At 44.8% G+C, this 71,806-nt stretch overlaps 1 protein-coding gene across 3 annotated transcripts; it reads left to right on the top strand.

The window, feature by feature from the left end:
• The first annotated feature begins 34,203 nt into the window (after positions 1 to 34,203).
• Positions 34,204 to 69,766, top strand: BCL9 (BCL9 transcription coactivator). 3 transcript variants are annotated; one of them, XM_039508157.1, is made up of 10 exons: positions 34,204 to 34,347; positions 54,857 to 54,939; positions 57,734 to 58,034; positions 58,686 to 58,766; positions 59,305 to 59,621; positions 60,795 to 60,984; positions 61,470 to 61,569; positions 62,035 to 64,276; positions 66,340 to 66,600; positions 67,575 to 69,766. In XM_039508157.1, the coding sequence occupies exons 3-10, from the start codon at positions 57,982 to 57,984 to the stop codon at positions 68,687 to 68,689; spliced, it is 4,359 nt and encodes a 1,452-aa protein (XP_039364091.1). In that variant the 5' UTR covers positions 34,204 to 34,347; positions 54,857 to 54,939; positions 57,734 to 57,981; the 3' UTR covers positions 68,690 to 69,766. The 3 variants fall into 3 exon arrangements, with proteins under 3 accessions (XP_039364091.1, XP_039364104.1, XP_039364102.1); XM_039508170.1 differs by lacking the exon at positions 58,686 to 58,766 and having other exon boundaries at positions 59,308 to 59,621; XM_039508168.1 differs by lacking the exon at positions 58,686 to 58,766.
• Positions 69,767 to 71,806: the final 2,040 nt, after the last annotated feature.

Below are 71,806 nucleotides of genomic sequence, written 5' to 3'. Positions count from 1 at the left end.
TAACTATGCATGCACTCAGTGTTATCTTGAGTACTCCAGGATGTTCTATTCTTTCAGCAAGAACAAAACAACTTTTCAGTGATATGCATTATATATATACCCAAGCGAGAATATTATAAACCTATTGTACACTTGATATAACAACTACTGTCCACATTCCCAGGCACAGCAAGACATTGATTAACAAAGTACGAGTGCCTGAAGCAATATCACCGCAGACTGTGATCTCCCAAATTAACCAAGGTCTGGTCAATATCTGGGTTATAAACTTGGAATGATGGGGTGTGGGGAGAGTGGTGTGTGTTTGTGATTCAGTATGCTTCCCTCTGAGGCAGTACCGAACCAATTTCTCAGTATGTTGTGAGGGGACACAGTGCTTCAGGACGTGAGGGACCAATTTCATCCTTGGAATAAGCAGCCACAACTCCCACAGAAGTCAGTGGATCTCATGTCTGCTTATTCCCAGGATGATTTTGTCTCAGTCTCTTTCAGATGAGATGTAAAATCTAAATCCTGACCACTTACGACCATTAAAGATTCCATGGCAATTTTTTAAAAGCGGGGGGGGGGTCTTAGCCCTGGGCTCTTGGCCAGATTCAAACTCAGGAAATTGCATTCCATCTAGATAAATTTCCCCTATAGTTTATTGAATACAGTATTCATCGCTCACTGTGCTAAACTGTCATATAGTGTTTCTCTGCAGCCCTAAACAGTTGCTGTATTCCACCCTAGAGGTGGCCACAATTCCTTGCAGGGAGAAGCATTTTCTTTGTGTATAATTTGTAAAGCATTTTTGGGATACTTCTGGCTGCAATGTACTATATACATTTAAGATCACTGTATGGTTCAACTGATTGAAAATCAATTTGCAAGCATACATGCAAGAAGATATGATGCAGTTCCATTTGCACTGTGGGCAGGTAGTTAATGAATACACATCTTTCTGCAACAGAGGAATATGGGCCAGATTTTTAGTATTCTGCATATGCAGTTTTGTGCCTAATTTATATGATTAGTTGTATATTGTATTTGCAAATGGTCATTAGGCATGTCATTGCCTATTTGCCTGTGCAGTTGCCATAACTGAATGTGTAAATGTTGTAACTGCACGCACAGGCATACAACTGTCCATGTAAAATATTGATGATCTGGCTTTCCATGTGCAAAAATGAACTAAAAATGTGAGCGCATCTCAGTTTAATTGGACTCACCTGCATTTTTGAGTGGAATGCTTATTTGGACATTTTGCAGTGTTGTCATTCATATTTTCACTCCAGGAAGAAAGGGTTAACTAAGTAATTAGTGATGATTAGGCCTTTGTTTCTCATGGCAAATGTAGAGAAAAATTACAGGGGAGTTATGGTGAGAATTTTACAAGTCATGGAGAAACTATGAAAACATGCGGAGGCAATTCCCACTGAAGTCAGCAGGACTTTCTTTAGCCATTGAGTTCAATGGCTGGAGGAGCCGGGCCCTGACTTCTAGAACCAACGGCACCTTTTGGAGATGCCTAATTATAAAATATATGTTTGTGTATGGACACAGTGCTGATCACTGATGATAGACTGACAACTCTGAGGCCTGAAGTAATTTATTTATCTCCAAACAATATAAAGCATAGACTGCCACAGAGCAAGTTTCCTTCACACTGCCCTGCCAATGGGTTTCAGCCTTGCCTGGTGGGACTACCTCTGGGGGTGAGAGGGTAGTTCAGTTTTCCTGAGTATTCATTCTTTGACTTCTATGGTGACATTGCTAGCAAAGGGCCAGTCAGTACTAGGTGATCAGAATCTCTCTCAGCTGATTATAGACCACTAAACTCGTTTCACATATGCCTCTCAACAGCCATGAGAGAGGAGCAGTTTTTGTCTTTGCCTGGGCTGGCTTTGAACCAACAACCTAGAAGTAAAAAGCTGTATATGCCATGCCAGGCCTCTCATCTATTCAGTTCTTCTTACATTGAATTTTAAAAATGTTTTTGGATACCTCTTGACTTCTTGGGTATCTGGCTGCTACCATTTCCACCTTACATGCCTTTCCTTGTAATCTAATCTATCAATGTATATTTAATGCACCCAGCACCCGAGTATCTAGGCAGCAGGTCTCAGGCTTCTGTCACTTGTTTCCACAAATGTTGTCTTTAAGTTATAGTAGATGCTTTAATTTCACCATTTTCCCTTTTTGCTCTGTACTGTTCTCGCAGTCTCATGCTTGAAAGTCAACACCACAAGTTCCTTCTGCTCTGATTCTTTGACTTGGATTTCAGTCTAGTGGCTAGAGCAGGATACTGGAAGCTAAGACTGGGGTTTCTTCTCATCCATGCCACTGATTTACTATATAATTATGGGCAAGCCCTGTTAACCTTTCTGTGCCTCTGTTTACCTAGCTACCTCATAGGGGCAAAACTTAATTTACTGCAAACTCTTTTGAGGGCCACAGGGTGCTATAGAAGTGCAAAGTGTGTGTTAGAGGTGTTGTCTCTGACCCTGACCTCTTCTAGCCTCAACAGTCCTGTGGAATATTCTCTTTAGTCTCTTACTAAAGTTTCTTTCATTTTTCACCTGCACATTTACGCACTCTGTCAGCTGCATGTAAAAATACCAAGCTATCTGAAGTCATAGAAATATTTGTATAATCCTGACAGCTGTGACAAACATTCCTCCTCAGCAATAAACAAACAACATACGTAACCTGCCATTAACATAGGTTTATAGCAGCTAGACCTCACTCACTGATCTGGGAGGGGGTGCTAGGCAGTTCCTGTGCAAGCGAGTCTTAATGTAGTGTTGGCTGAGGTTAGGAGTACACAGGATTTGGTATAATTCCTGTGGGCGAGTAATTGGGGAGCCTCGTGTCGGTGTTTGTGCAAACAGGCAATAGGTGGTTGGTTTATTTGTGGCCTTACAGTGGATATGTGGCTCAAGTGTGTATGTCGTAGGGGTTTGATATTTATTTATAGGCACCAAAAAACATGTTTTCAATAGTGCAAGCTGAAATGTACACAGTACAAATTAAACTGTAAATATATAATGTTTTGTTTCCAACCAAGTCTTACTAGATAGATTTACTTAAAGATTCTCATAGCACAAGTTTCTGTAGACACCAAGTCTTTCCCTGTTTTCCCTGCAACCAGCCTTCAAGCAGCTGGAGTGGGCCAGTAGCGGTACCAGCATTGTCAACACTCCCCCTGCCTCTGCAGAGAATTCTCTCAGCAAGCATCCCTAGCAGCCAGATGTTGTTTATTTTGCTGTTTTTTAGATTAATTTAATATGAATATCCATAATTCAGTGTCTAAAATTGGGTTTAGTTATATATCAGAAAGTGTAGGTCCCTATCCAAACCTATGGAGGCCCCTAAGAGGACCTATGATTCTCCATCCCCACAATCTCTTTTCCATCCTACCAGGCTTTTTTCCCTTCCAGTATTGTGGGGGAGTGGCCCTCTCAGATGTGTTCGGAGGGAGAATGTCAGGTCTGTTCCTTCCCCAGCACCTTAAGGAGAGGGCACCAGACTAGGGGTTGGAAGAGCAGGGTTCTCTTTCCAGCTTTGTCACTGACTCACTGTGCCACTCAAGTCTATGTCTCAGTTCCCCCACCTTAAAACGGGGATAGTGCTTTACCCACCTTTTGTGAAGCATTTTGAGATCCATGGATGTAAAGTGCTAAGTGTTAATTGTGGTAATTATTATTACCTCCCCCTTCTCTTTTTTCCATGAGGGGGTGAAGTGCTTCTCTTTCTGGGTCCTTACCTTACTCTCTGCCCCTTCAGGTCTCCTCAGTTTCTACTGTGATTCTTTTATCTCTATCCTTTCTTTGTAGCCTTTTATTTGTACTTCCCCTTCTTCTATGTCACTTTCTCTCTCTCTCTCTCTCTGCGTGCCCCCTTTATTCTGTAACACTCTCTTCTCCTGTCTCCTCTCTTTTGTTTCTCCCCATCCCCTCCAAAATGCCTCCAACTGTGTTTCTCCACTTTGGCCCCCTTTTGTTTTCCCTCTCTCTGTATGTCTCCTCCTCCCCGCAGCCTGGGAGATGACAGCTGCTTCTGCAGGACTGGCTGGTGGCTGTTTGAGGAAAGGACAATGCTCCCACGACTGTACAAGGCAGGTAGGAAGCTTATCCTTTCCCTAGCTCAGCCTGTTCCACCACCAGTGTTCTGCTATAGACAGAACAACTGCGTTGGGGCAGTTTGGGGCAGATGCTCTGTACGGAAGCACCCTCCGGTTTCAGGAGTCCACCTATATAGTTTTTGCATTTTTTATTACACTTGGTTATCTTCTCAGGACGGAGAATACCCACGACTGAATTTAAAAGTCCAGGATGGTTAGCAAGCAGCCTGTGGCCCAAAACCCAAACAAATCATAGTTCTGTCCCATGCTTTACTCTTGAGCCTTAGCATGCGTGGGTATTAGTGAAGAAACAAAGACTTTATCCGTATACATAGAATCGGATGGACAAACCCCAGTTGAGGCTACAGTGCAGGCCCCTAGCACCTGAGGGTGAAGCTTTCCCTCTGACAAAACAGGGTGACCCCTCTACATGTGAGGTGGCTGTTTTTGATTGTGCTTCCTGTGATCCCTTTCTGTTCTGTTCTATATAGGTTCTTTTACTGCACACCCTACCAGAGTATCTGAGCACCTACTTTCCTTTAGAGTGCCTGATTCAGTCCCGAGTCTTGCCTCCTGAGCTCACCCTGCCTGCTTCTCCTGGAACATAGCCTCAGAGCTTTCCCTCTTTTAATATCACGAAATCACCACCCTTTCCTATTCCCACAGCTTCCGGTCCCTGTCTCAGTTTATCTGCACTCCATGCTAAAAACACAGATCATTAGCCTAGCTGGATGCAGTATGATAAACTCCTGTGGTATCTAGTTAACCATTTAGAGAGAGATGCCCCAGCATCACAAAGAAAATTATAGTAAAAGAGAAGCAGTTTGAAAGAAAGCCAGTGGGGACATGAAGCAGCGCGCTCTCTCCCAGGGAGACCCACAGTCAGTTGGTCAGGAAGCGTCTCTCTTTCCTAGGGAAATACACACCCAGAAGGCAGAGAAACAGCACCAATGGATTATGGAAGTGTCCTCTCCTCCATGGCCATTGGAGAGTTACATTCTGCCAGCAAGAACCACATGCAGCAGGGCAAGAGAGTGCCTAAGAGATCCACCACCAACGGGGGAAGAGACCTGCCCTCTCAGTCTAGACAACCACAGCAGCAGAGATACTTTAGACATAATTGTTCTTGCACTTGCTTTAGAAAGCTCCTTGATACAATTTAAGGAACGTCCTGTATCTCCATTTTCCTCCAAGAAAGCTGGAGTGGATAAAACCTGCTCCTTCACTTCCTTGGAGTGACAGGGATTTTGTTGAAGGAAGATTGGCCAGAAACAGCTGGTGAGGGATTGTATTTCTTACATAGCCTAGTCCCCTCTCCCTCCCCTTTAACTGTTCCGCCTTCCTCAGAGTGCTTAAGTATTGAGGCGCTCTTCTCCGGCAAGGCAGACTAGATGCGGCTCCCTCCACAGTTCACCCACACTGCTCCATCAGTCAGCCAAAAGGGGATCAGTCAAGTGGGCGGGACACCAGAGTGTGCTGGCGGGGGTTAAAACTCAACAGCCATTTTGAAGGAAGGGCTGGTGTGATTTCTCTGCCTCTCTTGGGATCTCATCCCATCTCTGGATATCTCCACATCATCCCTGCCAGAGAGTATTTATTCATAGGGGGCTCTTTTAGCTTCTCAACCTTCATTCTCTCATCCAAACTGCTCCTGATCCCTCCTCCTCTGGCCCTGCAACAAACCTCTCAGCCTACTCCCCTCATCCCCAATGGAGTGCCCCAGCACGTTCCATATCTCTCACAGCCATTTCTCTCCCTCTTCATACATGTTTCCCCTGCTTATTCAGTCCCACTGTCACTCTATGCTGGGTCACTGCCACACCCTTGCCATCATGTTCGTTTGCCTGGCCTGCTATCCTGTCTTGCTTCCCAGCTGGATGGTTGGGCTGAGAACCACCAGCCAGAAGGTGGGTGGCACTGAGAGCACAGGCCAGAGATCAGTGAGGGCCCCTGAAAGCAGAGAGGTAGGGGAGATTGGGACTTACTCCAGGCAAGTGACTCAATTCACCATACTTCCCTGACCTCCTACATGGGCATCCTTAGCAGCATGTGGCTAAATAACCCTTTTGTTTTCCAGGTGTCCTTCACCTCAGTACTAACCTGTTTCTAAAAGGCTAATTAAACCACTTATTGCTTTCGGGGTATTCTGTATAAATTAGTCTTGGGGATTGTGTAACAGCCCCACAGTACCTGCAATAGCGTCCTTGGCTGCTGTCACCCAGAATTCAGTTCCTAGTATCATTACTCATCCCCAGGATCAACTTGTGAAAATAATGGCAATCATTCCTCCATCATTCATGTCTCTCAGCGTCATGGGAGTGAAAGCTGGAGATGGCTAACCTCTTATCATTTCTAACCCTTCTCATCCACACACCCCTACATTTCAGTGGGTCCTAATTTTCTCAAAGCTTATCTTTAGGGGCTGAAATGTTTTATGTCTGGTCTCAGCCCAATAGGTGAGCTTTTTTTTGGAAAGCTTGCATAAAATCCATTCAGCTGTTTGAGTCACATGAGCATAAGTAGAAACCAAACCCAGAAACTAATTGTTCTGACCTTTACTGCACTCAAAATACTCAAAAAAAGACCTTGTTTTAAACCACAAACTTAGGACTCTGTTCTAGCTTTGTACAACAAGAGTCTGGGTTGGGCTGGGGAGGTGGGGGAAAGGATGCAAAGTCAACAGCGTCAGGCCTTGGAGGCAGCATGCAACCCATAGCAGCTCCTACCCTTTATTTTTGGAGGTGCAGTCTGTGCCAGCCCATGTCCGCAGGCCATTATGGAAGGGGAACAAGGCCAATGGCCTTACCTCAGACCACATCAGTTTGGGGTGTTTAGTGCAGCTGGCAGCACTAGTACTCTCCTGGTACTTGTACTCAGGGAGAGCAAGCATCGGGATTGTTTCGGTCCCCTGCCCATTCATTGGGTTCCATGCACCAGGGATTCTCAGCCTTGTTATTTCTGAGGCGCCCTTCCCTTCCAACATGCTGTAACAACTCCATGGCCCACCTGTGCCTTTTCTGCATATCCAATTAAAAGCTAGGGCCAGCTTTAGGGGATAGCAAGCAGGGCAATTGTCCAAGGCCCCATGCCACAGGGGGCTTCGCAAAGCTAAGTTGGCTTCATCCCCATGCAACAGGGTTCAGGCTTCAGCTTTGGCCCTTGGCAGTGGGGTTCAGGTGTAGGCTTTCTTCCCTGGGCTCCAGTGACTCTAACACCAGCTTTACTTTCTAGTTTATTTTGGCGGACCCCCTGAAACGTGCTCATGGACCCCTGGTTGAGAACCACTGCCATACACCATCTCCCTTTCATTTTCACATCCTCAGCATATCGGTTGTCCTGGGTGAGGAGTATGGGCATTGCTAAGTTTGAAAAACAGTCTGTTCAAAGGACAAAGTCTTGGAACATTTGAAAATGACACACTGTGAACCGCAACTCTTATAAAGCTCCCTAGGACACACAATTGTATCCCAGCAGGGTCAGCCCAATCTTGATCTGAGGGAGACAGCTGAATTCTGTGCACTTTACTGTGAGTTGGTCTTTTGGAGAAGAACACAAGAACAAGGCTCTGTTTGTCATGCATGCACAGTAGTAATGGTAGTAAATATGTATACCATGATGAATTGGGAGTGGGATCCCATTGTTCTGGTCAGGGTAAAAAAGCAGAAAAGAGACAATCCCTGCCCTGAGTGCTTACAATCTAAAACGAAAGAGCCCATGATGCTGTCTGTAAGATTAAGGGTTTTGCCTTGGTGTGCTTCACCAACATTTTCCCTTTCTTCCCTCTTTGACCTGTGGCTTGTTTGCCTGGTTTTTGTCCTCCAGTTCCCATAGTGACTCCTGTCGGTAGAGGTTGTGCAGTACTTTAGGACATAAGTGCTGCATAAATGTTATTTATTACTGACTTTTCCTTATCAGTTTCAGTGTACCCGTGGATTTCAGCCTAAGGACCCTCCCCTTATCAAGCTGATATTTGCACCCAATCTAAAACTCCTGAATTCCTCCCCTTAAAATTTAAAGATGACATTAAAAGAGACCCAGCAGATCTGGTGTCATGATCTGTTGGACGCCACCCAATCACACCTCTACCACCATCTAACTCAGATTTTGTATCCTCTGGTTACGGTCCCATGTATAGAAATCCTTCCCCCGCCCCCCCCATCCTCTTGGTGTCCTAATGTAAGCAAATGCATATATTTCAGTGTTTGATTGGATAGTTCCTCCAATGTAGGAAAGCATGTGCATTCTGAAGATGCAATCCAATATACCGTATATACTCGTTCATTAGCCCGTTCGTTTATAAGCCGACCCCCTAAGATGGTTAGGTAAAAATAGCAAAAACTGTATGATCCTTTCATAAGCCAACCCTATATTTCAGGGGTTAGCAAACTTTGGCTTCCGGCCCGTTAGGGTAAGCCTCTATTGGGCCTGGACATCTTGTTGCATGGAGCCCCTCAGTTCCCGGTGGTCATGGTTTGCTGTTCACAGCCAATGGGAGCGGCGAACCGCAGCCACAGGGAGCCGAGGGGCTGCAGGCCTGCAGACTCTCCAGGTAAACAAAATGACAATGTATTAGATATTCAATTCAATGATTCCATAGAGTTTAAAATCATCAAATTTTGGTGTAGACCCGTTTATAAGCCAACCCCCGCTCTTTGATGCGTCACATTTTTGCCAAAAATATTCGGCTTATGAATGAGTATATATGGTATCTATATGGATGCATTTTTGTCTGTGATGGCACTTGGCCTCTGGGAGGGGCTGCCTGGATGGAAGGGTTTAGTAACTGGAAAGGAGTGACAGGCTTGCCAGGGAGTGGAAGAAAGTTTGGTAGATTGAGATGAGGTTGAGAGATCATCATGGATGGGAGGAGATTGGGTGTGTTTAGCAACTGGAATGGGATATCAGATTTGGGACTGCCTTGTACATTAATTACATTATTATTGTGGTTAATCACACATTGACAATGCTGTCCAGACAAAAACGAAAAATAAATCAGGCACTTCAAGTTGGTGTTGGAATTTTGCAGGGTTCACATTTAAAAGGCATTGTAGAAGAGCAGAATGTTGAGACATTTGAAGAAGAGGCAGGATATGTGATTCATGAAAACATGGTGACCTTTCCAAGGATAGGGGACAATGTGGAAGAAGGCATGAAGATCATGGGTAAAATCTTGGCTCCAAGCTTTCACCCTGAAGTGGGAGAAAGCCCCCCCCCCCCCCAAAAAAAAAAGTGAGCAGTTGAGGGAGCCTAGGGAGTTAGAGGGTGAGTAAGAAGAAAAGCGAGAACAGATTTTACTGTGTGCAGAGTTGTGCAGGAGTTTGAAGTTAAGGCTGAGGAGCCTACATTTGGTGCAGATAGTGGGGGAAGCCAGAGAAGGGGTCTGAAGAAGGGAGTGACATGTTAACCTTGCCTAAATTCCTTTATCCTAGCAGAGGAGATTCATACAGGGAATTCTCAAAGATGAATCAGTAAATCCAAAAGTTAAGATTCTCTTAGGAATGTATACTTGTCTACACTGCAGCCATGAGCCATCAGGCTATGATCTTATCTGGTATGACATGCTAAGCAGAAGACTTTGAATTTCTCAGATACTCAGATACTGCAGGGTTGAGGGCCATATAGGTATCTGTGATAGATAGATGGACCCAGATCAGACTCAGATGTGAGTCCTTCCCTCTCTTCCCCCCTCCCCCCCTCAAAAAAAAGCCAGTTGCTGCAGAAAGTGATATTGGTGTTTCATAGGTTGGGTTCTCCTCTCAGTCAATACTGAACCACTGCCAAAGAATACTAGAAGGGGGGAAATATGCTGCAAGAGATATCATCTTTCAGATGAGAAGTTAAAATTGTAAAATCCTAACCACTTGTAGTTCTTAAAATATCCAGGCTAAAATATGTTTCTCTAAGGCCTTGTTTATAGGATTTTGTCTCCCCACCAGTTTAGTTGTGCTGGTGTAGGCAAAGCGATGGTGGTTTATCCAGCCCTTCTCAGAGCAGAGCTGAATGACACAGTAATTAAGGCAACTGCTACCACTGAATACCTTATCTATACTAGTGTTCTCAGCATTGAAGTGGTTCAATACCTAAGGGGGGAAATATTATATACACAGCCTAATAGGGTTATACATTTATTTTTTTTCTATTCACAGAGGCAACGAAAACTGTGTGCTAATGCGGTTAGATCATAAACATGGTTTTGTAGCACAGGGAGCACTTTGCAAATGACGGTGTTAGCCAAAACCACCCTCTTTTCCCACCCATCGCACGGAGCAAGGTTCAGATACAGTTACTAAATATAGTTAGGATGTAATTTCTAATTATATTCAGCATTGATGCAAACCATATTACAGCCACACATTGTCATAACTGTATTTGAAAACTGTTTAAGACCTTGCCCGTTTTTAGGGTTTGTAATAATTTTTAAAGGGAACCCCTTTTACAGCTGTGTTCTGTATGACAATGCTTATTGCCCCATGTTACAATAGAAGTAGTAGTAAGAATCCCCAGATATTGGTAAGCTCACTGAGGAGGTAAAAATGAACCTGAGTGAGAAATTCCTCTGTTTGTGTGAGTTTGACTCTGGTTGGATGCCACATTGGTAGGCCAGTGTGACTGCTAGGGTTTGGCTACACTAGCAGGTGTGCAGCGCTGGGAGTTAAAGCTGTCTTCGTACAGCTGTGTAGGGAAAGTGCTGCAGTGTGGCCACACTGACAGCTACCAGCGCTGCAGTGTGGCCACATTTGCAGCATTTGCAGCGGTGTTGGGAGTGGTGCATTGTGGGCAGCTATCCCACAGAGCACCTGGGAAGCATGGGAGGGTCTTCTACTGCAATGCGGATTCCGCCCTGGCCCCTATGCAGCTTGCCTGTGTCTTGCAATGGTTCCCCCCCTCCCACCCCTCGTGGCACAGTGGCGTGGCTGCATTGGCCTGACTGGGACAAGGACCACAGTGGCTCTCCCAATAAACTTGCACAAGCGCATTGCCCACGCTCGGGCTGAAACTTTTGAAGAGATTACCGAGACCGATTACCGCGACGTGATAGACCACATCAATGTGCTGTTCTGCATCTAGGCAGGCATGCATGCAGCCCTAACCCTCCCTCCTCTCCCAAAACATTTCCATCCTGAAAATAAAAGCCGCTTACTGGGAATTCGCTCCTCTGTTTGTCCTCCACCAAGTACCGGCTGCTCCGACTGGCTACCTTCCTCTTGGCTTGAGAAAAGCTCCTGGCTGCATGCCTCCTGGGACTCTGGGGTGTCTCCCCCCACCCCAGTACCCTCACTCTCGCTTTCCTCCTCCTCCTACCCCACCCACCCCACTCTGAAGTGTCCATGGTGGTCCTCGGAGTGGAGGTGGGGTCACCCCCAAGTATCGCGTCCAGCTCTTTGTAAAAACGGCAGGTCGTGGGGGCAGTGCCGGAGTGGCGGTTTCCCTCGTGGGCTTTGCAGTAGGCACTCCGCAGCTCCTTCACTTTAACCCTGCACTGCAGCGTGTCCCAGTCATGGCCCCTTTCCAGCATAGCCCTTGATACCTGCCCAAAGGTATTGTAATTCCTACGGCTGGAGCGCAGCTGGGACTGCACAGCTTCCTCCCCCTAAACACTGATGAGGTCCAGCAACTCGCCATTGCTCCATGCTGGGGCTCGTTTGGCGCGTGGAGGCATGGTCACCTGGAAAGATTCACTGATTGCACTCCACACCTGGCTGAGCAAACAGGAAGGGGATTTTTTAAATTCCTGGGGCATTTAAAGGGCAGGTCTGACGGTTGGTCACCTGAGATAGGGTAATAGAGTTCGAACTGATGAGCAGAGTGGCTGAACAGGCATTCTGGGATACCTCCGAATACCTCTGGAGGCCAATAACAGAGCTTTTGGTGGCCACACTGGCGGAGCAGCGTTGCATCAGCAGTGCTATAGTCGTTATTCCTCAGGTCGAGGTGGAGTACAACCAGCGCTGTAGCTAGGGAGATGCAAGGCACATACAGCGCTGTAAGTGTGGATGGTGAGTGAGTTGCAGCGCTGTAAAGTCACCACCAGCGCTGCAACTCTCCAGTGTAGCCAAGCCCCTAGACTGATGGGGCAGAATTCCTTAGGAATGAGTTTCCCTTCAGCCAAAGAATGTGGGGGTTATTAGAGAAATGGGAGTTGACTTTTAGAAGGGTTTATCTCTTCAGAAGAGATGTTCCATTTCAAAAGCAAAATTCTGAATAGTCCAGGAATGATAAAATCACCCTTGTTTTTTCTTGTGAACTCCTAGAAGTCATCTATGTTGTACAAATGAGATCATTTGGCCTAATTAGTTCCAAGCTTAATTAGCAGTAATTATCCCAACATGGGAGTAATACCCGAGTAGGAAGTACCAAGTCCTCGATTAGATAGATCTCTAATTGGTGTTACAATATTGTAATTAAAGCATGCTTATACGCCTCTGCCTCAGCAAATGATTTGTTTTATGTCTGATTAAACAGGGAGTCCAGCAGCCTCAAGGAGGCCAGGTCTTCAGCACTGATTGAGATAGTGCATTACCCCTTGTCGTAGGAAAGAAACAATGAATCATGTATACTATAAAACACTGTGGGCCAAATAATTCCTGGTGTAACACTACTGAAATTAATGAAATTGTGAGAGAGATGAATTTGGCCTGGAGTGTATAATCTAGATCTGTATAACACCCAGTTAAAGATTCATTGGAATGTGCACTCTGGCAATTACACATGCAGATAAATGCAAGTGACTTAATCTGCGTTTGTGATCACTGTATTGCAGGTGTGAGTTTATTTGATTGTTGTGTGATCTTTAGATTGCACATTCCATTCAATGTTTTCATGCTGTGGTGCCATGCATCCCAGAATGCACTTTGCCCCTCAGAACTCTGCAAACTTTGAAATTGGTGCTGCCTGATGTCATACAGCGCTTAAAAGGGTGCCAACAATTTTCTGTCTGGAAATGTACCTACTGTAGTTACAAGTAACACCTAAGATGACTACAACTGAAAGAAATTAACAAACAGGCAAACAAAATTGTTCTCCTTTCTTTCAGCATTGTTACTTTGTGTATAGTCAGTCTGTTTTTCCCTTGCTGCAAACACGCTTGTAAACATCAGAGAAGCAGAAAAACTCTCACATTTTTAAAAAGAATTTTTTAAAAAATATATCAGAAATGGTAATTGTCTGAAATTAGTCAGCTTCAAAGCTTTCAAGTTGTCTGTGTCTCTTTAAGAAACAACCTCCTAGGAACTCTGGAAACGCAGTGCTTCATTTCTAATCTCCTTTGTTATGCACCAAATTATGGAACGGGTGAGTGCACTGTTTTGATTCTTCAACATATCCTAGCGATTGTAATCATAGACATGTGGTGGACCCTACTACTCTGCACCAACAGCGAACAATAAATAATAACGAAGTTGCATTTCTAAACCAGCCTTTATCCAAGGATCTCAAAGTGCTTTACAATCACTGAAAAATTACGACTCACAATAACACCCTGGTGTATGATTCCATTTCACAGATGGGGAAATGGAGGCATGGAGTGGTTAAGTATCTTGTACAATCTTGCATAGCAAGCATCAGGCAGAGCTGGGAATAGAACTGAGATCCTGTGCTTTAACCTCAAGACCATCTTTTTACTCAACTGAGAGGAGGGGAAGAAGGGAGGAGGGAGCTGGCTTTAACTTGTACCTAAGGCTTGTAACCATGATTTTAAAGGTTTCAGAGTAGCAGCCGTGTTAGTCTGTATCCGCAAAAAAAAAAAAAAAAAAAAAAAAAAAAAACTTGTGGCAATTTATTTAAGACAAATTTATTTAAGCATGAGCTTTCGTGAGGATCATGATTTTAAACAATTTCTAAAGACAATTACACACTAAAGAGTAGCTTGCATCCACGCTCCTCCTCAAGATTGCTGTTAGGATTACACTTGTAATACCAAAGGGTAAGCTCAGTATAATGAGTGTGTATATATTGGTTCCTTCATGCAGACGCTGACAGATTTTTCTTTCCCTTCCATCCCCCCTTTTTTCACTCTTTCTTTTTAAACAAGGAAATTAAATGCATAAAAATATGTTAATGCAATTGTAAGGGTGAGAATTTAAATGCCCCAACACCAGGACATTCAAAAGTTAAGGTTCCCATGGCAATATTAACTTGGCCATGTTGCATATATGCTGTTTGTTTATGATGTCAAATGAATACTTTAATATATATGTTCAGTATGTCTAAATTAAGTTTGCTATGGACTTGAGGGCTGAATTGTACCTGGAAGGCACAGCTCCTCCTGGTGTTAGGAAGAAACAGAACTGCATTGTCCCAGTAGGATCTGTGGAATAAACTGTGCCTTAGGTTTCAGAGTAGCAGCCATGTTAGTCTGTATCCACAAAAAGAACAGGAGTACTTGTGGCACCTTAGAGACTAACAAATTTATTTGAGCATAAGCTTTTGTGGGCTACAGCCCACTTCATCGGATGCATGCTGTGGAAAATACAGTGGGAAGATAGATAGATAGATACATACACACACAGAGAACATGAAACAATGGGTGTTACCATACAGACTCTCATTAGAGTATGTGTGGTAACACATCTTCCTACTGTATTTTTCACTGCATGCATCTGATGAAGTGGGCTGTAGCCCACGAAAGCTTATGCTCAAATAAATTTGTTAGTCTCTAAGGTGCCACAAGTACTCCTGTTCTTTGTGCCTTAGGCAGGCACAACTAGATCTGGCTGGGAATTTGTCAGACTGATTTTCTGGTAGAAAATGCAGTTCTGTAAAATGGAAATGTTCTGTGAGAAAAGGTAGGGCAAGAACTGCAGTTGTGCTCGGCTCCTGTGTTGGGGCATGAAGGCAGCACTTGGCACCATCCCTTAGATGGTAGATTTGATCCTTAACTTGTACTTTTCTTGGGTTATAAGATTTTTAAAGTTAAATTTTAAAGTGCTTATTTGGTTTTTGCTCGGTCGCTACTTCAAGAAAACTCCATTGTCACCAGTGATGGCTTTGACTAAGTAAAAACTGAGCAAAACCTTCAGGATTTGGCCCTGAAGCCTTAATGTTATATTACTTTTTTGTAAAAGTGGATGATCCACAATACAAGGTCAAATCCTGAGGGTCTTACTCAGCCTTTACTCAGGCCATACTTGCACTGGGCTTTTTATTGGATGTTTCTCTGAGTAAGGACCTCAGAATCTTGCTCATTTGTCATTTCTTTTGAAGGACAACATGGTTTCCCGCTCTCTCATAATAGGCACTGGATATCTACACACTCTTTATACTAAAGTGCCTCAAGAATGTTGTCATTCATAATAAGTGAAGACCTAAAGAATAGACTTGTTTTGTGCCATCTGCTGAAATTCATTTTTGTATCTGAGAAAAACTGTGCAGGGGCGTGGAAGAGGGGAAAAGAGGAAGAGATTTTTCCATACAGCACTGAATGGGGTTGCATACTAGATAGAGAAAAGCTGACAAATATCTGAATGTATAGAAAAGACTTCTAACCAAAAGGGAGGAGTTGTGGTTTAGGTTAAAGCCACAAAGGAAGTGAAGGAGGTTACCACTTTCCTGTCTGTGGGTAGATGGTTCTACTCTTGCTTATCTGAAGGCCTTGCTGCAGCTCAGTCTTCCTCTAGGCACATATTCATCACTATACAGCCTCTAGAGAAACACCAGACTTATGGCTGGGTCCTGCCACATGTTGAACATCTGCAATGTCCAGTGAAGTCAGTGGGAGCTGTGAGTTCTCAGTACCTCTCGGAATCAGGTTCATGGTTTAGTTTGCAGCCTCAAATATTTTAAAGTTTATTTTTAAGGCCACGGTAGATAAAAAATCAGTGTTTTTTCTTTAAGAAATGTTTTTTATTTCAGTCATTTAAAAAATGTAAATGAAATTCAGGTTTATTTTTATAAATAAACCTATTTAAAATTAAATTTTAAAATGACAACTTATACTAAGGCCTAAATTTACTATAATCTATTACAATCATTTAAATTATACTGCTTAATATTTATGTTTGTTGCCCAAGTTTTTTAAAAAGTCAAACCACAAAACTGGTGGAAGTCACTGGCTAAGCACCCGGAACCAGAGTTTGTTGAAGTGCTAAACCAGCTTTTGACAGCAGTAGCCTCTTCTGCAGGTGCAGAGAGAATATTTTCATTTCAGTGTGTTCAGTTAGTTCAGTTCAATGACTAGTTAATTCAAAGTTAATATACCAACTGGAAGTTGAAAAAACAGGAAAACTTGTGTACCTCTTCCAATCTGTGAATAAAAACTAGGTCTGAGAGAACAAGATCTACTAGTTCTAAAATCTTGAAGGACATGGTGATCAGAAACAATCAGTTTAGTTCACTCACTGCAGATAATACTTCCTTTGTTTAATAAATCAGTTAGTTTTAAATGCAAAACAGGTTTTGATAAGTTTTCCCCCCCCATTATGTATTCAGCACATTTAAGGTAGTTATACTGTATTTAACTAATGAAAAACAATTTTAAAATGTTGTTTTGGTGCATTTTTAATTGAACTCCAATTTCCATCCAAAACAGCTTGACACAAATCACAAGTAAAAAATTAATCTAATAAATAAGAAATGCATCATTCACTATCTAACATTATACAAATGTAAAAATTAATAATAAATGTATGTTAAGTTCTATAATTGCTTAAATAAATGTGTATAGATATAGTGTGTCCTCCTGATAAATACCAAATGTAAGATTATATTTAGTTGGAAATCAGCATATTTTAATGGTTACCAGCCAATGAGAAGCAACATTTCTTTAGGCAAATAACTAAAGTACCAAAAGAAAGCAAGATTAAAATTGATTATTTAAATCAAGGTTTCCTGCTTGCTGATTTCAAATCACCTTGATTAAATCAGCCCCCAGTTTAAAACACATGTATTGTCACACAGAAACTAGTTCTCTTTGTTTCTTTCCCTCTTGTTGACTTACAGTCAGCATCTCTTTGTAAGAACATCAAGGGCCATATTTGGAAATCAGTGGGATTACCTGAAATCAAGTTAGTACAGAATTTGTCCTGAAGTTTTGGAACTGTGTGCAAGTTGTGTTAAATTTTTCATATCACTTAATTTTGACCACTCTGTATTGCCCTTGGGTTATTCCTTCCACCTCTCCTTTCATTGTTATTGAGTCATGTCTTTATTGTGATGCTAGATTTAGCACTAATTATTTGCCAAGTCAATGCTGGTTCTGCCTGGATTTTTATTTCAAATTTCACCTATCCAGTCTGTCTGCTTACTGCAGATTCTGCATAGATTTCAGCTCCCGGTTGTTTGTGGGTGATTGACAGTTTCTGCAGCTATCCCAGCTATGTCTGGCTGACTTCTTTGTTGATTTAGGGCAGATTCTGAATGAATTTGGATTCCTGTACTCTGTGTTGCTGATGTTTCCCTTTTAGTTTTCACTGTGTGTTTTGTTTTGTTTATGGATCAGAGGCCCTAGTTGCATCTGGCTGAAATGTTTGTTCTGTCATTGTAAGTTCTCATGGATTTCTATAGCTTTGCTCTCAGTCACAGTGAGCTAGAGTGTTAGGACGGAGTGGCTGATTGAACCTGGTGTGCTGCAGAAGACATACCAGGAGACAGATGAAAGAATGTAGGATTGTGAACTAAGAAGGATCTAACATTGAGCAATTACCACTCTGAGCACTGGAATGCAAACCAGGCCCCTTAACCCAAGCTGTTAACTGGTTACAGCACACCTAGCCACTGTCACTGACAGTGACTTTATTTTGTGCAACCTGTGCTTTCTGATGATACCGCATTATTGTACAAGAAAAGAGTATTTGAAAGCTATTCCCTGAAGAGCCATTATGTGTTATGTAGTCCCTAACCTTCCATTAACAGCTCACCCTAACGCCTAACCCTGACCTTGGGACGCAGCAGAGGCATTTCACTTACCAGGTGTGAAATCAGATTTTGCCATGTGGGGATTATTGCTCTATCAGGTGTGTTACATTATCTGGTGTTTTTAAAAATGGCTTTGTTGGAAATACAAGATACCATTAAAGATTTATGTGTGGCGAATGTGTCCTTTTTTTTTGTAGCATGTTTCCTTTAAGAGACCTTCACAGTATTGATTTCAAGAGGCATGTTCCCCTCTGTTTTGCAACTTTTCCTTCGACTATGGATTTCCAATATTATCAACTGAACATGTGTACAGTTCCTACCCTGGCCTGTACTGCAAAGCTAGAGTACCTCACTGGTGGTCCCTAGGGACCACTTTTGAGGCTAAAAAGACTGTTAGCTCTTCATGTTCTTTCAGTTCTGGACTTCCCCCAGTGTTACTCCCCTCTCAGTCCAAAAGTTGCCTTGTCATCTAGCTAGGGCTGCGGGTCCACTTGCAAAGTCTGCAGATGGATCCAAAATCTGAGCTGGGTGGACCCTGTGCCCTGCTTTCTCTTAGAGTAAGAGAAGTAATCTCAGTATGTGCATTTGTTCTTGAGCTTCCTCCTTCACCACCACTTCGGGAATCCTTACATCCCTATAATGGCAACTAGCAATATTTCTCTGAAAGGCGAGGTTTAATGGGTTAACGCATAGTTTCATAGTAAGACCTAGCAATCTGAGTCAGTTAAGACTAATTTGGAGACAAAACTAAGATTTTGGTACCAGCAGGTCATCTTTGACCCCACAGTCACGAACAATGGACAGTTAAGAGGTGCAGCTCTTAACAGAAACTCTCAAATCCTTGGCCCTGCAAATACATGAACTTATGTATCATCACACTGCTGCCAGAGACTAACATTGGTGACACTGGATTTAATCTAGGGCTGTGTCTAACACTGCCACTTTCAGCGCTAAAACTTTAGTCGTTCAGGTGTGTGGAAAAAAAAGTTTTAGTGCTATGGACAGCACTTTATCATCATTTGGGGTGGTTATTTTTTATCACTGGGAGAGCTCTCCCCCGGTGACAAAGCGTGACTTCACTGCCCATGTCACAGAACTGTTGTGGATTCCTGCCTTTATCAAGGAGAACCCTTGGGCAGCAATTCCAGGGTCAGCATTCATTCACTCATCCCTCAGCCCGAGGACGGCAGCCTGGGTGGGGGGGCAGAGCTATAGCTGGAAGAGTTGTTGGTTAGCGAACTACAGATGCGAGTTCAATCTCTCGTTGATGGGTCATACGTGTAGTATATTGAAATCCCAGATTCAGTTCCAGATGCCACGCACCTGGACTATGGTAATTGACCTAATTTACTATAGCCTTTGGTCCCCAGAAAGTGCAACTCCATTGAAGTCAGAGGATTTGTGCCTGCTTATGCCAGTGGTGAAGCTGGGCCTTTGAGTGTTCCTGTAATTCTTCCAAAATGCAGAAGAGACTCCCACCAAGTCATATCATGATTTGTCAGTCACCCTACATGCAAAACAAGGAGTCAATGAAAGAAACAGCAATCCTCTTTGGAGAGTAACTTATAGGAGTGGTTCAAATAACAGCTTGCAAAACAGAGTTTTTAATGGCTAGGAAGACATGATACCAGCTAAAAGCAGAAATTACCAGGTCCCAGAGAATCATAATGGCCACTGCGCTTCCTTCCCTACATGCAGAGTCCTACAGTAGGTCTCAGTCCTATCTCCACTCCTTTTTAACATCTTTTTACAGAAAATCTTTAGGAAACATCATAAGATGCCATGGATTGTGATGCCAGCAATGCAGTCTTCCACATTTCTCAGTGCAGGGGGGAAATCATAACTTGAATAAAGAACATAACTGAGCCCGGGAAACCTCCACCACTTTCCCCTCAGCTGAAGGCATCTGCACACTGGCAATTAAATATTGTTTGCAGGTGCTAGGTCATGCTGGCCTCCTTCTTGATGTTAGATACTCAAAAAAGAGCAATCACCAGCTCTGGCTAGAGAAATGACTCCATCTTTTCTGTTCAGAAGATGAGTTAGCCACAGCACTCGAAGCATTCCTCACCTCTAGGCCCGACTATTGTCATTCACTTTGCCTGTGTTTGGATTGGAAGGATACGAAAGGCTACAGCTGATATATAGTGCAGCAGCCTGTCTCCTAAACCAGACAAGCCAAAGAGATTATCACCTCTGTGCTTCATGACCTATGCTGGACCCCTGTGCATTACCAGCTCCAGTCTTAAATGCTTGTTCTGGTCTATGATATCCTAGATGGAATGGGAATATACTATCTCAAGGACTGCCTTTCCTTCTGACAAGAGTAGTACTCTTCCTGATCTGCTTTGGGAGGCTGTACAAATCCTACCCTTGTCAGAAGGAGAAGCAGACCTTGAGATAGTAGGTGCTTATCCTATCTAGGACCTTGTAGATAAGAACCAGATCCAATCCAAAGTGCTTATAACCCACAGCAGAAGAAACTCCATAGCACGCTCTGAAACATAGGCCAATGAATAAAACAAAGAGTGAGGGGGAAATCTGCCTTTTCATTTTGGATGGAGTTCTTTGTTTTATAGAGCCCTGATACAGCACCTAAATATCACAGTGATTCATGCTTTTGAAATTCATTTAATTGAATTAAATACAGTAACTCCTCACTTAACGTTGTAGTTATGTTCCTGAAAAATGCAACTTTAAGTGAAACGGTGTTAAGCGAATCCAATTTCCCCATAAGAATTAATGTAAATTGGGGGGGTTAAGTTCCAGGGCAGCTTCACCTACTCTGCAAGCACCAGAAGCGGAGGGTTCAACCTTCAGCCTGCCCACTCTACTCCTTCCCCCAAGCCCCTACCCTTGACCCACCTCTTCTCCCCCCCCCCCACATCCTCCCCCTTTACTTTGCTCGCTGCGTCCTGGCTCTTCCCCCCTCCTTCCCTTCTAAATGCCAAGCCAGCTGATTGCCACGCAGGGAAGGGAGGGGGAAGCCCGCCAAGTCATCGCTCCTCCCTCCTGCCTGGGGCAATCAGCTTGCTGTGGAGGCAGGAGGGAGGGAGAGCCTGCGTGCTGAGTCCTCGCTCCTCCCCCCTCCCTTCTGCCTCCGAAACACCGCAAACCAGCTGATTGCTGTGGGCAGGAGACGGGGAGGAAGGGGAAGGCACTGATCCACAGAGTCTGCCGGTGGGCGGTAGGCGCTGGGGGAAGGGGGCCGTAGGGAGGCTGCCAGCTATGGAGAAAGCAGGCAGCCAACCAATGTAAGAGTGGAGCACTGCACAACTTTAAATGAGTATGCTCCCTAATTGATCAGCAATGAAACAACATTAAGCGGGACAACTTTAAGTGAGGAGTTACTGTATATACAACATTTAAAAAAGCAGCTGTCCATACACTCTGGGCTCCCTTGACATTGTTTAATCTACAGATGCTGAAAATTCCTTAATTATAACTTCAGCAACTCCATTAGACCCTCAGCCAGCAAACATAGGCAAATTAAAGATTGAACCATCCTTCTCTCATGCCTAAACACCCACATAAGCTTCCCCCTTCTTCATAATGTGGAGAAGAAAACTGAGCTTTCCAGGGTGCCATGACTATAATCAAAAGCAAGCTATTCTGGATTAAGCGGGGCGAGCAAGTTCTGAAATCAAGGGGGCTTCACCTAGAAGGACCTGTCAGCAGCTCTCTTATACCGAGTGGTTGCCAGTTTAAATGCTTCTGCTGATTGCAACTGCAGCAATATGGCAAGGTGAGAGATGTGATCCAGTAGGCAGGTCCCAGGCCACTTAGGGCTTTATATGTCAAGTGAAACATATTAAAATCTACCCAGAAGCCAACAGTCAGCCAGTGCAGATCATGGAGCACCAGTGTAAAAATGCTCGTGGTAGGATACATGGCTTACGAAGTGGGCTGCTGAATTCTGCACCAGCTTCAGTTTATGAATGGATTTAAAGTGCAGTGCCATGTGGAACATATTGCAGTATTCTAATCCTTAGATGACAGAGGCATAAATGACAGTTGTCAGATCTGCGTTGGAGAGAGACTGTCACTACTTCTTGGCCATATGCAAATTTTAAAAAACCAGCCATCCTGACATTGCTGCTACCTGATCCTTTAGTAACATCTGGGAATCTAACCAGACCCCTAAGTCTGAACAAAAGCCAAACACACATCCCCAGTCAAAGGAGCAGATGTTATCTTCAACTAGATTATATTCGCTACATCTTGTGGTAGGTTCCCACAATCAGCATTGCTTCAGAGTTGTCTGGATTGAACACCAGCCAACTAGCTCTCATCCATGTCCCAGTTTCAACCAAGCAACTGCCAGTCGATAAATTAAAGAGAGAGAGTGAGAAGAGGGAGTATTGAATGTATTACAGAATGAAGCATGGACTGGGGTGGCTGCTTTATGGAAGAGGCTAGCATTGGGGAGTAAACTAGGGATATGGGGAAGAATAGAGGCTCTGATGTTAGAGAAGGTTGTTATTGAAGCACACAGAGAACAGAATTACTGGATAGAGGGTTGAGTAATATAGTTAGAAATAGTCATGGATATGTGATGTGTAAGGAAAATAAGTGTACTTCAAGAACCAGTGGGAGATGAGTGTACTTCAAGCACCATTTAGGGAGCTGAGTGGCAAACTGCAGTCCGGTTAGTGCTCCAAGAAGCTCTGCGACCCTGTGAAATGTTAGAAAGAAAAAAGTTGCAGTAACAGTGAATAAAATTCATATTTCATCTATCTGAGTGTGAGTATCTCAAGGTGAAATAACAGAAGGAGAGGAGGCGGGAATATTGATTTCTGCCTCATAAAACAGACAACAACGCCTACGTTTTCATGGCAGGCATTTAACCATGTGACTCCCATTCACTTTAATGGACCAGTCTGGACTACAGTGAGAGATTGGTTTTCTCCATCGTGTACAATGTAAAGAGGAAGGAAGTCATGCTGAAGTTATTTTTATTTTTTTATAGCATTGCAATAGAGATGCTGAGCCAAATTCCACCCTTGGAGGCTTGTGCACGACTCCCATTGATTTCAGAGGGAAGTACAGTCTGTGGGCCTGATTCATCAGTGCCTTTGGGCCAGGATGCAGGGTTGCACCCTAGGGTACAACTCCAGCTCAGAGGGCTTTCCCCAGAAGCCAAGGGGTCTGGGGTAGCCAGGTGTGAGTTAGGGTAGAGGCCAAAAGACCCCTGGCAGCCTAAGAAGTGTGTTCTGTATGAATGCTGGGACGATTTCTCTTGTCTTTTTCTATTTCAGGACAGAATTGAGCCTCCCATAGTTATTAGTGCTGAGTGAGATACTCATTCATCCACAAAGAGATTAGCAGAGGATTGCACAGAATGGACTACCATAGTTGTAAACCTCCAGTAATTGAGATGCCACGTAAGAAAAAGGACACTCCTTCTGAAAACTCTTTTCTTCAGATGTTCATAATAATCTCAGAAATATTCCTTCTGTGCTGAAATTCCATTTGCTTTCTTTCAGGCCAGGAAAATACAGAGGTGTATGTCAGGGCAATTGATCGGCTTTTTGATGGGTGCAGTAAGGGTGGTTTGGTGGGGGGATTGTTGTCATGGACTAGGCATGTGCTATAGTTGGATAGAGGCAGGATGTGGGTAGTTGGCAACTTGTGGGGCTGTGAGAGAATACTTTTTAAAAAAAATTAAGGGTATTAAATAATAATAAAAAAGTCTAAGACTATAGTTTAACTTAAATGTAGAGCCCTGCGCAGACACAAAATGTATATCCACGGATATAAAGCAGATATCCACGGAGCCTCAGGGCTCTAGCAACACGATGGCCAGCAGGAACTGCAGTGGCGAAAACAGCAGAATGTTGGGCCGTCACTCGCAGGAGGCAGCGCCCAGCCTTGGCAGCTCCTCCGACCTGGCTGTGCCGCCCCCAGCCCTGCCCACTAGGATGGGCACCAGGCTTACTGGCAGCAGTCCCTGGTCACTCTGGTGTGTGTAGTGGCTGGGACACTCCTGGACACGAGTCCTGTCCAAACAGTGGTGTGCGACATGCTGCTGCTGTTGCTGCTGCAGTTCCTGGCCCAGTCGCTGGCCATGGCCCTGCTGGTCTCAGTCATTGTTGCTAGATCTCTGCAGCTCCGTGGATATCCACGGGTATAAAGTTTATATCCACACAGGGCTCTACTTAAATGCACAAAAGTCAGGACGTTCTGAAGCCAAGCTCCCATGGCTTGTCCATATCTAACTGTGTGTGTAAACAAATACTCTATGTAATTATGTCCAATGTAGCTGAGTTCCTGTGCAAACTTCAACTTTTGTACATTCAAAGTCTCAATCTTAAATTTGCATGAATGTGTGTTGTTCCATGTGTTTCATGAGCATATATTTTTCCATATTATGTTTATTTGATTTTCCTTCTGGTTTAATATATCTTCTTTTTTTTAACATGGGAGATACAGTAATGTTGAATTTTTATCTATATTGCTAGCTAAAGTTTGCAGTGTACCTGTGTAGTAACTGCTGTGGCTGCTTTCTTTATAAGATGCGGGTTTCCTACAGCTGCATTTTTATAATGGATCAGCGAGGTTTTGTCTATTTGATGTCTAGATATGGACTACTATCTTGAAAGGGGCAGATCAGGCCTCTGTGATGCAAGAGGTCAGACTAGATGATCACAATTGTCCCTTCTGGATTTGGAATCTATGAATCAGAAATGTAGGCACCAGTCCTGCTAACTGTTCCAAGAAGTCAGACCACTGCTTCTGCACAGAACACCATTTATTTCAGGGGGTTCCCTGGAGGCATAGGGAGTCCCAGAATTGTAGAGAAGTTTGCAGGATTGGAGACCTAACAACTTTTAAATAGTTTCAGGTACTAAAACTACCTCTGAGTTCCTCTGCCAATTTTTACAATCTTTACAATAATGTTCTAATATTAACAATGTATCTTGCTCTTATGTGGCCATATGAAGTTCCACACGAACAAGGGAAACTCAGTGGCCTACTCACATGAGTAAAGTTAAGCATGTGCTTAAATGTTTGCAGTAATAGGGCATATCTGATTTTGCTGGCGGCACAAAGAGGCTGACTGGACACACAATGCTGCCAATTGCAGAGAGTAACCAAACTGGAAAAAATAGCAAAAAATATAAGCTATTATAGTATTCTTAGGAATTACTTGTAGCAGTAATCACTAAAACATTTTTTTCAGATAGAAGAGTGACCTTTAAATTAATAGTGGAACTTTAACTGCCTCTTTCACACTTTCCTGTTTTAGACTCTCAGCCTGCAGTGAGCTTCATGCAGGCAGCCCCCTGTGCCCATGCAGAGCTCATTGCAGTATTACAGCTTTAATCACCGTGGTTTCTTACAGAATTTATTGTTACCTTTCTGGAAGGCTCATTAAAACAGACAGCCATGTAAAATATCAACCTTGGAGGAGAAAAAGTCATGGTGTCTGATTCTGTATGGTGCATGCACCCTGTTTAATAACTTACACTTGAGCAAAGGGAGTTGGGGGAAGGAACACCCAAAAAAGCCTCCTGCCAGTTGGAATTCTCCATTCACAACAGTGGAGCATTTTACACCCACTTTGCACAAGTGTACTCAGGACTGCATGAAGTGCAAGGAAGAGGAGATTAGATTCTTAAGTAGTGTGTGGTGCTTCAGTGCTATAAGGGTACATCTCCACAGCAGTTACACACCTGCAGCTGGCCTGTACCCGCTGACTCAGGCTTGCGGGGCTCAGGCTATGGGGTTGTTTAATTGTGGTGCAGACACTTGGGCTCAGGCTAGAGTCCAGGCTCTAGGACTCTTCCCCCCTCGCAGGGCTCTAGAACATGAGCTCCAGCCTGAGCCCGAATGTCTACATAGCGATTTAACAGCCCCACAACCCCAGCACTGTCAGACCGAGTCTGCAGGCATGGGCCAGCTGCAAGTTTTTAATTGCTGCGTAGACGTACCCTAAAGGTATAACCACTCTGAAAGAGGGAAATCGTACTTCAACAGATAAAATTATGCCACATATGTTCTAACAGACAGTTGTTGGAGGTCCTTAGGCTTGAGTGGGATTGGGGCCCAAAGGGCTGCTAATGCAATAATTATATCATCTAAGTGTAAGGAAGACCTGTGGTGAGCTGTGTGGTAACTGTTGGTAAATAATGAGTTGTTAATGGTGACTGCCTGTCTCTACTCTGGGAATAATGGTCAGTCCACTGTAAAGAAGAGGAGGAAGCAGAATAATTTTAGGACTGAAGCAGTAGGGCTCTTACTCACCCAAAGGGCCTGATCTACTCGTTTTCAAGCCAAACTCATGTTTTACTTGGAATAGCAATGTGTGTCTACTGTGGGGGAGGAGGTTTGACTGGAGTTAATGACAGATGGACAGGGGCTACTATATAATTTTAGAAGAGAATAAAGCCCATGTGCTGACACTTATGCTGTTAATTGTATTTGCCTGAGTAGCCGCATTGAATTCAATGGGTCTATACTTACGTGTGTAAAATAAGTACTGTACCTGTGTAAGTTTTTTCAGGATTGGGGGCTAAAAGCACGAAAGCAGCAATCAGGGTATGCAAAACTCTGAACCATATATAGAAAGCAGAACATAAATGTATTCAGTTGGTAGGCATGTGAACCACTACTGTTGTGTGGCTAGAATTGGGGCTCCTCAGCTGTGTATCATAGCCCAAATTGTAGAGGACTGTGCTTTTGAGCAGAAAGATTGAGGTTGTTTGCCTGCTGCTGCCATGAAGCTCTAAGACAGTGTGGTGACAGCTGTGATGTTCTGGGTGTTCTTGGATTTGTTTTAATACTGTAAAGAACCAGGAGAGTTGGATTATTTGCAACGGCTTTGTAAGAATATAAATGGGAAGGCGAAGGCCTCCTTGAGTGTAGTGTAGTTGCTGAAAACCTCTAAAGCCCTGAATGGTCTGGGATTTGGCCACCTGAGAGACTGCCTTTCCACCTTACAACCTGTCAGAGCTACTAAAATCAGCAGGGAGGTTTTTGTTGTCAGTTCCCATGGTGAAACTCTTCAAGGCCAGCAGTACAGATTTCTCAGCTGAGAATTCCTGCCTTGGGAATTCACTCCGGTTGGCATTTTACTGTAGATAATTCCCAGAGGGGATAGGGCAAAGTACCAACTTAACTCTAAGAGTAAAGTAAAATGTTCTGATAACTGATTTCAAGAGCTCCCCCCAAAGAGAGGAAGGAATAGACACTAGGTGAGATGGGAGGAGGAAAAAAAGAGAGGATGGTGGCTTGGTGGGGTTATTTGAGACTGAAGGAATGATTTGCCATTGCCATGCAGCTTGGCCAGTCATTTTTGCCTGTTTGACGTGGTACCTTTCTGATCTAGTAGTGTTTTACACCCATTTCATACACAGGGGGCAAGGCAGTGGAGAACCATGCATAGGGAAAGTGCACCTGTTAACCTGTTGCTAATTTTGTTTTTTGTCAGGATTAAACTGGTATTTTCAAAGGCACCTAAATTGAACGGCAACTGAGTGCCTGACTCCCTCTGGCACTTTTTAAAATCCCAGCCTAAACAGCTTGGTCTCTTAAGGAGACCAAGATTCTGTCCATGATGTCAGTAGGAGCAGGACTGGGCCCTATATGTGAATCACCAGTGATGCACATCTCTTCATTATTTATTACAGTAGCACTTGGAAGCCCCAACCACAGCGCGGCTCCATATTATTGAGTATACACATATAGTGAGAGACAGGCCCTGCCTCCAGAAAGTAGGCCTGTCAATCAATGGCATAGCCAGGTTCTAAGTGTAGGGGGAGCAAACATAAAAAAGGTGCCCCCCCTTGGCTCCTTCTCTGGCCACGCCCCCTCTGGCTCCTCCCATTCCCCCCCCCCTCAGATTAACCCCGGGGCCTGGGTCAGGACTCCTGCGGGCTTCCCGGGGGTGTGAATACCCCCATTTCCCCACAGTCCCTGGAGAGTCTCTCCTGCCCAGCGCGCCCTGCAGGTGTCCCCCATGGGCTGCGCCGCCCGGCCGCACTCGCGGGGTCCCGACCCTCCCGCCCCGGGCTCCAGGCTCCTGCGCTGCGCCAGGGCCCCCTGTCCAGACAGCGCGGCCTGTGCCCCTGCCCTGCGGGCCCGGCCCCGGGGAGCCCCTTGCTCGGCCCCCCCAGTGCAAGGCACCGGACCCCCCCGCTCACCTTCCGTCCTGCGCCGCCGCCTGTCCCCGGCCTGCTCCCGGCGCTCAGTGCGCTCTACGCGGGGCTTGCTAGCCAGGCGGCCTTAAAGGCGCAGGGGCCCTTTCGTCTCCCCTGCCTCCCCTCACCCGCCGCATTAGCAAGGGGCGGGGAGCGCTTGGCCGCCGAGCCCTGAGCTACCGCAGGAGGTGGCTGCGGCGATGTTGGGGCCGCGCTGAGCGTGGGGCACGATGGCTGAGGAGCTGGCCCCCTCGCTCCTCCAGCCGCGCCTGCCGCCCCCCACCCGGCTCCTCTGGCCGTGCTGCCGCCAGCGCCAGCCCGCCAGGTGCTGCTTTTTGAAAATGTGCTGAGGGGAAGTGGCTGCTTCCCCTGCACCCTGCTAGCTACACTATTGCTGTCAAGTGATTAAAAAAATTAATTGCAATTAATCACATGATTAAACAATAATAGAAAACCATTTATTTAAATATTTTTGGATGTTTTCTACATTTTCAAATATATTGATTTCAGTTACAACACAATACAAAGCATACAGTGCTCATTTTATATTTATTTTTATTACAAATATTTACACTGTAAAAAACAAAAGAAATAATATTTTTCAATTCACCTAATACAAGTACTGTAGTGCAATCTCTTTATCATGAAAGTTGAACTTACAAATGTAGAATTATGTACAAAAAACCCCTGCATTCAAAAACAAAACAATGTAAAACTTTAGAGCCGACAAGTCCACTAGTCCTACTTCTTGTTCAGCCAGTCGCTCTGACAAACAAGTTTGTTTACATTTGCCGGAGATCATGCTGTCCACTTCTTGTTTACAGTGTTGCTCACATGACACTGTTGTAGCCGACGTCGCAAGATATTTATGTGCTAGATGCGCTAAAGATTCATATGTCCCTTCATGCTTCAACCATCATTCCAGAGGATGTGTGTCCATGCTGATGACGAGTTCTGCTCAATAACGATCCAAAGCAGTGTGGCCCAATGCATGCTCATTTTCATTATCTGAGTCAGATGCCACCAGCAGAAGGTTGATTTTCTTTTTTGGTGGTTTGGATTCTGTAGTTTCTGCATCAGAGTATTGCTATTTTAAGACTTCTGAAAGCATGTTCCACACCTCATCTTTCTCAGATTTTGGAAAGCACTTCAGATTCTTAAAGCTTGGGTCGAGTACTGTAGCTATCTTTAGAAATCTCACATTGGTACCTTCTTTGCATTTTGTCAAATCTGCAGTGAAAGTGTTCTTAAAATGAACAACGTGCTGGGTCATCATCTAAGATTGATATAACATGAAATATATGGCAGAATGCAGGTAAAACAGAGAAGGAGAGATCAATTCTCCCCCAAGGAGTTCAGTCACAAATTATTTAATGCATTTTTTTTTAACGAGTGTCATCAGCATGGAAGCATGTCCTCTGGAATGGTGGCTGAAGCATGAAGAAGTATACAAATGTTTAGCATATCTGGCATGTAAATACCTTGTGATGCCATCTACAAAAGTGCCATGCGAATGCCTGTTCTCACTTTCAGGTGACATTGTAAATAAGAAATGGTCAGCATTATGTCCTGTAAATGCAAACAAACTTGTTTTTCTTAGCGATTGGCTGAAAGAGAAGTAGGACTGACTGGACTTGTCAGCTCTGAAGTTTTACATTGTTTTGTTTTTGAGTGCAGTTATGTAACAAAAAAGATCTACATTTGTATGTTGCATTTCCACAACAAAGAGATTGCGCTACAGTACTTGTATGAGGTGAATTGAAAAATACAATTTCTTTTATTATTTTTACAGTGCAAATATTTGTAATATAATATAAAGTGAGCACTGTACACTTTGTATTCTGTGTTGTAACTGAAATCAATATATTTGAAATGTAGAAAACATCCAAAATATGTAATACATTTCAATTGGTATTCTATTGTTTAACAGTGCAATTAAAACGGCGACTAATCACAATTAATTTTTTAAACTGCAATTAATTTTTTTGAGTTAATCATATGATTTTACTACGATTAATCGACAATCCTATCAAAAAGCTTTTAATTTATGCTGTTCTTTAAGGGGCAGAAAATGGTGGAATGTCTGGAGGAGGAGGGATTGTGGATGTTAATTTAAAAAAACAACCCTATAATAAATGCCAAAATAGGCAAGGTTTAAAAGTTGGTACCAATTGGGGTGAGGATGGATGGGTAAAGAAGCAGAGATTAGTTTAGGAGGAGGAAGGCTTTGTCTACACTAGACTGCTCTTTTAAAAAGTGTCCGACTGCTGCTACCATCAATGGAGCTTCTTTGGTAGCAGCCACAGTGGGACACTGTAGGTAAAAAAGACTCAGGCTACCCCTCTGAGTTCAGCCTGGTGGGCTGGAAATGGAAAACTACAACTGCAAAGAGTTAATGTAGGGCCTGCTTTCAGCCTTCTCAAAAGGTGGGGGGATGGGTAAGTGAAGGGGAAGAAATTCCCAATAGATGACTGTGTGGGAGGGAACAAGGAGGAGACATTTTAAGAATAAGGGCTGGAGAGGGAAAAGTATAGAACTAGCACTTGTCTACATGGGGAAATTGACTGGTGCAGCTATAGTGGAATAATACTACTGTAGCTGTTCTGGTATAATTCTCCATGTGGACACTGTTCCAGAATAAGTGCCTTTATTCCACTATAATTATGCTGCTTCCACAGAGCAGGAATTTATTTTAAGGAGGGGTGGGGGGTTGGAGAGGAAAAGGGGTGGTGTCATTTGAAGAGTGAGGAAGGGAGAGAAAATGCTACATTTCAATACACTCACTTTATTGGCATAACAATCTATCTAAATGTTGCAAAAGTGTGACAATGCCAAAATTTGGATTTCTCTCAGTGATTGATGCAATATATCCACTGTGGTCAGTGCTCATCTCATGATGTGCAGGATTAAATATTTTGAGAACTCTTTTTGTGGCAGTGGTGGAGGGAAGGTAGTGTGTTGGGAGGAGAAGTGAGTCTTTGTGAGAATCTGTAACTTTCTCAAAATGATCCACAGAATGGACGGAGGGGGGAACCACTGCAAACCTTCAAAACACTGGCCACAAGAGGGTTTCAAGTTGCATTAGTTATTTAATCCCCAAAACATCAAGCATTTGCTTAGGATGGGGCTTTCCAGCACTTTTGGGGTTGATAGGCTGTGCTTATTTGTCATTCTTGTCCATTCCTTCTAATCTAGTTGTGGACAGTTGCACAACCTAGTGCAGTGGTTCTCAAACTTGAATATTGGTGACCCCTTTAACATAGCAAGCCTCTGAGTGTGACTCCCCTTTATTAATTAAAAACACTTTTAAATATATTTAACACTGTTATAAATGCTGGAGGCAAAGTGGGGTTGGGGTCGAGGTTGACAGTTTGTGACCCCCCCCCATGTAATAACCTTGTGATCCCCTGAGGGGTCCCGACCCCCAGTTTGAGAGCCCCTGACCTAGTGCTTTCTTCCTCATGCTAAGGTCTAGGGATCCATTGCAATGGGTACTTCAGCCTGCTGGGAGCAGACCCAGACCTGCCAGTTACTGGCTGCTTGGGAATTCCCTCCTCCTGAAATTTTCTTTGCCTCCTTCTTGCAGAGTTTGTCTGAGGGAGACTCCAAACATGGTGGTATATTACTGACTAACTATTTGGTTCAATAACATGTCAATTCCCTGCCATGTCCCAGGGCTTCATTTGCCTTTTTGGGTGAATGTCCCCTTAGCTCTGCTTCCCTGGTGAGGTGTTTGCAGCAGTTGGTGCCCCTGCAGGCTTCAAGGAGCCAGCTAGGCTGAGAAAGCCAGAGGGTAAAGGGAGGGGCCAGTCTCCTGCTCTTCTCCCTCTTTCCCCCCCCCCTTCCCCACACAGATACTTTATCTAGCCTTTCACTGGGGAGCTTGCCCAGCTCTGGGGGCAGATAATTTCCCTCTCACAAACTAGCTAGGGATTACCTCTGCCTCCCTTGCTTGAGCAGGAGACAACAGACAGAGACAGGTAGGATTGGAGGGAGTGGGGGTGAGGGGGGCACTCCGCTGGGCAAGATGCAACGCAGGTCAGATAGACTCACCTTTATCCCTTCTCCTGCCAGGAAGGAGGCAGGCAGTATTGGGAATAAAATGGCTGGAGGGGAGGCAGTGCCCCTATCTCTGTGATGGGAGTGAAGCCAGAAAGGCAGCGTGCCAAGTAGAAGATCATGCCTGAGTCCTAGTAGCTCATACCTGCAGCCATGCCTCTGATTGCAGAACTCAGCCACCTCTTCCTTCTCTGCTTCCCTATGAGTCATGAACGGAGGGTATTGGACAGAGCATGGACACTGGCAGCACCAGAGTGTGCGATAGGAAGCTGGCCCAAAGGTCTCATCTCCCTCCCCAAGGAATTCTCTACTCATACCGAGGCCTCCAGGAGAAATCAGACCCATGTGGATCCCATCCAATAAAAAGTAGACCCTCTGCAAAGTCCGTTCTTGAACCCCAGAAGAGGCTCCTGTTGGACTCACAAGACAATAAGTCTGGCCTCTTTGAGGGCAGGGTGATCGCTATCCAATTGAAATATTTCAGGGGAAAAGACTGAGCCCACTTTCAACTCCTCTACTGAAGCATGATAGGGAACAATCATCCAAAGGGGAATATAAAGAAGTATTTGTTTGTATTCTCACCTTTATGGACACAGCACGGTGGATAATCCTCAGTGCCTGGCTCCCCTGCTCACTTTGTCACAGAAACAAAAAACCAATTCTTAGGGCAACCTCCTGAGAATGCTGCTTTCACACACAGATGTATCAGTGATCCAGAATTCATGTGATTCATACCCCCTAATTCGGTTATCCCCTCTGGATCTCACACTATCACATCTATTGCAGAGGTCCAGTGCCTATTGTCCATTCCCTCAACTGGTAAATGCAGAGAATCAGATTTTTTTGAAGGGGTCCATCTATTAGTTAACCAGGCAGCGTGATTCATATGTCAGAAGCTAGCAGGGGATAATGGAGAGGGCTCGTTGAGGACGTGATTCAATGCAGGGAATAGGTACCAAAAAGAGATCCATCCACTGGCTGGAACACAGTGATTTATTGAGCTCTTGAAGCACTCTTCCTTCCATGTATAACAGATCTATTCTGGTCTTGACAGTCAGCATGTCTAACGGGGCTTTAATAAATAAACTAGAAAGAACACATCAGCCTAACCCAAGAATGAAAATCCACTTCTGTCCTGAGCAGAGCAGTTTCACTTGTCTCTGTGTGCACAGCCTGTCGAGGGGAAGATGAAACTGTACTTTTCCCCTCCAGATGATAGTTATCACCATCTGTGATTTCGGGAAATAGATGAGAATTATCCTGGCTGTGGAAGTTATTGTAAGTGGAGGAAACTTCAGGAGGCAGGGCATGCTCCTGCTGCCCGTGACTGACAGGTCTGGTTCTGCCCCCAGGTTCAGGCAGGCTGGAGTATCCATTGTAATAGTATTTCTAAGGAAGGCCCTTTTCAGGTGAGCACAGAGACATTCTCCTAAATCTCTGCCCCCGTCTCCCTCATGCCCCCAGCGCAGGGGCAGCGTGGGGGGTGGGAGGCTGGGGACTGTTGACAATTTGCTGCCCGAGACAATTGATCGCAGCCCAGGGCTGGGAGCGCCGGCTCCGTGCCACTGCGGCGGGGGGCGCGCTCGTTCCGGGGGGGGGCGGGCTGCTTTGTGCCCCCCCGGCCAGTGGGGCGGGGCTGGGGGCGGGGGGCTGGGAGCCCCGCTTCCCTGGGGCGCTGCCCGCGGAGCTCCCGGGGCGGCCGCGTTCCGGGCAGGGCTGGGGCAGCTCCGGGCGCAGCGTGGCTGGGGCCTGCTGGGGCTTTGCGGGGAGCCCCTGGCGGGGGCGGGAGGCCGGGCCGGGCTCTCACCTGGCTCCGGGGCGGGGGGGAGTGGGAGGGCGAGGAAAGGGGGCGGCCCCGTCGCCACTGGGAAGGGGCAGCGAGAGAGGGAGGCAATGGGGGAGTGTCCCTTTAAGAGGCACAATTGGGTGCCTGTCTCTTTAAAGGAGAAAGGTGGGGGTGGTGCCACAGAGAGGTGGGGGATGAGCTATGTTAATTGAGGGGGAGGTACCAAGATGAATGGGGGAATGTAAGGGCGGTGCTTCGTGCAGGCGCGGAAGGGGCTTATGGATTCAGGCCTGCCTCTTTAAGAAACTGGTTGATACCATTGTGTGGGGAAGGGTATGTACAGTCTCCTCCTCTGGGACGGTACTATTCCCAGGGCGGGGTTGAGAGGCGGCACCATCGCCTGAGTAAGTAGGGGATAGTACCATTGCCGGGGCGGGGCAGAGGGGGCGATGGGTGGTACCATTCGGCTAGTTGGCATGAGGGGGTGACGGGCGATACCAGTTTGTGGAGGGGGAGCGCTGGCGGACAATGGAGCCTGTGTGTGTTTGCGGGAGGGGATTGGATCCGCCGCCCCCTCCCGCCCGGAGCTGAGAACCGCCCCGCCCCCTCCCCTCCCGCCCGGCGCCGCTCGGTAAGTGGCGCCGTGTGTGCGGGAGCGGGGTCCGCGTGCTGCCGGCGGCCGGGGGGGTCCCGGCGGGGCTGAGCCGCCCGCCCGCCCCGGGGAAAGTTTCGCAGTTTGGGGCTGGGCAGAGATTCCCGGGGGGGGGGGGCAGAGTGTGTGGGGCGGGCTCGGGCGGGGGGGGGCGGTGGGCTCAGGCCGTCTCGGGGGGCGGGCGTGTGGGGCAGGTGGGGGGGTTGGGGCGGTGTGTGGGGGGGGAGGGCTGGTGGGGCAGGGCAGTGTGGGGTGGTGGGCTCATGAGGCAGTGTGGGGGGAGGGCTGGTGGGGCAGGGGTGGGGATGGGGAGGGTGGGGCACCGTGTGGGGAGGTGTGTGGGTGTGGTGGGCTTATGAGGCAATGTGTGGGGAGGGCTCATGGGGCTTGTGGGATGGGGAGTGAAGCGCCCAGTCTGGGGGTCCATACAGAGAGGCGGATGGGTGCGTACTCTCATAGCACTGTGCAGGCTGGAAGCAGGTGCTGAATCCCAGGGAAGGCATAGAGGGTGGGAGTTGCATGGAGCTGGAGCAAGGGAGTCAGGAAATCCAGGGGAGAACCCCACATATGGAATTGGGAGGTTAAAAGGAAGGATTTCTTGTTGGGAGGAAAGTGGAGGGAATGCAATATCTGGGATTCCTGGTGGAGATTGGATGATAACATCCCCTCTCAGTAGCTGATCCTGATTCTCCACCCATGGGTGACCTGGAGGTGAGGGGACCTCATAATGCTATGGGTAAAAATGTGCCCATTGATGAGAGAGGAAGAGGCTGCTTAAAGGGTCAGCATACTGGGATAGGATAAATTACATGAGGAGACAGGTGGGAAGAGTCAAGTATTGGCAATATAAGTATAGACAGGAAAGGATAGGAGATGAATCCTGGGGGATAATTGGGACTTGAAAGAGATGGTGGGTGATTAAGTGGTTAAGGTTAGAGGGGATCAGAGAGGCTGTTCTTTTTTTTCAGGTTAGGAAGCATGGGATAGGGAAAGAGTTATGGTTGAGAAATGATGGTTGCAGCTGGTGGTGATAGAGATGTGGACTAAGGCATTGATCATGGAATAATTCATACTCCATCAGATGAGGAAGATTGTATTGCAGAGAAAGCGTAGTGTTTTCAGAGTAAATGTGTATAATACAGGTTCCAGGGTAGTGGATTAAGTTGGGGACACTAACCTACTATTCAAGGACCTTTCTTGTGAAAGAGGAGAGAAGAACTCTCTCCTTTGGCTCTATCTTGGGAAGAAACTGCCACTCCTTGGTGATGTTAATAAGTGTCCAAACTGGTTTTTGGGGAGGGGGGGGTGGAGAGAGAATGGTCATGCCTGAATGGGGCTTTTCACCTTAAATTCTCTAATTATTAGCTCTTCAGATATTAGTTTTAGGGAGGAGAGGCAGGTACTACACCTCCCCAAGGTCCACACTAACAATTTTTTTTGGGGTGGGGTTTACAATCTCACTTTCCTATTCTGAAAAAAAGGTGGTTCTCTCCCAGGTTGCTGTGTGAAGACATGAAAGACCCACGCAAACATCCCAGAAAACTGACTATATGCACAGTACTCTTGAGTGGAAAAAGAGAAATGAATAACGATCTTATTTTTGTGAACAGTGACCTGGGGTGCATGTCGTCTTAAAATAGCACGAAAACAAACATTGAAAGCCAGAAACACCTAAATTAATCAAAAACCACACAGGAAAGTATGGAAATGTAGCATTAACATCCCCTAGATAGCCTTAATTCTGACTCCATTCACGTCCAGCCTGCTTCTACTTAGTGTTAGTATTCATACAGTTAGGCCTCCTCTACCTTAGGGAAAAAACTACCCATAGCTGACAACAGGTGTTGATAATTTGCGCTTGGGAAATTGTATAAACATAGTTTGTTTTTTGTCTATATTTGCAACTAAATTGTCTTCAACGCCTATTCACTTGCACCCATTGCCTGCAATGTAGATCTGCTTTTTCCTGGAAACCGTGTTATTGTAGTTGATTTGGTGATATATAACTGTTGTCCAATGTATACCTGGCCAACTAGGTCTGATGGCTATGGTTATTTTAAAGGTGTCCGCCAGAAATTTTAAACTGAGCTTGAGTGCTCTTTTGCTGCTTTATGTGTATCTCCTTTTCTCCTGTGTATGCCCCCACCTCCCAATCAAAACAAACAAAAACAAAATCTGCTTGCGCTTTTTTTTTTTAAACTTGGAACTATTAAAAATGTCAGGCTTGTGTTTCCCAGTTTTTGCTGGAGAGCTTGTGTTATGGGGTGGGATTGAGTCTCAGCATTATTGTTAACTCTTAACACCTTAAATGAAGAGGTGGAGAAATTGAATCTTTAACAAAGACCTCTTTTATACAAAATGTTAATCATTAAAGTTAGACAAGTGTAAACAAAACCAAACAAAAAACTAAAGTTTTTTTTAAACAATTGAGTAAAACCCGCTCCCTCTCAATTGCTCATCTTTGGCCAGGGCAGATCTACATATTTGGTGGGATAGCAGAATCAGTTAGATGTAGGGCTTTTTGTGATGCTTCTATATTTTCAAAGGTGCTAGTATAGACACACTTAACCAGCATAAGTCTTTTTGCTAGAATAGTTAGTTTACACCATTCCCAAGTTAAATTTTCCTGGCAAAATCACTTTTTTGCTGATGTAAACTGTCTCTCCACTGGGCATTTGCCAGTATGACTGTGGTGGCAAATCTTTTCTAGTGTAAACCTAGCATTTCACTCTCAGCTCTTGTGAGCTCATAATTTAATTGTTCACCAGTCAACATAATCTTCTAGGCTAGGCTGGACTTGAATTCCTAATGTAAAAAGTAAGCAAAAAATGCTTTATTTAAACAAAAAAAAAAAAAAAGAGCCTCTTCCAGGTCTCCTTCATATATGATAAAGAAACAAAGTGTACAAACTCCATTTTTCCTCCTTTGCAAATCACCTTTAAACCCTGTATGTTCTGCTCAATTCATATTAGGATTAGTCCATAGTCAAAGCAACAGGGTTTGAGACTTAATGACCAACGAATACAGAATTTAAAGTAACAACTGGTTATGGGATTCAGATTCATAGAAACATAAATCCTGTATTGGATTAAATTGGAATTTCCAAGCTATCTGTCTAAAGTCTTACTTCTGGGCTTTCTCATAGTTGCCTTTATAAATCTTTCTTTAAAGGTTTTCCTCTTAATTTATTGAGACATGTTTTCAATCCTAAAAGTCTTTCAGTGTCTCTCTTTTCGGGGAGAGGGGATAGGGTGGGAAGAGTGTAGGAATTTCTTTAGGGTTTTTCTGAGTGTTTGTTTACCAAAAAAACCCAAACAAACCCAAAGTGAAGGGTAAAATTTTGGTATCCTCTTCATATGGGACGCTTAGGGTTCTAGCTGCAAGTGTGCCACTTCAGCCTTTCAAGTATACACACTCATTGCAGTGATGGGAGGGGTTCTCTCATTGGTATAGTTAATCTACTTCCCCAAGAAGTTGTAGCGGGGTCAGTAGAAGGATTCTAGTGCTGTTGACATACCCCAGGTGTTAGCTCATCTGAACTATATTGCTCAAAGGTATGGATTTTTCACACCCCTGAGCGACATAGCTGTGTTGACTTAACTCTTGAGTGTAGACCTGACCATAATCTTGACCAAATATGCAAATTTATGTCCTGCTATGTTAACTGACATGCCTTGGGCCATATCTACACTAGGAGTGATTTACTAGTAGAGGAGTATCAATATGCTTTACCGGCAAAACATTCCTAGTGTGGATGCAGCTAATGCTGTCAAAGCCGGGGTGGCCAACCTGAAAAGAAGCCAGAATTTACCAATGTAATAATTGGAGATATATACCAATCTCCTAGAACTGGAAGGGACCTTGAAAGGTCATCAAGTCCAGCCCCCTGCCTTCACTAGCAGGACCAATTTTTGCCCCAGATCCCTAAGTGGCCCCCTCAAGGATTGAACTCACAACCCTGGATTTAGCAGGCCAATGCTCAAACCACTGAGCTATCCCTCCCCTGGAAGAAAATTTTAATAATTTTAATTAATAATGTACATTGCCAAAGAGCCACAGTAATATGACAGCAGCCCACCATCTGCTCCCCAGTGCCTCCCGCCTGCCGGCAGTCTCCACCAACCAGCACCTACTCCCCACTCTCCCCGCCCACTGCAAGCAGCTGTTTCACGTGCACAGGAGGCTATAGGGGGGAGGAGCGAGGGCATGGAAGGGGCAGGGGTCTTGGGGGAAGGGGTGGAGTGGGGGCACAGCAGGGGGTTGAGCAGTGAGCACCCCCCGGCACATTGGAGAAGTTAGCATCTATAGCTCCAGCCCCGGAATCAGTGCCTATACAAGGAGCCGCATGCGGCTCTGGAGCCACAGGTTGGCCACCCCTGGTCAAAGCTGTGCTTTATCAGTATTAGTTTATTCCACCCCCAAACAAAACAAGCTATACTGGCAAAAGCACAGTTTTACATTTGCACCAGGGTCTTGTGCTGCCACAGCTGTGTCAGTCAAGGATCACATCTCTTCACATCCCTGACCAGTATAGCTCTGCCATCAGAAGTCTGTGGTGTAGATATGGCCTTGGTGTTTCGCTTGCTCAAACTGCATCATTATTTCTTCAGAGGAATGCAAGCAGCCTTAAAATCCTTCAGCCTAGTTGGCTTGGCCTTGGCCTTTTTGGAAGTCCGTGCTTCAGTAAGATCTGTGGTTTATCTCCATAGATATGAAATCCTTTAACCCAAGCAGACTTGCTAAGGACTTCGAGTCCTTACTTATGAGCTTTGTCTGAGTCCCTGTGGAGTTTGAATTTTGCTAGAGAGATGAGTGCATTAACCCCAGGTTCTGGGCCAAGTTGTGTGTGATAGGAGGAGGCATTGTGTGGACTGAATCTTTCCCCAATATCATTGTTTTGTGCAATGTAAACAAAACAAACAAACCTGTTACACCTTTTGAGACTTTTCTGAAGTCCCACATTTTTGTAGACCAGGCAAAGTTCTTAAAAGTGCTGGAAGACTTCATACAACTCAGCAAAAATTAGGATGGTCTTCATGAAGTCAGCTGAGTCCTGACTAACTATTCTGATGTTCCTAGTTTGGCAATTAATAATTTAAAATCAGGGTTATTCATATGTTGTAGAACTATGGTTACATATTTAAGTTTCTAACCTCAGTGTTTTGGAAGCATAACACCTTTTGCTTTGTTCTAAGAACCTGCAAAACTTGCCAAATATTATTTACACCTAAATTTTCCAACTTCCCTAGCTCAAACAGCTTTTTCAATTTACGTCAGGTTAACGAGGGAAGGGGAAAAGTAGGACTTATAACAGAAATCTGGTTACAATTTTAACTAAAGCTTTTGTCATGCCATTACTGACTGACTGAATGTGGAACTTCAAGATAGTGTAAATTGGTGGAATATTTGGTGCAATTGTATTTAAGCTGTGGGAGTCATTGCCACAAAATTGTTGAGGCCAAGAATTAGAGATTCAAAAAGGGATTGGATATTTGTGTGGATATCAAGAATATCCGGAGTTGTAATCATTGACAATACATTTTTTGGAAGTGCTACCAAGCCATGCGCTAGCAAGCCATTGCTTCAGCCAATCTCTATTAGTAATCAGGATGAAATTTAAATAGGGGACAAATTATCCCACATATGCTTCTGCATAGTTCTTATATCATCCTCTGAAGTAGGTGGTGCTGGCCACTGTTGGAGATGATACTGGACTGCTGGCCTGATCCAGTGTGGTAATTAGTGTGTTCCCTCTGGGGTCTTAAACTGCTGCTATTGATAAGAAGTAAATGTTTCCAGGTGTATTTTGAATTTGCTTTCTGTACACCTTTTGTGGAGTGTTCTGCCTGCTCTTGAAATCCGAATGACAGTATAAAGATTATGATCAAATGAGTACATAACTCTCACTGAAGAAGGTTCTCAAAAATACTCCAGACTTTTTGTTCTTTTATGTTGGGGGTGGGGTGGAGAATTTGAGACAAAAAGTGACATATCAAAGAGCAGGGGTCAGCTTATAAATGGGTCTACAGCAAAATTTGATGATTTTAAATTCTATGGAATCATTGAATATCTAATACACCTGCAGCTCCCATTGGCTGGAAACGGCGAACCACGGCCACAGGGAGCGGAGGGGCCCCATGTCTGCAGACTCTCCAAGTAAACAAAACATCCTGACCTGCCAGCGGCTTGCCCTGATGGGCTGAAAGCCAAAGATTTCCAACCCCTGAAATATAGGGTTGGCTTATGAAAGGGTCGTACAGTTTTTGCTATTTTACCTATCCATTTTTGGTGGTCAGCTTATAAATTAATGGGCTAATGAACGAGTATATACAGTAATACTTTTTTTTAAGCACTCTTACCAGTGTTCTATAGGACTATAATAGACTTCACTAGTAACTTAACTTCATGTTGAATAGAGCCCTGGCCTCAATCTGTGTGAAGTTCAGAGCAGCTGCAGTGCAGATGTAGCTAAATTAGCTATGCACTCAGCTTTTCTTAAAACTTTGGAATACTCTGAACTGGCTTTGTTCCATTTCCATATGTTTCAGGGAGCTATAGGCCTGGTGAAAAGGTTTCTGATTGTGTCCCCAAAACGTCTCCTTAACCTGCCTGAGGGAATGTGCATATGATCTGGAGCCAGGAAGTTCTAAGTTCTTGGCTCATCTTTTCACTTGGCTGGTCTTTATTCTCTGTACTTCATGACTCTTGCACTTGCCCAACTATCATTACCCCATTGTATAGACAGGGTTAGTGAGGCCCAGAGACTTTTACTTAAACCTTCCTATGTAATCCTGGCTTAGTAATGCTGTGAACAGAACCCAGAACTCTTGTAATATAGAATCACAGAATCTTAGAAATGTAGAGCTGGAAGGGACATTGAGAAATGTGGCTGGACAATTACCTAGGCCATCCCTGGCAGTTTCTGCTCATATTTTATCCACTAGACCACTGTGCCTCAGAAAAAATACCTTAAATCTGTGTGCTTAGTTAGGCTGTCTGTAAAATGGAGCAACTAGTACTTTTTCCCTTTTATCAAGTGCTTTGAATTCTACAGATGAGAAAATCCTAATGCCAGAGCATTAATTACTTTAATGATTTATATATTTTATGCCACTTGGAAATTAAAAGCACTGCATAAGAGTAAACTCCGAGGCCCATTTTACAGATAGTGCTGTAGTGGGCTGTGCAGATAGTGACATGATTTGTTGTATGACCTTGGGGAAGTGTTCTCATATCCCCATTTGTCTTAAACAGTGATTAATATTTATTGACATACATATCTGGGTGTGTTTGAGGATTAATTAGGAGTGTTTGCACAGTTAATTGAAAAGACAGCTTTATTTCATTGGTGAAGTAATAAAAACCTCTCTGTAGTAGGGTTGTTATACTGGAAAAGTTGCGGCAACTTTCTTTTGAGTAGCTCACTACTCTTCAAAAATTTCAACTATTGAGTTGAAATTTTCCAGACTTTTTGTTCTTTTATGTTGGGGGTGGGGTGGAGAATTTGAGACAAAATGGTTAAACTGCTTTTGAGGAGAAAAATATTTTCTCTTTTTTTAAACAAAATCTTACAACCTTTTTTTGGTTAGGTATAGAAAGTTGAAATTGTCAGAGAAATAGTGCCATAATTGAGCAGAAATGCCCCTGAATATTCCCCTTAAACTAGTTTTGCCTTGCCTTTGAAAATAACACTCTGTGTATGCAGTACAGTTGATGCTTTGAAGTATTTCAGGTTTTGCTGTGCATGTGTATTATGCAGTGTATCCTTGCAGCAAACTGGGGCACTGGTTCAGTAATTAATGGCCCCTAACACTTACTGCAACACCTGGACTTTCCTTGGAGGAGGAGGTCTGTCCACAAGCTGATCAATCCCTCCCCTTTGTGGCTTGTGAGAGATGACAAAATCACAGCTTGATGTGTTATGCCTGCAGACTCTCTTCATATCTTTCATTCTAGAAACTTAGTGACTGGCTGCCAAAATGAATAGAAAAAACACTTGCCCCTTTCCATACCTGGCTGATACGTGCCTCATTCCTTCTGTTTAAACAATGCAGTGGTGTTGTGTTGCATACTGAGGAACAAGAAGGCTTCTTCACTTCAGTTACTCCCACCCTCGCATTCCCTATTCAAGGGGTGCCCAACCTATGGTCCACGGGCCGTACACTGCCTACCAGAGCATTTCATGAGGCTCGCAGCCTGCTTCAACACCATATACTAATGGCTGATTCATTAGCGTTTTGTCGTCGGGTTATACAAGTATGTAAATAGGTTGTTTCTATGTAGAGCATTGTCTATCCAAATACATACAAAACAAGCTGAACTTAAAATATAAATCAATACAAGTGACTTTAAATCTTATTAAAATAGGTGGAATCAGTTTGGCCCACACAAGATTGCGCTTAGGTTTATGTGACCTGCCTGTGTAATAAGGTTGAGCACCACTGCCCTATTCTGTTCCGTTGACTCTAGGTTCCTACCAATGTTTCATGTTTGAGCTGATAGTTTTTTTCTTTTCCATGTAGTTTTGACCTGTCCTGAAGTTTGAGCTGAAATGTTAAATATCTTTTAGTCTGGTGAGTGATTTCCTTTTTGGGGGCAAAAAGAGGTCACCACTGGCTTCAAGCCTGTTTCTTGCCTCATTGTGAAGGAGGAGCTAGAATTTGGAGGTGAAGATGTGGAAGCCTGCATAGGCAACATATTTGCATAGCTCCTAGCTCTGGAAGAGCTACTCTTCAAAGACCAGGGCTGCCTGCTGGACATCTATGTATTGTGTTGACTGAGATTAACTTTGAGCTGCAGACATAATTTGTTAAGCCCCAGAGGCCTGTCTGCACTAGGGAGATGTAACAAACATTTTCCTGTTTGCTGCTAATAGCAGTTTGGTTCCACTGATGTTCTGTAGAAGCAGCAAAGAATCCTAGCTGCTGCTTTATAGACTAACATGATGTTTTGCAGCATAGCTAACACTGGTGGAACTGCAATGGAGTTAGCAACAATGGGAAACATTTGCAGAACTTCCTTGGTGCAGACATGACGAGTGTGTATCGTAGCCTGGCTCGCACTTCTACACAGCCAAAACCCTCGTGGCTGAGAGTCCCAGAACCTGGGTCAGCTGATTTGGGCTCATTGTGCAGGGCTAAAAGTAGCAGTGTAGATGTTCAGGCTCAGACTGTAGCCCAGGCTCTGAGACCCAGCCCCACTTCCTGGATTTCAGAGCCCAGGCTCCAGTCTGAACCCTACTTTTAGTCCTGCAGCACGAGCAAGTCAGTTGATCCAGGCTCTGAGACTTGCTATGTGTTTTTGCTGCTGTGTAGATGTACCTTAGGTGGCTTCTAGAGCAGGTAAACTGCGTCAGTGGTTGCTGGGAGATAGTGTGAGCATATTGTTGATGTGATAATTGTACAATATATTAAAGGGGGATAGTGTCAACTCAAAATCTAGTAACTTCAAAATGAATTGAAAGTAACTGTAGATACTATTCCTACCCCTGAATCGCTTGGCAATTTTTGTGTCTTTTTAGGTCTTCGGATATCTGCCTCTCTTGTGTAGAGAAACTGTCCAGTCATGCTCATTCTTTGTCCTGTACAGTTAAAGTGTGGGAAATTTTCAATTTTAAAAAGACGTTTTTAAAAAAAACCCTTAATCGTACCTGCTATTGCAAGCAATACCTTTTAATATTACTAATATTACTGAAAATTAGAAGATTAGAGGAAAATATGCAGAAAATAATTAATACCCACTTAGTTCAGAAGAGCTTGTTCTATATTATTTTAATTATCAAGCTGTACACATACCTATAGTTAGTAAATGCCTGATCTTGTTACCCCCTCCTTAGTCCTACCTTACACAATATACTCCCTACTGTTTGGTACCTCCATCTGTTTTGTTGCATCTAAAACTACATGTGGGCAAATTCTTGTGCTTGTGAGAAAAGTCTTACTGAAATAAACCAGGCTCTCTGCATGTATGAAGTTTCAGGACTGGAGTCCTGAATTGTAAACTCTTTTGGGCAGGGACCCAATCTTTCTACTACATTGCACAACATCTAGCACACATCTTGATACTACAACAGCGGTTCTCAAGCTTTAGCAACCTGAGGACCTCCATTTTGATTTAAAATTTTTCACGGACCCCCCCAAGCGCCCCTGCTCAGCCCCAGACCCTGCCCCCACTCGACCCCTGCCCCTCCTCTTTCGCGCCTCTTTCTGCCCTTTCCCCTGAGCGCACCCCATCTTTGCTCCTCCCAGCACCTCCTGCAGGCTGGGGAACAGCGGTTCCCTGGTGTGCAGGAGGCGCTGGTAGGGAGGGAAAGGAATTGAGGGAGGAAAGGGGAGGAGTTGATCAGCAGGGCCCGCAGACTCCCTGGAGTACCCTCACTAACCCCACTTTGAGAAAAGCTGCACTATAATAACAACCAAGTTTTAAATCCAATGATTATTGTGCTGGGCTTCCTGTTCCATCCAAACCTTCCCACCCCACTGCCACCAATACATCACCATGCACAGCTGAAAATGGAAGTTGGTTAAATCCATGTCTGTGTTCTCTAAGGCATTTCACAAAAGGGAAAACATTCTGTGTCTCTACATAGCAGTATGTGATGGGACAACTTGAGCAAATGGCTTGAGGAGATAAGAGAGTAGGCAGTGAAGAGACACTTGTAGGGGAAGGGAATTGTTCCCTTACAAATATCATAGTATACATATTTATCAATACTTTTCCACTTTGCATGATGTCGCATCAGCAACTGGGATGACTGCACTTCCCTCAGGGACGGGGTGGTTATGGGAATCCCAGCCACCACATCTGCTCTGTATGGATTCTAGGGATGGGGAAAGGTTGGTCCTCTGATTAATGCCCCTACACACAGGAAAAGCAGCAGAGAATGGGTGAGGAACATGAAAGAAGACTTAGAAGAAAGGCAAAAGATATGTCTTCCCTGCAGAGTACACCTGGGTAATCCAAGCCCACCTGCCAGCGTCTACACTGTGGAGCCACATTTGACTCAGCCCCATCTAGCTGCATCCACACTGGTGCTGCAGTAATCCAGGTTAGGTGCTAATATTTCTGGGGATATATCCCATGGTTCTTAGAATTGCACTGAGTTGAGTTGCTCTAGGAATTATTTCACAGTGTCTTGTGAGAAAACTTCTGTCCTTTCCAAGCCCTTGTGTGGAAATGGTGTTAGCCTGCCACTAAAGTATTTCCAGTTCTGCAGGCTGCTCACTTTTGTCTGTTCCACCTGTGCCAAGGCATGGATCCAGTTTGTGGGCAAAGACCTGTTCCTGCATTTGGCAGTATTCATGCAGCAGGTTGTAGATGGTGGTCATGATAGAGGATGCAGTGGCTTGTGTCTGACATGATGGTGGAGACAGCTGGTATGGGTTGCAGTAGCTGTGGATTTCCCCTGTGTAGACTGGTGGTTCTTTGCAAGACCACAAGCACAGAGTTGGGGGGAATACCTTATCATGCAGATCTGGGAGGGCTTAGAATTTCCTCATGAAGAGAGCTATGTTCATTGAGCGGTGTGAAGAGCTTGCCTTGATCCTTTAGTGCCAGGACAATCAGATGGGGGAGGAGAGGCCCTGCCAGTCCATCTGAAAGCTGTCTACTGAAGACTGCTACATGTTGGTTGGCTAACCAGTTTGATGTTGAAGAGCAGTTATTGCTGCAGTTATTTACCCCGGGTGACGTACATTGCTAACATCCCTGAAATAATTAACTTTGTGACAAATTGGGTTCCTGAACTGCGCTGCAGCCCATCCATATAGTGCACATACCCATTGTCTTCCCACCTTAAAGGACACATGAATAATAAGCAATAAGAATAGGTTCTGTAGATATATTAGGAGCAAGAGAAAGACAAAGGAATGTATAGGTCCACTATCTAGTGGGGAAGGAGGGCTAATGGATGACAACAACAAGAAGGCTGAGGTATTTTATGTCTGTTTTGCTTCAGTCTTGATTAAAATGTTAATGGTGACTCGATGTTTAATACAATTAATATTAACAAGAGGGAAGGAACACAAGCTAGAACAGAAATAACAGGTTAAAGAATGTTTAGATAAGTTAGATGTATTCATGTCAGCAGAGTCTGACAAAATTAATCCTAGGGTCCTTAAGGAACTAGCTGAAGCAGTCTTCTAACCATTAGCAATTTTATCTTCAAGAACTTATGAAGGACAGATGAGGTCCTAGAGGACTGGAGAAGAGCAAACATAGTGGGGAGTTATAAACTAGTCAACCTAACTTCAATACCTGGAAAGATACTGGAACAAATGATTAAACAATCAATTTGTAAGCACCTAGAGGATAACAGGGTGATAGTAATAGCGTGCATAGATTAGTCAAGAACAAATCATGCCATGCCAAACCCATTTCCTTCTTTGATAGGGTTACTGGCTTAGTAGATAGGAGGGAAGCAATAGATGTGACATTGTAGGTCGTTCGTGGGTCCTTCCCGGTCTGTCAGGGCGGGAGACCACACCCCTTACTATGATCCCTCCTGGAGCAACTCAGCCCCCGGGGGTGGGGGGGTGGAGGCGAGGGTGGGAGGAATTAGCCAGGAGTCACTTGGTTCTATCCTGCAGCTGGCTGAGCAGCAGGGAGTCTATAAACCCAGGGCCCTCAATCAGGGCGGGGCAGCCAGCAGTTACTGGTCCTGGCTGGTAATCAGTCAAGGCAGCAATTTATCTGCCCGGGGCCCTCAATCAGGGCAGGCAATCCACAGTTAACAGTTCTGGTTGGGTCTACGCAGAGCAACACAGCAGTTCGGGGGGGAATCAGCTCTTGGCAGGAGCTACAGCCAAACCTGTCTGGTGCCCTAACTCTGGCAGGTGCCAGACCAATACAGGCCTCATGGCCTAACAGGGCAGACTGCCACCCTCCAGGGATGGGGTGGCCAGGGTAGGGGGACGCAGGCCCTCCCACTCAACTGCGTCCCAGCCCAGGGCACTATGAATGACAGAGTGGTCTGCCACTGGGTCAGCGGGGATCCTCCTGCAACATGCTGGCTTACAATCAGTCCCACAGCCAAACCCTATTCAGCTTCCCTGGACTCCTTCCTACCCTCCCAGTCCTGGGATACCTGAGTTCCGGGGTTGTCTTCCGTCTCGCTTGGGTAAACAGCAAGTGGCAGCCCCATCAGCTTGTTGGTGTCTGGTAGCTCTGGCAGCCCTTCCGAGTCTCGGGCATGGTGGCAGCCTCCATCGGCTTCAAGCTGCACCAGCAGGGGAGAGACGTCCTTGTCCTCCGACAGCTCTCCCCAAACTGAGCTAGAGGGCTGGTCTTTTATAGTTCCGGTTCCTTTCCCACCCCTCTGCTTCCGGCAGGGCGACCGCAGGTGTCCCAGCTCTGCCCACCGGGAGGGGCTTGTCGGTCTCTCAGGGCGGGAGACCATGGCCCCTCTCTACAGATATCTTGATTTTTATTGTTTTAATAATGTTTTTGATGCAGTCACACATTACATTTACATAAACAAAGCAGGGAAATTTGTTCTAGATGAAATGACTATAAGGCAGGTGACCAAATGGTTGAAAAACTATACTCAGAGAGTAGTTATCAGTGATTCACTGTCAAACTGTGAGGGTATATCTAGTGGGATTCCACAGCAGTCTGTTCTGGGTCAGGCACTAATCAATATTTTCATTAATGATTTGGAGGGGTTGCTAGCACTTTGGAGGACAGGATTGGAATGCAGAATGACTGATTAAATTAGAGAATTGGTTTGAAATCAACAAGATGAAATTCAATAAAGGTAAGTGCAAAGTACTTAAGAAGGAAAAATCAAATGCACAAACACAGAAGTGGAATAACTGGCTCTAGGCAGTAGTCCTGCAGAAAAGCATTTGGGGGTTGTGGTAGATCACAAATTGAATATGAGCTACAAAGTGATGTAGCTACAAAAAAAGCTAATATGCTGGGGTGTGTTAACAAGGAGTGTCATATGTAAGATGCAGGAGGTAATTATTCCTACAGTGCTCTAGTTGGCACTGGTGAGGCCTCAGTTGGAGTATAGTGCCCAGTTTTGGGCACCACAGTTTTGAGATGTGCAGAGAGTCCAGAGGAGAGCGACAAAAAATGATAAAAAGCTTAGAAAATCTGACCTATGAGGAAAGGTTAAAAAAATTAGGTATGTTTAGTCTTGAGAAAAGAAGACTGAGGGGGGACATAACAGTTTTTAAGTATGTTAAGGGCTTGTTATAAAGATGGTGTTCATCACTTGTTCTCCATGCCTGCTAAAGGGAATACAAAAAGTAATTGGCTTAATCTGCCACAAGGAAGATTTAGGTTAAATATTAACCATCCTGATAGAAAGTTTTTCCTTAAGCATTGGAATAGGATTCCAAATAAGGTTGTGGAATTCCAGTCATGGGAACTTTTAAAGAACAAGTTAAACAAACACCTGTCAGGGATGGTCTAGGTACACTTGGGTCCCATCCCAATGAAAGGGGATGGACTAGATGACCTCTCAAGTTTCCTTCCAGCCCTAAATTTCTATGATTTAATGGCAACCAGAAATACTACTATATTGCTATTCATGCCTTAGTTGATCAACAAAGGACATTCCTGATCACCACTGTGGAATGCACCAGTTGGTACATGACACCAGGGTGCTCAGGAGATCTGGTGTTAATCTGTTTGGACAAGAAGGGTGATTATTGACAGGATGCCTATGTCCACTGTTATTTTAGGGGACTTAGCCTATTCTCTACTGCCTTGGCTCATGAAGTCATACCCTGATTTTTAGACCACGGGGCAGAAGTTTTAATTAAACACTGAGCAGTTGCAGGATGGTGGTAGGATGTGCATTTGGCTGACTGAAGGCAAGGTGGTGCTGCCTACAAACCCATTTGGATGCCAGTGTGCCCAGTGCTATTCGTACTATTGGAGACTGCAGGACACTACACAAAATATGTGATGATAAAGGGAGAGCTTTTGCTAGAAGTGGGTTCGATATATTGTTGCCTCTATACGTAACCAGAAGATGAACCTCTGATCACTGGGGCTGGGTCCAGGAGAGCAGGGGAAGTAAGGGATGCCCTGCATGCCCACATCCTCACATTGCATGGGGAATTGTGATGCTGCATAGTGTTCCCTACATACCAGTTTATCTATTTGCTGTTGCTTTTATGTATTTTTAAGCGAGCTTGAGACTTTATTTAAAGTTTTGGATAAAACTTCCTGCCTTTTCCTTTTTCCCCAAGCTCTCATGTTGATGTACTCTATTAAAAATAGGTTATTAAAAACTAATATTGGTAGCCCAGCTGCCATTATGTAAAGACTGCAGAACTGAATAAAAGTGAAAAGTTTGGTGTCCGGTGAAAACCAGCAGAGAATGCCAATCAGTGCAGTCTCACTGGTAACTGAAGTGCACATCGCCAACATACCTGTTCTCAGGCCAGCAGGGGCAAAGAGACTGAACAAGCACATTCTTTCTACTGACAAAATAATAAAAATTTTCTCCCCTTTTAACATGCTGTATCTCAGCAAGGCTGCAGGTTGACACGCGGTGTGTCTTTATTTCATCTCTTCATGTTTGCATTTTCAAAGCCTGAGGAAGGACAATAGTTAATCGGTGATAACCACAGCTCTTCCTGCCAGAGTTTCTAATTATTTATATCTGAAAGTGCCTGGCCATCCATCACCTTTAAAGGTTTATAAGTCCTAAGATTGGTGAAGGTGAAAAAGCAGGTTTGAATGGAAGGTTTTACTTCTGGGCTGAGCTGCAGTAATATGGGTGGCTAATTCATAGATGCTAAAGATGCGTCATGTCTAGTCAATTCCTCCACCCCTCCTGGGATTACATTCCCTACACTACATTTTTCTAGCCTCTTGTCAAGTAAAGGCTTGAATGTCTCAAGCAGTAGCGCTCTGACCATTTCCCATGAGGTGTTCTCCCACATCCCAGCCTTTATCAGTGTTCCTGTGACATAGTTGGCATCACAGAGACTTGGTGGGATAATACGCATGACTGGAATATTGGTATAGAAGGGTACAGCTTGCTCAGGAAGGACAGGCAGGGAACAAAGGGAGGAGGTGTTGCCTTGTATATTAAAATGTCTATGCTTGGACTGAAGTTGAGATGGAAATAAGAGACAGACTCGTTGAAAGTCTCTGGGTGAGGATAAAAGGGGTAAAAATCAAGGGTGATGTCAAGATAGAGGTCTACTACAGACCACCTAACCAGGAAGAACACTTAGATGAGGCTTTTTTTAAACAGCTAACAAAATCATCCAAACCACAGGACTTGGTGGTGGGGGATTTCAACTACTCAGACATCCGTTGGGAAAATGACACAGCAGGGCACAGATTATCCAACACGTTCTTGGAATGTATTGGAGACATTTTTTTATTTCAGAAGGTGGAGCCAGCTACTAGGGGAGAGGCTGTTCTAGATTTGATTTTGACAAATAGGGAAGAACTGACTGAGAATTTGAAAGTGGAAAGCAGCTTGGGTGAAAGTGATCATGAATTGGTAGAGTTCATGATCCTAAGGAATGGTAGGAGGGAGAACAGCACAATAAAGACAATGGATTTCAAGAGGGCAGACTTTAGCCAACACAGGGAGTTGGTAGGTAAGATCCCATGGGAAGCAAGTCTAAGGAGAAAAATGATTGAAGACAGTTGGCAGTTTTTCAAAGAGTCATTATTAAGGGCACAAGAACAAACAATCCCACTGAGTAGAAAGATAGGAAGTATGGCAAGAGACCACCCTGGCTTACCCAGGAGATCTTCAATGATCTAAAAATCAAAAAAGAGTCTTACAAAAGGTGGAAACAAGGTCAAATTACAAATGATGAATATAAACAAATAACCCAAGTATGTAGGGACAACATTAGAAAGGCCAAGGTACAAAACGAGATCAAACTAGCTAGAGACATTAAGGGTAACAAGAAAACATTCTACAGATACATTAGAAGCAAGAGGAAGACCAAGGCCAGGGTAGGCCTGTTATTCAATGAGGGGGGGGAAACAATAACAGAAAATGTGAAGGTGGCAGGGATGCTTTAATGACTTCTTTGTTTCAGTTTTCACCAAGAAGGTTGGTGGTGATTGGACGTCTAACATAGTGAATGCTGGTGAAAATGAGGTAGGATTAGAGGCTAAAATAGGGAAAGAACAAGTTAAAAATTACTTAGATAAATTAGATGTCTTCAAGTCACCAGGGCCTGATGAAATGCATCCTAGAATACTCAAGGAGCTGACTGAGGAGATATCTGAGCCATTAGTGATTATCTTTGAAAAGTCATGGAAGATGGGAGAGATTCCAAAAGACTAGAAAAGGGCAAATACAGTGCCCATCTATAAAAAGGGAAATAAGGACAACCCGGGGAATTACAGACCAGTCAGCTTAATTTGTCTACCTGGAAAGATAATAGAGCAAATAATTAAGCAATCAATTTGCAAACATCTAGAAGATAAGGTGATAAGTAACAGTCAGCATGGATTTGTCAAGAACAAATCATGTCAAATCAACATGATAGCTTTCATTGACAGGGTAACAAGCCTTGTGGATGGGGGGAAGCGGTAGATGTGGTATACCTCGATTTTAGTAAAGCTTTTGATACTTCTCACGTGACCGTCTCATAAACAAACTAGGGAAATGCAACCTAGATGGGGCTACTATAAGGTGCATGCAAAACTGGTTGGAAAACAGTTCCCAGAGAGTAATCATCAATGGTTCACAGTCATGCTGGAAGGGCATAATGAGTGGGGTCCCACAGGGATCAGTTCTGGGTCCAGTTCTGTTCAATATCTTCATCTGTGATTTAGATAATGGCATAGAGAGTACACTTACAATGTTTGCAGACGATACCAAGCTGGGAGGGGTTGCAAGTGCTTTGGAGGATAGGATTAAAATTCAAAATGATCTGGAGAAATGGTCTGAAGTAAATTGAATGAAATTCAATAAGGACAAATGCAAAGTACTCCATTTAGGAAGGAACCATCAGTTGCACACATACCAAATGGGAAATGACTGCCTAGGAAGGAGTACTGCGAAAAGTGATCTGGGGGTCATAGTGGATCACAAGCTAAATATGACTCAACAGTGAATGCTATTGCAAAAAAAGCAAACATCGTTCTGGGATGTATTAGCAGGAGTGTTGTAAGCAAGATATGAGAAGTAATTCTGCTCTACCCTGCGCTGATTAGGCCTCAACTGGAGTATTGTGTCCAGTTCTGGGCACCACATTTCAGGAAAGATGTGGACAAATTGGAGACTGTCCAAAGAGCAGCAAAAATGATTAAAGGTCTAGAAAACATGACCTATGAGGGAAGACTGAAAAAATTGGGTTTGTTTAGTCTGGAAAAGAGAAGACTGAGAGGGGACATGACAGTTTTCAAGTACATAAAAGGTTGTTACAAGGAGGAGGGAGAAGAAATTGTTCTCCCTAACCTCTGAGGATAGGACAAGAAGCAATGGGCTTAAATTGCAGCAAGGGAGGTTTAGGTTGGACATTAGGAAAAACTTCATAACTGTCAGGATGGTTAAGCACTGGAATAAATTGCCTAGGGAGGTTGTGGAATCTCCCTCATTGGAGATTAAGAGCAGGTTAGACAAACACCTGTCAGGGATGGTTTAGATAACACTTAGTTGTGGCATGAGTGCAGGGTACTGGACTAGATGAGCTCTCGAGGTCCCTTCTAGTTCTGTGATTCCAGTCTCTTTACTCATGTGAAAAGGTAAATTTGGGCTGCATTGGATAGCTGCTTAGGGCTAGGTTAGGTAGAGAGGTGTCACTGTACTGGCACTGGCTTGACCTAGGGGGGATTATAACTGGGGATGTTGAAGGGATGTTGGTGTTGCTGTGGCTAGGTTTTTGCTGGATTAAATGGTTTATGGCGGCAGTTGTCTTGTAAGATGCTGTTTATATGTGTGACTTATAGGAACAGTCTATCCTGTTGATGGTCTCATTGTTTGATTGGGTGGAGGATGTAACTCTATTATTTAGGACTGGCTGACTAGAATGGTGGCTTCATTGGTCTAGATATTGCTACACTGTTTAGGTCAAATTGGAATGGATGATACTTTGAGATGGCGGGAAGGGGCTATAGAAGTACAATTTTTCACCACTCTGAATGACTTTAATGTCAAATCACAACTCGTGTTCCCTGTTTCACAGATGGGTTAACTGAGTTGCTTAGGGTCAGACGGGAAGTCTGTGGTAGAGCTGGGAATAAAAACCAAGTCTCCTGATTCCCAGTTGTGCTTTAACCACAGTGCCATCCTTCCTGTGTAAATAGTAAGAGGCACATTGTGTCTTCAAAGTGAACTTAGTAGAGTGGTGTATCTTGGTGGTCAGAATGGATTGAGTGGGTAGAACAAATAAGTCTGTAACAGGAGTTCTGTGTTTTTCTGCCTTGACACAGAATTTACCCTAGAATCCAACACTTGCTGTAGAATTGTGCTGCGGAATCTTAAGTTTTTGTTTTATAAAGTAAAATTTGCCAGATGATGTGGTTGACGATGGTTCCTACATGTGAACTGAACATTAACTGATGTGATGTTTTCCTCAGTACTGACAGTAGGGAGAGTGGAACTGATCAGTTCAGCAATGACCTCTTTGGCAATATGAGGAATAACTGGCAGCATCTGATGCTCAAAGATACCACCAAAACTGCAGCATGCCATGCTTTCAAATGGATAAACATCCACATGTAGGGTGGTGTCTTGCAGTGGAATGGTGGCGAATGGAACAGTAGATGAAGCTGCCCTACCGTCTCCTATTCTGACATTGGCCTGATACTTCTCCTGACTGATTATAGAGAGTATCCAGCTTTACCAGACTATTGCATTTTCATTCACACGTGGGCAGGCAGGCTGTCTGGCCTTGGAGGCAGACACTGTATAATTGTGAAGAGCAGGGGTTTGCACAGGTAGCTGGGCTCATGAAGTGAGTGGAAGGCAAACCCTTAAGGTTAGGTGGACAAGGAAGTTGGGAGAATGCTTGTGTGGGCACTGTGCCAGTTCTTGGGCGTACAGATGGGCTCATGGGAATCCATCTAGCTGAACTGGGGGTGTGCCAAAGCAGGTCTAAGCTGTCCCTTGCTGCATTTGTTTATAGCAAACCAGTTAAACCTCACTGCAGCTTTCTCCCTGTAAAGGCTATCTTAGCACTAACAAATCTTGCTTAGTTGAGCTGAGGCTTTCTTGTCAGCTATTCAGAGAAAGCTTTGGTCTCCTTTTTGTGGCCTGGGATGGGCCCACAAATTCCTGTGAATTCGCTGTGATGGAGCTCTTCCCTTTTCTTCTTTTTCAGGTAATCTTTCCTTGTGTGAGAAGGGGTCCTGAACTCATCACCTCTACGATGAGCACTGCAATGTCGTGACACCAGAGGTCTTGGTGAGTTGTGTACAGGGAAGATGCTGGGTCGTATAAGATTTACAAAAACGTTGGCCCTATCTACATGGGTCTCTGAGACACTTTGCTGAAACATTTTAAAACATGGTTTGATCACCCACAATGGCGCTAGTCTCTGACACTAGAACAAGAATTGTTCTGCAAGGCGGAGAGACTCCAGCTATGTGGACCGGAGTCCATTTTCCCTGAAACCTAAATGAGAGCAAATGAAGAGCATATCCAAGTTTAACACAAATGAAGGGGAATTTTAACTTATTGGACACCGAACTCCCAGAAATAAAAATTGTGATGCTTTCCATTTTGAGTCTCACAGTATTGTACAGTTCCATTGCACAGAAGAGGAAAGCAAAGGGGGGGAAATAAGAGTTGTGAATCATTTTGTCATCAACCAGTAAAGTGCAAAACTTAGAAAAACTGAAAATTCTGTTTAATATTTACCCCCTCCATTCAAATCTCTCCTTATAATTCACTCCTGCGAAGCTTCAGTGCTAATCCATTGAAAGATAGTGTGTGTCTTGTGTATTATATATAAAGACCATGTTAAAAGAGCAATATCCAGGTTGCCAAGTAAAGCAGTCAAAGTTAAGAAATGTCGCATTTATGGTTGCTTGTTCAATCTTAATTCTGCTACCTTTTGTGTCTGTCCTGTGCACTGAGTGATACCGAGGTCCTGTGGAAAAAATAGCATGTGCTCATATAATGTATCGTAATGCAAATGCACAAAGGGGTAGAATTAAGGCATTATTCTTGAGTGAAAAACATTATAATAACAAGAAATCCACAACACAGACCTCTATATCCTGTTTTTTGCAGCAAATTGTGCTTACTGTTATGCCATTATTCTTCCCTCTCCTGCCATGATGTGTTGTGCTTTTGGTCTAACTTCAGTTTTAAGAGCGGCCATGAGTAAAATTTTCAAATGAGCCTCAGTCCCAGTGACTTTCAATATGACGGGCTCTTAAGTCTTCTGAAAATTTGAAGTCCTGTTTTCAAGAGGGATGTAGCAGCCTAAGTCACAGTGAGAGTCAGTGGGATTTAGAAACTTTTGAAAATTAACTCTTCATGTATGCCTGTAAAGCACCATGCACACCGGTGGCATGCTAGAAATAACAGTAACACTCCATTGCTCTCAAAACGAATGAGATGCTCTGCTTGTGGCCCTGGAGATGCATGTGGAGTCTGTGGGTCTGATCAGAACTCATCTTGCTCTGCCCAATATCAGGGCAGAACAAATGAAGCTCTTAATCCAGGAATATTTCCTGCATTTGTGGGTTTAAGCAGGGCAGTGAAGACAGGAATATTGAGCAAATTTACTGGGGTCACCAGGATCCTTCTGTGTCTCCAAGCAGCAGGAGAAGCTGTGGAAGGGAGAATATCTGGAGTTGTCGAGATCCACAAAATCATTACATTGTGCTGTCCTGACACTGGATTGATGTTGCATCAAAATGTACTGGTATAATATCATGAGACAAGTGTGACGACATACCAAGATCACTTTGAGGAGCTGGAGAGCCACAAAGCTCCATACCAATACCTTACTAGCCAGTCTGTCCTGGCAGCAATGTGATCATATGGTGGCAGGTATTTCTTAATCCTCCAGTAGCGACACATCAGTGAATCTATTCGTGTCCTCTTAACATCCTTAAAACACTAGTTCCTTCATAATAGGCAAGACCCTGCCAGTCTGATTAAATCTTCTTTTGTTTCTATTGATTCATACAAGAAACTGCTGCTTCAGTGCTGAGAAGGAATACTGGGAATATTTACATTTGAATAATTTTTAACTAGCAATATTTAATACATTCAGAATATAACATAATTTATTGTTAATTATGTGGATTTACATCTTGAGTAAATGAGATGAACAGAAGATCTTCTTCTGTTAAAATATAAATGAGACAGAAAATTGTTCCAAAATACTTTATCTCAAAGGACCTAAGAAACCTAAAAATCCAATATTTTCCTCCTCCAGTAATGTAGAAGAAATGGTTATGTTGTTATGTATGGCCAGCATTGTGCATGTTGCCTCTCTTCAGAAACAAGCTGAAAAGTGCTCAGGTTAAATTAAAAAATGTTTTTAAATAGCTTGTATGATGTTGCTGAGCAAATTTGGATAGGCAGCTCTCTAATGATCTATCAATCTTTGTTAGAAACAGTAATTGACCACAAGTTCTCCTTTGTGTGCTCAGAGTAATCAAGTGTCATGCTTCATGGCATAAGCTGGTTGCTTACAGATGGTCAGGAAGGCATTTTCTGTGTCTCTACCTCCCTCCTGTGCACCTTCCACCACACAACCATTGCGTAAATGGCTAATTGTAGTGGGGGGGGGGGGGAAGGGTTTACCTTCCTCTGAGAAATCAGATAATGGCCATTCATATTGGGAATTCTGGATGATCGGGACTAGCGGTCTGGTCTGTCTAGTTCTATGTTCCTAGTGATTTGGTGTGGGGCATGCTTAAATAAGTTATGTGAATTCTTGGATCAAAGAGTCTGGGTAAAAAGAACTTCCCAACCTCTTTCTTTTGAATCCAGCATAACTCATTTTGTGTGAAGGGAGACTGGCTTTACCACTTGTGAGTTTTTAATACCTGCCCAGAGCTTCCTCCTAGCTGTACATTTCAGCTATCTTCCAGCCAACTGAAAATGCCAGTCCCTCATCCTGTTTAACGAAGGGGAAAGGATTGCCATCCGCTGGTCTGTTTCATTCAGTTAATTCCAGGGTTTGGAATGTACCTTACCTATTTTCTGTTCTTTCTTTGGGGGCGGTTTGGCACAGTGTGCCCTGGAGATGCGAGACTTCCCCTCAGCAGCAGGAGGCACACATTCAGAGAATGCTGGAGCTGCAGGAGGGAAGGGCCCAGTGCAACGACAGAGAGAGACAAAGAGAAAAAAGACAAGCAGACGGACAGCGGTGAGAGAAGTGTGTGGCAGAAAGTGCTTGAAAGCTGCCAGCAGCAGCAGGCCCCCTAGAGGAACTTGACGAGAGCCCATCTGTGTGAGAGTGTGAGCTCAGGATTTCTGTCAATGCATTCCAGTAACCCCAAAGTGAGGAACTCTCCATCAGGAAACACACAGAGGTGAGACACTTCAGTGAACTGTTCTGGGTATGGAGGGGGAGGTGTCCCTGCTCTGCTGCAGTGTTATCCAAGGCCTATGTCAAGCACAGATGATCTTTGTGCTTGCACTCCCACACAAAGTTCTCCCTGTGCTGCTGGCAGGAGCAGCATGGAACTGATTATCATTGCACAAGCCTTGTCCATGTCATTCATCTGCCTGTGCCAGACGACATCCTCCATTGACTTGGAAGAGGAAAAGCTTGAAGGAAAGGTGATGCACTGGATGTATGGTGTGATTGAGAGCACGCCTAGGTTTGACCATTCACTCCTGGGGTCAGCAAGAGCCGACAGTAACTTGGAGGGAGTGCTTCTGAGTCAGCTGTCTGGCCAACTGAAGGAGCAATAAGAACAGGCTCCATAGTGGGGCTTGCTACAGTGCACTGCTTTTTGGGGGGTAAAATGAGCTCCCAGCAGATTCCTGCAGAAGAAAGGAAGGGGGATGACAGTGGCTAAAATAAAGGGAGGAAGGAAGACTGTCACTGAGTGGAATCTAAGGAGACATAGTTTTAGGCTGTAGTTTGTGTAATGGGTCAGTGAGTGGGAAAAGACTGGGGTTTTTTTTGAGTTTCTTTTGGTAAACTCTAATGCAGTCTCCTCCACCCCATTTTGCAGGAGAGTGTGTGGAGACAGTATCCTCCTCTTTCCCCATTCAAAGGCAGGTTGTAGCTGGTTTAATTGCTTTCATGGTCAGAGGTTTGTATTTTTCTGGCGAGTTTCCTTGATCTGTGATGAGTGCTGTAATAATGCTGGGTTTTCCTTATGCTCTCTTGGGCTGGCTTGTGGTGGGTTTCTCTGCTTTGTGATCACAGCTGTACTGTGTCATTTGGGTCTGGATGGGTAGTGTGGTGAACTTTATGGTGCCCTGTTTGTTTACTTTGAGCTGGTCTTGGTGTGAGACGCTTTTCTGTGTACATAGAAACCGTTGTCTTTATTGACAGAAGCCCCAGAGGTGGCTCCTCATGTGACTGAGCAATTCCTGGGATCTGGCAGGCCTGCTGCTTGTTCTTGTGCCTTCTTGAGCACTGTGATCCCATATTGGATAATAACCTTTTCAAGGCCTGTTTGAAAGAGCAGCTGGATGAAGTTAAGCATGTAGGCATTTCTTACTCAGCAGCAACTGCCTTGTTCTGTAAAGGTGGCAGCAGCAGTGGTTGCTGCTGCTGCTTCTCTCTAGTCCATTCCTACCGGAGTGAATCAACAGTCTAATTTTAATTTTTAATTTTTTTTTCAGTAGCCCCAAATCAAAGCAGGAGGTGATGGTCCGTCCCCCTACAGTGATGTCCCCGTCTGGCAACCCCCAGCTGGATTCCAAATTTTCCAACCCGGGTAAACAGGGGGGCTCAACCAGCCAATCGCAGCCCTCTCCCTGTGACCCCAAGAGTGGAGGTCACCCCCCCAAAGTGCTCCCTGGCCCAGGTGGGAGCATGGGGTTGAAGAATGGGTCTGGAAATGGTGCCAAGGGGAAGGGAAAGAGAGAGCGGAGCATTTCAGTGGATTCCTTCGAACAGAGAGATGCTGGGACTCCCAGCGATGATTCGGAAATCAAAGGTAAGTGCTAAGTATTGGTGCGAGATGATCATTTGGCTTGTGGGTGTTAGCAAAAGCATCTGTCTGCCTGAGGTGGTGACTGTGTGCCAGCTGAAGGAGTCTAAATGTCCTATAGAGAGGGGAGGATTTTCCCAGCTGGTAATGGTAAATGTATGTCTCCATGTTCTGTTGAAGTACAGATTGGAAAGTTGTTTCATGATAACACTGAAACTCCCCAAGAGGTTTTGGGAAAATAAATAAAAGCTGTTTGTCTCCTTCCACCCCACTCTGTCCTTTGGCCTCCCAGGAGCTGCTGTGTTTGCATTGGAGTGTCAAAGCTAGCATGCAAGCCAGTTTTGTGAATACAGATGAGTAAGGTGTATTGGGTGATGATATATCACTTACACCGCTGTGACTGGTAGGAACACAGGATTGGAAGACAAGACTTCTGAATTCTGTTCCTGGCTCTGCCAGTGATTCATTGTGGGACCTTGGACATGTCACTACCCCACTCTTTACTTTCCTAACCCGTGAAATTAGGTGCAGTATAAATAGCTACTTATTGTGTCTCTCAGTTGTGATATTTGATTAATTGCTCTGAGATTCTCACATGAAAGGTGGCGCAGAAGTGCAAAGAGTTATTACTGCCCTGTGATATTAGGTCTTCCAGGGTTTGCATTTGATAGACGTCTTGACAGAGTGGCAACAAGAGAGCTTTGGCTGTAAAGGACCTGGGTCCAGTTTGAGTTAGTTTCCAACTGGTGTGATTAGAAGCTGTGTGGTCAGTCTTACTGTATAGCAGACTAGGGTTCAGGTGACATGAGTAAGGGGAGAAAAAAGGGCTCATACAAAACTTTCCCCACCTTAAAAGAACTTAAATGCTTATCTGCTCGTGTGTGTGTCTCACATATGCTCTCTGACCTAGTCATTTGTGAAAGCCAGGAAACTAGCTAGAGTTGAGACAGTATGAGCTTCCTCTCAGCGGTGCCTGCAGAGTTTTTTTGGAGTGTGAGTGGGACTCACAGTGTAACAGGACAGCTTCCTTAGTACTAATTGGGAGAGGAGTCTGAGCCTTCTTTATAGGAACATTGGGCGTCGTGATGCCAACTGAGAGTCAAGGGTGAGAGGAGTATCAAACTTCCTCACAGCTTCCATGCTCGTGAGACCTTTCCCCCACACCTTCTTCCTTTCCAGACTGCAACTCTGCCGACCATATGAAGACCCAGGATTCCCAGCATACACCACACTCTGTGACTCCTTCAACTGCTTCAGCCCCAAGGTCTTCCACACCCTCCCATGGCCTCACTGCCACTTCGGAGCCAGCTAGTGGACAAAAGACTCCATCCAAAGTGGTTTATGTCTTTTCTACTGAGATGGCTAATAAGTACGTAAATGGTTGAATGTGTCCTTCGTGTCCTTTCCCTGCATTTGTGTGCATCTCATTACATGAAATTCAAAAGCACGTTTCCTCCTTCAAATCCTTTGTGGGGTGGACAGCCATTTACAGATCAAGGGGAAGCGTTACTGACACCTAGCCTTGGAGGAGGATTTTCAGTTTCTCCCCCCTAGCGTTGTTTTTGGCAAATGTTGGCAGACAGCCCCTTGTTTCATGAGCTACACAGTGGATGAGTTAGGGGTGGGTTAAATGATGACATGAACCCTAAAGACTGATTAGCAAGTTTATGTAGATGTGAGGATTTTTCTTCTCCTTTGATTTCTCTTCTCCCAGACCTCTGGGGTCAAAAGACAGGTGACCCAGCTTTTCACTTTTCTTTTCTCCCTGCCTCTAGTAGTTGGGGGAGAGGGGGATTTAAGAAATATAATCATCTGACTGCAGCCTCACCTATGTCTGTCTGTCTGTCTTTACAGGGCTGCAGAAGCTGTGCTGAAGGGACAGGCAGAAACCATTGTGTCCTTTCATATCCAGAACATCTCAAACAGCAAGGCAGAGCGAAACACTGTACCCCTGGTAGGGAGCCTTTACTTGGAAGAAGGGGGAGATGTAGTGGTGTGTACATGCATGCACCGGTGGAAGAGGGGTGGGGCAGGAGAGGGTGACTGTTTATGCTCTGAAAAGCATGTTCTTGGTTGGAGGGAGCACTGTGCAGAATGAATGAAAGGTTTTAGCGCTTCCAGAGTAGTTTTTCAGCTTTATAATTTTTGGGTGGAGTCGTCCTGGGGATATAGGAGAGGGGTGTCAAACATCACCCTTTGGGTCTGTGGGTTACATGTGAGCGAAATGAACATTTCATCTTTGTCCAAGGCTCTAGTTTGCAAATTATATGTGCAAGGCATCAGTTCCTGCAGAAAGTGTTTGTAGTGGGTTTGTGTGACTAAGGTGGGGATGAGACAGCACATCTTGATCTTTATCCCCCTCACTCCATTCACACAGATGTAAAAAGAGCTGATTAAAATGTTCTGCTTTGTCTTTCAGAACACCCAGGTCACTGCACTTCGGAATGAAACCAAGCCTCTGCCACAACCTCAGCCGCAGCCCCCTGCTTCGCAGGAACACAATCCTCCCCAGAATGCCAAAATGCAGCCAACTCCATCCGTTTCGGCACCAGCACCTAAATCCACTGGCCCCCCATGTCCCATGGATCAGGACAGTCCTGGAGTAGAAAGTAAAGTGATGTCTGTTGGCAGCCCTGCCAACTCCACCCCATTGCAGACTGAGGGATTTGGGCAGAGTTCAACCCCAAATAATCGAGCAGTCAGCCCAGTCTCCCAGGGGAGCAATAGCTCCACTGCAGACCCCAAAGGTCCCACGCAGCAGGTATCCGGTGGCGACCCATCCAGTTTAGGTGAGAACCCAGATGGACTGTCTCAGGAGCAGCTGGAACATCGAGAGCGCTCATTGCAAACTCTGCGAGATATACAGCGCATGCTTTTCCCTGATGAGAAAGAATTCACTGGAGGGCAAAGTGGGGGGCCTCAGCAGAACTCTGGAGTTCTGGATGGTCCTCAAAAGAAACCTGAAGGGCCAATACAGGCCATGATGGCTCAATCCCAAAGTTTAGGCAAAGGGCCAGGGCCTCGGACAGATGGAGGGGCTCCATTTGGCCCTCAAGGACATAGAGACATGCCCTTCTCACCAGACGAAATGGTGCCACCCTCTTTGAACTCCCAATCTGGACCCCTAGGACCAGACCACCTGGATCACATGACTCCCGAGCAAGTGGCCTGGCTGAAGCTACAGCAGGAGTTTTATGAGGAGAAGAGAAGGAAGCAAGAACAGGTTGTGGTGCAGCAATGTTCTCTGCAGGACATGATGGTCCACCAGCACGGGCCTCGAGGGGTGGTTCGAGGCCCCCCACCTCCCTACCAGATGACCCCTGGTGAGGGCTGGGGTCCTGGCGGTCCAGAATCCTTTGCTGATGGCATGAATGTGTCTCATTCTCTACCCCCTAGAGGCATGGCCCCTCATCCCAATATGCCTGGGAGCCAGATGCGCCTGCCTGGATTTGCAGGAATGATGAATCCTGACATGGACAGCCCCAGTGTCCCAAACCCCACATCCAGACCCGGGCTTTCAGGAGTCAGTTGGCCAGAAGATGTGCCAAAAATCCCAGACGGCCGAAACTTCCCTCCAGGCCAGGGTGTCTTCAGTGGCCCTGGCCGAGGGGAGCGGTTCCCAAATCCCCAGGGCCTGCCAGAGGAGATCTTTCAACAGCAGTTGGCAGAGAAGCAGCTGAGCCTGCCCCCTGGCTTGAGCATAGAAGGCATCAGGCCTGGCATAGAGATGAACCGAATGATTCCCTCCCAGAGACACATGGAGCCTGGGAATAACCCCATTTTCTCTCGCATGCCTGTTGAAGGGCCCCTGAGCCCTTCCAGGGGGGACTTCCCAAAAGGAATGCCACCTCAGATGGGCCCTGGTAGAGAGCTGGAGTTTGGGATGGGCCCTGGCAGCATGAAGGGGGACATTAGTCTGAACGTTAGCATGGGCTCCAACCCATCCATGATACCTCAGAAGATGAGGGAAGCTGGAGTGGGGCCAGAGGAGATGATGAAACTGCGTCCAGGTGTCGTCTCAGAGATGCTCTCCTCTCAGCAGAAAATGGTGTCCTTGCCATTTGGAGAGCATCCCCAACAGGAGTATGGCATGGGTCCCAGGCCTTTCCTTCCTATGTCTCAGGGCCCAGGAGGTGGTCTCCGTAATCTCAGAGAGCAGATTGGGCCTGACCAAAGGACTAACAACCGGCTCAGCCACATGCCGCCACTACCTCTCAACCCAACCAGTAACCCTAATAGCCTCAACACAGCTCCCTCTGTTCAGCGCAGCCTAGGACGCAAACCCTTGGATATCTCTGTTGCAGCCAGTCAGGTGCATTCACCGGGCATCAACCCACTGAAGTCTCCCACGATGCGGCAGGTCCAGTCTCCCATGCTGGGTTCTCCCTCGGGGAACCTTAAGTCTCCTCAGACTCCATCCCAGCTGGCAGGAATGCTTGCAGGCCCAACTGCTGCAGCAGCTGCTGCTTCCATTAAGTCTCCCCCTGTTTTGGGATCTGCTGCTGCCTCACCAGTCCACCTCAAGTCTCCTTCCCTCCCTGCACCTTCTCCTGGCTGGACTTCCTCTCCAAAGCCCCCGCTGCAGAGTCCTGGGATTCCCCCGAACCACAAAGCCTCTCTCACCATGTCTTCCCCAGCCATGCTGGGGAATGTGGAGTCAGGTCAGTGCTTCCTATTCTATCCAAACGTAAATTCTTTGGTTCACGTGTGGTCATCTTGAAGTGTGGTGTGAGATGAGGGCTCACAGAGGCTACCACGGTGTGCATTTGAGGCAGGGAGTGCAAAGAGAGAGAACAAGGAGCTTTTCCTGCCAGTTTGAAGCAGGTTGTGTCTAGGCTCAGAACTAAGTGAGTGGAACATGTGAGTGAGCTCCATAACAGAGTGCCTCCTCTCATCTTACCTTGCCCATGTGCACAAGTTGAATACTGCCCTTGTCCCAGAGATGACTGTCAAGTATATTTGGATTGGTTGGGAGGAGGAAGTCACTCTTTGCAGAAGAGCTTAGAACAGTTTGTTTGCTAACCTGTCCTTAACTGAAATATTGTAGCATTGGGAAGAAATGTTGCTGTTTAGATCCTAAAGGTGCCTCAAAATAAACGGGTTTGTTAGGATAGAGGAGAAACAAAAGACATACCTGTAAATAAATGTGTGCTGGCCATAGGAGCTATTGTTCACAATCTGTTCAGACACAGGTATAGTTTTACTTTACAAATCCTCCTAGGAGGCACTTTGTTGATATAAATTCAGATTTTGTCTATTTCATGTATAGTTAGAGGTAGCAGGTGGATTCTCTGCAGCTGGTCCTCAGAGATGTGCTGCAGGTCTGTGGAGTGTATCAGTGGTGTTGTTTGTATTACCCTAGCACCTGGGAGCCCCAGTCATGGACTGGGATGCCTGGGGCAGGGACTACCAGTGTCTAGCACAAAAGACTGTACAATCTAAGAACATAGATCGTATGAATCCAGAAACCTGTGTGTTTGGCATTTCAGCAGCACCAGTCCCATCTCTCCTTCACAGATTTAGAGCATATACATGATTGAGTCTGTTTCTCCTACAAGCTTCCAAATATGTAAATCCCTGGTGTGCAGTGTTTCCATGCAGCAGAAGCAGCAGTGTGATGGAACCAGCTCTCAAGAGCTTTTCAGCCTGTGAAACCTCCTCCTTATTGCAGGAGTTTGGGAGGAGACTGTGAAAGATGCATGACTACATTGCCCTCTAGTGTTGCAGAATGATAACTATTGAAAGGGACCAGCAGGCTTTTTTCTTGTTCAAAGTGATTGGACTGCTCCTGTGGCTCAGAAACGCATGCTAGTGAGTTGTGAGCTCCTGTGGCAGCAATGGTTCTAACTATAGACACTTAATGTCCATTGTATGCTAATATCTGTCATTTAGCCATCTTATTCTGCGTCCTATGCCTAGAAAGTGCCACACTGGGAAGGAGGAAGAATCGGGATACTTCTGTCTAGAGTGGCCTCTGAGGCTGTGTGTTAAGTTTGGCATTGAATCTGGGCTTGAATTGCTGCAATTAGACCCAGACTCTAATCGGTGGCTACTTTTGTGCCTAGAGGAGTCTTTAATACCAGAAGGTTTTTTAGTGGTGGCTTTTGTTTGGCTGACAACAGTGTGTTTTAAACTTCTTCCTGAAAGCAATGACCCCTTGCTCCAAAACTGGGCCAGGCATCTTGAAGCTTATTGGTGCAGAGACATGGGGACTGGGAGCAGCAGAAAATTGTGTTTACACTTTTGGAAGAGGGAGGGATATTTTAAATGAATAGGGAAAGAGACTCCTTGAGACTGTAACTGTAATGAGCTTTTTATATGCAAGATTTAAGCTTAAATCAAAACAGGAAACTTTGTATAAACTTTTAATAGAGCTCTCCAGAAATCGGCATGGATGCCTGTAGTGTATGACCCACTATGGCTGTATGTCCTCTGGTTTCTGTCTCTGTGCTCGCATTTGAGGCATAAATGGAAAGGGAATTACAATGGAAGTTTGGGAAAAATTTTCCAACTAGTTGACCATGCTTCTGGGATTAGTATTGTCTTCCTCCCAAAAGAAACCACATGGATAGATATCCACTATCTAGGAGTACAATGTGTATTTCAACCATACTTAACTGGTTGCCTCACTACTACTATTTGGAACCACTGAGGGGGTTTTCTGGGAGAAAAGGGGTTTATTTTAGATGGGAAAAAAACCCACCTAAATCCTTTCCTCTTTTAGGTGGCCCACCACCTTCCACTGTCAGCCAGTCTGCTCCTGTGACTCTCCCTGGAAATCTTCCCTCTAGCAGTCCCTACACGATGCCTCCAGAGCCCACGCTGTCCCAGAATCCCCTCTCCATCATGATGTCTAGGATGTCCAAGTTTGCCATGCCCAGCTCTACGCCACTCTACCATGATGCCATCAAGACTGTGGCTAGCTCGGATGATGACTCCCCTCCAGCACGCTCCCCAAATTTGCCACCGATGAACAATCTACCAGGTAAGGCAGGTTCCCAGCCAGCCTTCTGTGTGCTCTGCCTCTGTTGGAAAAGAAATGGTTGGAATGCTTCCTAGAAACGTGCACCCTCTTTTTACACAGAGGATGGAGCATGGTGACTGTCTGGCCTGTGCCAGAATAAGGGGGAAGCTGCTCTATTCCTTATCCAGGCATTAGGGGAGAAGAGAAATGAAAGCTCCTGTCCCTTTGGGCTTAGTGACCTGCTCTACAATGAGTGAAATGTGTTTACGCTATAATCCCCTGTCCCAAATTGTTTGTTGTTCACTGGAACACAATAGAAATCTGTATTTAAAAAAAAAAAAAAAAAGCGAGTGGGATAAGAACACAATTGAAAAAGATAACTCTCAGGCCCGGGAGTCTGGTAACAGGTATTTGAAGACTTCGCCTGTAGTTTACTGGTTTACAGTCTGCCCAGGACAGTAGTGATTGGAGCTGATCATGTACTTGAAAAAAATGACTTGTTAAATAAATACTTGATGGCAAATTGCAGCATTCATGGACTAATTAATTTGACCAGCTCTAATAGCGATGAGAGCCGTCTGACATGCAGGTGCCATATGTTTGGAAGGGAGGTATTCAGTCCACTTACACAAACATTTGTCCACTGGATGTTTATAAAACAACTCCTACCCACCACACACACATGCCACTAATTTTCCCACTTGTTGACAGTCTTGACAAAATGGTCACAACATGGATTAGCTCTAGAGTGACCTCTTCTCTTGCTTTAAGAGCCCCGTTCAGTCACACTGGAACAGTGTGAGGACAAGGTAGGGCTGCTGAAGCCTGTGCTGTGTAAGTTTTATGGTTAAATAGAACAGTAGCCTTAGAAAATGAAGTTTTAACATCTTTCACTGGCACTAATTTTGTTTTTTAAATTGGAGCCAGGAATATTACACACAGTTCTTCTATCTTCATTGATTGATCTAAATTTGATTTTTTTATTTCTTCCTTAGGAATGGGCATTAATTCCCAGAATCCTCGAATTTCAGGTCCAAACCCAGTGGGTCCAATGCCAACCCTTAGCCCAATGGGAATGACCCAGCCTCTTTCCCATACCAATCAGATGCCCTCTCCAAATGCTATGGGACCCAGTATACCTCCTCATGGGGTCCCTGTAGGACCTGGCCTGATGTCACACAATCCAATGATGGGGCATGGTTCCCAAGATCCTCCAATGGTACCTCAAGGACGCCTGGGCTTCCCACAGGGGTTTCCTCCAGTACAGTCCCCGCCCCAGCAGGTGCCATTTCCACACAATGGCCCCAGTGGAGGACAAGGCAACTTCCCTGCTGGAATGGGCTTCCATGGAGAAGGACCTCTGGGGCGTCCCACCAACCTGCCCCAAAGTTCAACAGATCCAGCACTTTGCAAGACTGGAGGTCCTGGGGGTCCAGACTCCTTCACTGTTCTAGGAAACATGCCTTCAGTTTTCACTGATCCAGACCTGCAGGAGGTGATCCGCCCTGGAGCCACTGGAATACCAGAGTTTGACCTGTCCAGGATAATTCCATCAGAGAAGCCTAGCCAGACACTGCAGTATTTCCCTCGTGGGGAAGTTCCAGGCCGCAAGCAGCCGCAGGGTCCTGGGCCTGGATTTTCTCATATGCAGGGAATGATAGGAGAGCAGACTCCAAGAATGGGACTTGCATTACCTGGAATGGGGGGCCCAGGGCCAGTGGGAACTGCTGATATCCCCCTCGGAACTGCTCCATCTATGCCAGGCCATAACCCAATGAGACCACCTGCCTTTCTGCAGCAAGGCATGATGGGACCTCATCATCGGATGATGTCACCAGCACAAACAGCAATGCCTGGTCAGCCCACGCTAATGAGTAACCCAGTAGCTGCAGTGGGTATGATTCCAGGCAAGGACCGAGCCCCTGCTGGGCTATATAGCCACCCAGGTCCTGTAGGCTCACCTGGTATGATGATGTCAATGCAGGGCATGATGGGACCCCAACAGAACATCATGATTCCCCCCCAGATGAGACCCCGAGGTATGGCTGCTGATGTTGGAATGGGAGGATTTAGCCAAGGCCCTGGAAATCCGGGGAACATGATGTTTTAAGCTGCTACCATAAGACTGGATGTTCTGATCCTTGTCAAGATGAGATTCCAAGTCCTGACGGCTTTTGGGGAGCTTCAGGAGTACAGTTTGGCCATGCAATAGGTGAAAAGAGACCAGAGGATGCTTTGGGAAATCTCGAATGTATGGAATTTACCTGAAAACAAATTATTCATTTTAACAGGTTTTTTTTAAGATTTATTTTTTAAAAATTATTTTTGTGGACCTCGGTATCCCATGATGGCACCTGCTTTGAGAATCTGTAGCTGTATTTTGAGAATTGCCATTTGTCACAAGTTGCACCATTCTCTGTATGTTTACGTCCTTTGGACTGGCTTCTCCCAGGACTCTCGGTTATTTTTTGGTTTTTTTTTTTTTTTTTGGTGTACTGTACTATATTGTAAAAGGGATTTTAGCAGAGACTTTAGTCTTTGGGGTGAGAGGAGAATGGGATTCTAGGCTGTTTACTTTAGGTGGAGAATCCATCTTCAGAACTTCGGACTATTTTCCTTCAACTCTAATGTATAGAAAACCAAACTACGACCTCAGAGCAGAGTATTAATGAAAAGCACAAAAAAGGAACTTAAGTTCAGTGAGGGGAATCTTTTAAAAGAAATAATAAGTTAAGGACATATTTTTCAAATTATGGAGTGCTGTCCAGCACCTTCTGTCTCTCCCTCCCACTCCTTATTAAATAGGCTTCTCCCTCCGTCCCCTTCTGTCTCCTCCTTTGGCAGCTGCAATACAATGTATTATTTTGGGGAGTAAATCTAGGAGAGCCTCTCCTCATGTGGGGAGTTTTTTCCCACTTTCAGGAAGGGGCTGGACTTGGACACTGTTACATTCTACAGTAGTCGTTCTCTCACTGTTTCCTAGTCTCCTTTTCTTAGAAACCCCAAGTGATTTTATTAATGTGGGAGTGGAACAGACACTAAAAGTTATCCAGGATTTTTTTTTGTGGTTATTTTTTTTTTCCTCCCCAGCGTAAGACGTTCTGTGTAACCTCCATTAAATTTGGTACAAAACCACTCGCCAGGGCTGTGGTGTCAGAAAAATAAAATATATTGTTTCTTACAAAAATGGACTGTCTTTTTTTAAAATCCAGTCCAGTGGTGTCCTGTGTACTTAGGTGACTGACAAACTTCTCCTTGTTTGTTCCCTCATTAGCGTCAGTCGTATTAGCTGCTAGATGGGACTAGCTTTCGTATCTTATGAAAGGTACTGGATTGGCTGCTGTGTGCCTCCTTCAATTCACTTCTCCTTTACTCATTTTACCTGGCCTGAGCTTAACTTGATTGTTTCTTTGAGTTTGGTATTATCTCAAAGGGGCAGACCTGAACCCCGGAGATGGTATCCACAGCCTCCTTCAACACATTGAGGGCTGGAGAATTGGTAAAAACTCCTGCTTCTGGACATCCTTCTGGGTTAGCGGTTCTTGGTCCACTGCAAAGCGAGTGTCTCCTTTCTTTTGCAACAGGGAGAAAGTATGACACTGTTCACAAAGTCTGTCTGTTCACTGCCAAAGTGTCTCTGCCCAAATGGCAACACTCAGTGGTTCTTTGTCACACTGGATTGCTGATGAGTGAGGTAGGGTCTCTGACTTGTGGATTAGAAGCTAAGGTAAAGGGAAGAATTAAATGACAAAGGTGTTAGATAAATCCTCAGTGAGCAGGTTTTTTATCTAGACAACCCTGGGTAAATTGTTGCCTTGCTGCTGTTTCATTGATCCCTGTCTAATTCCATCTCTGCTTTTTCAGACCTTTTTGAGAGAATTTCAGCAATGAAGTTTTATGTAACATGCATGGGGAGAGAGACTGGATACTAAAACATAGTCCTTTCTCCAGAGTAAAACAGCAATTTATTCTCAGATCCTCCTCCTGCTTTGTTTGAAAGTCTGAGGTAGACTTTATTCATACAAGCTTGGCTGCTCTTTCTCTTTAGTAACATGGGAGGAAACATTCTGCTATTCAGACTCTCATTTTAAATCGCTGCACAGCCTGATGGCAGAAAAGCCCAAAAGGTAACCCCCAGATGGTGAACTTCTGAAACTTAATGGTAACATCCCTCCTATATCACAAATACATGGTAAATATTTGAAATCTGTTTAAAGTAGTAGATTGTGGTATTGCAGACAGTTCATCTGTAAAGTACACACACAATTCTCAGCATCAGGGTCTAAAAGACAGTACGTTCCCCAGGTTGCAGACCATATAACAGGTTAATCTACTCAAGAACCATGCAAGTAAAGATCTGTATCTTGCATACAAATTATCCTACCAGCTAGCTAATATCTGTCTTCTGGTGGTACCCACTAAGTGATGCTTCAGAGGAAGATTTACAACATTCCTTATGCTCTTGGGATCTAACCTATGTTGAATCAGAAGGTACTGGGACAGGTTACTGTCTGAGTGGCATCAGTGCCTAAGCCTCATTCTTTGATATGAATTTAGGCATCCACATATCTTACTTTTCCTAATTATAAATGTGACTCCTAGACATTATCTAGACCTCTTAAATGTAGCATCTGTTCTGATGAACTACTAAGGCACTGTAGGCCACAGATTGCAAATATGTTGCATAAAAGATTTAATTTAGTCAATAAGCCCAGCACCAATAATTTAATCAAGAATCTGCTTGTTCTCTGACAGCAGAAAGAGGTGCAGCTGATTAATTTTCACCACACTTCATAATTTTGAATACATCAATCATGTCTAATCTAAATATTATTTTCCACTTGTAATCTTTGCACACTCATGTCTTCACACACAAATATATGCAGTCCTCCTCTGCCAAATCTATTCACTATTTGGTGTTTCTTGAAGAGAGATGAACAAAGTTGAAGGCAAGACTCCAGTTAGAGAAATACCATGGTCTGCTACATCAGTTTGGTAGCAGTGACTCTTAAAAGATCTCATCTCACTTCTGCTGCTGGCCTGCTCCCTTCATTTTTCTCCCACTTTCAGCAGCGGATCCTCTAGGTTCAGAGCCAGCCAATGTAGATAATTTCCAGTTATTTTTATAGCTGCCTACTGTAGACATCACACTTCAACACCTTGTGCTATATACTATGTTTTAAACAGCTGGTGTCTCTTTTTAATCCTTAAAAGAAAACTCCACTAA

This window comes from Mauremys reevesii, linkage group 1 (genome assembly GCF_016161935.1).
Source record: "Mauremys reevesii isolate NIE-2019 linkage group 1, ASM1616193v1, whole genome shotgun sequence".
Lineage (NCBI taxonomy): Eukaryota > Metazoa > Chordata > Testudines > Geoemydidae > Mauremys > Mauremys reevesii.
The sequence above is the reverse complement of the archived record's forward strand: the minus strand, read 5'-3'. Positions and strand labels throughout refer to the sequence as shown.

Coding starts and splice junctions, on each gene's coding strand:
- BCL9 (XM_039508157.1), top strand. CDS start 57,982: ATGCATTCCAGTAACCCCAAAGTGAGGAACTCTCCATCAGGAAACACA. Junction 58,035..58,685: donor CCATCAGGAAACACACAGAG/GTGAGACACTTC, acceptor CCCATTTTGCAG/GAGAGTGTGTGGAGACAGTA. Junction 61,570..62,034: donor AGCGAAACACTGTACCCCTG/GTAGGGAGCCTT, acceptor TTTGTCTTTCAG/AACACCCAGGTCACTGCACT.